This window comes from Molossus molossus, unplaced genomic scaffold (genome assembly GCF_014108415.1).
Source record: "Molossus molossus isolate mMolMol1 unplaced genomic scaffold, mMolMol1.p scaffold_m16_p_13, whole genome shotgun sequence".
Lineage (NCBI taxonomy): Eukaryota > Metazoa > Chordata > Mammalia > Chiroptera > Molossidae > Molossus > Molossus molossus.
The window spans coordinates 7,639,113-7,711,201 of record NW_023425348.1 but is presented as its reverse complement, the minus strand read 5'-3'; the positions used below and the strand labels follow the sequence as shown (position 1 = coordinate 7,711,201).

General features: G+C 41.8%; 2 protein-coding genes and 1 non-coding gene across 3 annotated transcripts; 2 read left to right on the top strand and 1 right to left on the bottom strand.

Moving 5' to 3' along the window:
• Positions 1–26,346: 26,346 nt before the first annotated feature.
• On the bottom strand, positions 26,347–43,487 carry RBM7 (RNA binding motif protein 7). The gene is made up of 5 exons (XM_036259913.1): positions 43,293–43,487; positions 42,146–42,308; positions 41,426–41,513; positions 37,691–37,781; positions 26,347–27,854 (listed from the first exon to the last, which is right to left on the bottom strand). Exons 1-5 carry the CDS (start codon positions 43,386–43,388, stop codon positions 27,495–27,497), a joined length of 798 nt encoding a protein of 265 aa, XP_036115806.1. The 5' UTR covers positions 43,389–43,487; the 3' UTR covers positions 26,347–27,494.
• An 87-nt stretch (positions 43,488–43,574) lies between these two features.
• On the top strand, positions 43,575–44,112 carry CUNH11orf71 (chromosome unknown C11orf71 homolog). Its single transcript, XM_036258202.1, has one exon. It carries the CDS (start codon positions 43,723–43,725, stop codon positions 44,110–44,112), a length of 390 nt encoding a protein of 129 aa, XP_036114095.1. The 5' UTR covers positions 43,575–43,722.
• A 13,031-nt stretch (positions 44,113–57,143) lies between these two features.
• On the top strand, positions 57,144–57,302 carry LOC118629178. Its single transcript, XR_004959419.1, has one exon.
• Positions 57,303–72,089: the final 14,787 nt, after the last annotated feature.

Below are 72,089 nucleotides of genomic sequence, written 5' to 3'. Positions count from 1 at the left end.
GGCCATACTCCGCAACCTTGAATTATTGAGAGGATGCTCTAACCAGCTGAACCACCGGGCCAGGGCTGCTTTGGTTTCAATGAAACTATGTTTAATCCATCATTTACACAAGTAAAGTTGGCCATCAACAGGACTTTCAAATCTCTTAAATCTTGGCTATTCGGTAGCAAATTTCTGTGCAGAGTGGTAAATTTGTCACAAGCATTGATTTCAGCCTGGGATTATATCCTCTGTATATTTTTCTGAAAGTCATATTGCCACTAATTGCAGAGCTTGTGATCCACCGTGTGTAGTCTAGTCGTTCCTACCAGGTGAGCTGGTTTTGTGAGAGAGAAACTTTGTTGCCTAATCAGACTGTTAAGAATGTGTGGGCTTCACCTTCAACTCCTTTGTTGTACCCAACCCACCACCAGCCCAGGTGCAGAGAAACTCTTTGAAGGGTCATCACATTGTGTGCACAGACTATGTATATTCAGTATAAAGACTCCCATTATGCAGGCTGTGTTTATATTGTAATCACATTGCCTGATGAGTCACTATGTCTTGCTATAGCTTTTTATTCATTTGTAGCCTACTTTATAAGAAGAAGCCTACATTTCTTTTTTAGTTGTTTCTTAGTTTTGAACTTCATTCATAGAAAGTATATTCATTCAGTTGAAGTATAATCTTTTATCAATTGGGCTTTTCACCATCTTCCTAAAGTAGTATTATTTCTTTAAAACTTCTAAGAACTCTCATTTTCAAAGTTACTACTGGAACATTAGTCCGTTTTATTGCAAATTACAACTTACAAAATGCTATTTACATTTAAGAATTTATATCCTGAGAATGTACTATCAGCCCTGGCTTGTGTGGCTCAGCTGGGTGGAGCCTTGTGCTGTACACCAGGTTTCCCTTTGATCAGGGCCTGTGCGGATTGATGCTTCTCTGACTGATATTTCTCTCTCTCCCTTCTTCTTTCAAATCAATAAAAATATATCTTCGAATGAAGATTTTAAATTTTTTTATTATCATAAATTTAAAATATCAGATAGTCAAAATCATGTGTGGACATTTTTGAAACTTCAGTTTTCATAGTAATGTACCTTCATTATAAAAATAAAGACACGTTTTTGGTAAATAGCAATATAAGGTGAGAAGTTGTACAGTTCATTGATTTTTGTGTATAATATCATTAGATTAGTGATTTTAAATATTAATGTCCCAAAGCAGAGCAATACATGCACCAAATTAACAAATCAAAATCATGTGAATAAGAGAGAGGACAGACTGGAGCGAATGGAGGTCTCGGGTCTGACAGCAGCCTTGTCTCTCCCACAGTGGGCTCAGTCATTTCGTTCCCTTTTCCTTAACAGAACTGATCTCAAAGCTACTCCACGCTGAGGGGCTGTTTTTTGTCTTTTTCAAATCTGTGAACCTATAAAACCTGATTTTGTTAATTAACATCAAGTGTATAGGACCGAGAAATCTTGCTCTTTAAAATCACAGGCAATGAGAAATGTTGCTATTTGATGTTATTTCAGTAAGAAGAGAACATCTCATATTTAAAGAATCTGAGCCATGTAGGTCACTTTGACACAGAGAAGCTGCCTCTGGTTCCAACCCAAGGGCAGAGATTCAGATAAAAGGTCTTAGGCCAGCATTCCACTTTTATCTTAACTTTGTATTTTCTAAGGAAAAACAAGACTCTGAGTCAGCTTCTCAACACTGCCTGTAGTCAGACTACAATGTTTCTAACAGAATCTATGACAGTGTTTCTAACAGGACAGGGTCAAGGCCACACAAACCCTCCCTTATAATAAGAGATCACTAGATCGTTTTTTGTTTTTTTTTTTTACAATTTTTTAATTGTGGTAAAATATACATAACATGAAATTTTCTATTTTAATCTTTTTTTTTCTTTATGGATTTTTAGAGAAGGAGGGAGGGAGAAGGAGAGAGAGATAGAAACATCGATGAGATAGAATATCGACTGGTCGCCTCCTGCATGCCCCCCACTAGGGATGGGGCCCACAACATGGGCACGTGCCCTGACCTGGAATTGAACTTGATGCATGGGTCATGGACGCTCAACCACTGCACCGTACTGGCCGGGCCCATTTTAACTATTTTTAAATGTGCGGTTCTGTGACGTGAAACACGTTCAGATTGTTCTGCCACTATCACCCTGTCCATCTCCAGAACTTCATCTCCCCCAACCGAAACCCCCTATCCACTCAACACTAACTCTCCATTTCCACCCAGCCGCTGTCCACCAGCTTTCTTTTTGTCCCTATTAATTTGACTACACAAGGTACCTCATACAAGTGAAATCATATAGTATTGGTCTATTTGTATCTGGCTTATTTTACTTATCATAATATCTTCAAATAGCACGGGTCAGAATTTGCTTCCTTCTCAAGGCTGAATAATATTTCATTGTATGTATACAAATACCACATCTTGTTTTACATTCATCAGTTGATGGATGCTTGGGTTGCATCTAGCCTTTGGCTATTGTGAGTATTTACATGGATTTTAATTGTATTTTTTATTGCTGCTTTCTTACCAGGACTTCCCAGCCCTGCTATGTTCCTCTTACCTCCTGAAGAAAGACTACTGTGACCATCAATCCAGAGGTAATCCTCTCTCCCCTTAGTTCTTCTTTACAATAATCCTAAACCCTATTTTTTTTCATGTTTTTCTTTATTGAGTTTAGAGGGAGAGAGAGAGAGAGATGGAAACATTGATGAAAGAGAACATCAGTTGGCCACCTCCTGCATGCCCCCTACTGGGGATTTGGCCCACAACCTGGGCATGTGCCCTAATTGGGAATCGAACTGGTGACCTCTTGGTGCAGGGGTCGATGTTCAACCACTTAACCATATTGGCCGGGCTAAACTCCTATTTTAAAAATGTTCTTCTCTACTTCTTCCTCTTAGGAGAAGTCTCTGGTTGCTCGTGTTAATTGTTACAGAGTTCATAAACCTAACATGGTTACTGTTATGTCCCTAATGAGTTTTATCTGATATGCTTTGTCACATTCCTATTAAACTAGACTCTAATTTCCAGAATATATTTTTTATACTTTTTTTTCTTCTTCATTTATCTTCAGTTAGAGCAGGAGGGAGAGAGGGAGGAAGAGAGAGAGAGAAACATCGATGTGAGAGAGACACATCAAGTGGCTACCACCCACACAACCCCAACTGGGGCCAGGGACAAACTACAACCGAGGTACGTGCCCTTAGCAGGAACCGAACCCAAGACTCTGGTCCACGGGCCGATGCTGAGCCAAGCCAGCCAGGGCTATTTTTATACTGTTATAGTGCTAGCACAGAGCCATATGGTAATGCTAGTAGTACTAGTTAGTAGTCATCAAAGTAATGAGACTATCTTACAACTGTAAACTGCCCAACAGTCTATAAAGCATTTTCCAGTAGGCAAGAGGTAACTGATAATTTACTTGTTGATGATCATATTTCTTCCTTTCCTCCTTTGTGGAACTTTCTCTTGAGAAATGTTGACATCAGGGTTACTGCCAATACCTAATAACTGCTGTTTACTTCCTTCCAGTGGTCTGGGGAAGAATAAAGGATGATAAATCTTTTGCCTGTACCCTCTATCACCGTAAAAAAAAAAAACAAGGTAAATAAATATAAACCAAATATAATCTTCAAAATGCACCTTGTAAAAAACGGACACCCTAAAGGTTTTCATGAAATTTGAATTGCATTTTATCTCAATTTAGTTCAACAAACACTCACTGAATACTTTGTGTGTATTAAACATTTTGCCAGAATGCCAAAGGAAAAACATGTATTAAGCTCATATTTATACCACATACTATAGGTATTTAAGATATTAATGGGGTTTAGAGTTCCTTTTGCAGATAAGGAGATAGCTTTACTATTTCCATCTGTGAAATGGGTTCTATGATGAATAAGTAAAAACATGCACAACATCTAATATGTTACATAGTAGGTGCGCGTGTATTTCTGTAAGCAAATCAGGAGATACACAATTTAATACAAAGGAGATGGCGCCTGTGCAATAGGAATTATAGTGTGCTGAGAACATCGGAGAAAGGGATTCATTTGACTAAGGAGATACAGGAGCATGGAAATTCGATTACATTCTGAAAGAGGAGAACTCTGACAACGGATATTATAGGTAAGAATATCCCTGATAGGTAGAAGATCTTGGACCTAAGCAACTGGCATGATTAGCCTATAAAATAAAAGAGAAAGCCAATGGAGATAACACATGGCACGAAGAACAGATAAGACTTGATGAGTTCAGTTTTGGAAAGGTTGAAATGGTGCTTTGGGAGGGACAAATACAGCCCTGCCTGGTTTGGCTCAGTGATTAGAGCATTGGCCTGTGGACCAAAGGGTTGTGGGTTTGATTCCTGGTCAAGAGCATGTACATCAAGGGCGTGTACCTGGGTTGCAGGTTCAATCTCTGGCACCCAAGCAGTCTCTCACATTGATGTTTTTCTCTCTCTCCCTCCCTCCCTTCCACTCTATCTAAAAATCAATGGAAAAAATGTTTTAAAAATATCCTTGGGTGAGGATTAAACAAAATCCTGTCAGGGCACATGCCTGGGCACATACGCAGGTTGCAGGTATGTTTCTCTCTCTCTCTCTCTCTCTCTCTCATCAGCCAATAAATAAAAAATATAACAAATTGTCTAATAAATACAGCTATAGCCTTGGCCAGCGTGTTGGCCCTCGCACCAAAGGATTCAGGTTCAATTCCTGGTCCAGGGCATGTACCTGGGTTGCAGGTTTGATTTTCCGTCTGGTTGATGTCTCTGTCTCTCTCTCTCTCTCCCCCTTCCACCATCCCTCCCTTCTATTTTCTCTAAAAAAAAAAAAAGTGGGAAAAAAATCCTCAGGTGAGGATTAGCAAAATATAGATGATAGATAGATAGATAGATAGATAGATAGATAAACTATAGGTACATTCCAACCTCAAGAATTTATTTTTTGCAAATTTTTAAACCTAATAAGCACGTAAAGAAGATCCTCAGCTTGGTCTGTGCATGTTGGTACATACTGAACAAACTGTGAAGCCTACCAGAATTCTGTTTCTCGGAAGAATAAGGAGTATCCTGAGAGAGAACTCGGGTGCAGGAAGAAACAGCCAGAAACAAAGAGTACCCTCAACACGAAAGCTGACTGAGTCAGAGGAAGAAAAGGAATAATTCTGACAACACAGCAACTGTCGCATAGATTTGTCTCCTGGTTTAGTCCCTTCCAGACTCATATCTAAGTGCTATGAACAGAGAGGCTGCAGGTATTCTAAATGAGCTTCTTCAATGAAAAGCTTGTGTAATAATGGTATCACGCAACACAGCTTAAGTTCTCTGCCAGTGCAACAAAATTTTATTTTATTTTAACTCATCTTTATTGTTAAATGTATTACAGATGTCCCTCCTTTTTTCCCCACTGACCGCCTCCTCCCCAATCCCACCCCCCTCCTGCCTTCCCCACACTATTGTTGGTGTCCATTGGTTATCATATATGCATAGAAGGTCTTTGGTTTATCTCATCCTGCCCTCCCTTCCCCCTTCCCTTTGAGGTTCATCAGTCTAACAAACAATTTGTGCTTCTTAACTCCTTCATCTTTTTCACACACACCCCCAGCCCCCACCCAGCTGGCAAGCAACAAAAAGTTCTCTGTATCTAAGAGTCTGTTTCTGTTCTGCTTGCTCATTTTGTTTGAAGATTAAATTGTTGATAGATATGTATTAATTGCCATTTTATTGTTCATATTTTTGTTCTTCTTCTCCTTCAAGAAGACCCTTCAACATTTCATATAATACTGGTTTGGTGGTGATGAACTCCTTTAGCTTTTTCTTTTTTTTTCTTTTTATTTATTTTTATCCTCACCTGAGGACATTTTTCCATTTTTTGTTCAGATAGAGTAAGAGAGAGGGAGAGGAAGAGAGAGAGAGAGAAACATCGATGTGAAAGAGACACATCGAGTGGCTGCCACCCGCACAACCCAACCAGGACCAGGGACAACTGCAACCATGATACGTGCCCTTAGCGGTAACCGAACCTGGGTCTCTCTGGACCACTCTAACTGCTGAGCAAATCTGGCCAGGGCTAGCTTTTTCTTGTCTGGGAAACTCTTGATATGTCCATCGATTCTAAATGACAGCTTTTCAGGATAGAACAATCTTGGTTATAGGTCGTTGCTTTTCATCACCTTGAATATCTCTTGCCACTCCTTTCTGGCTGCAAAGTTTCTTTTGAGAAATCAGCTGACAGTCTTATGGCAGCTCCTTTGTAGGTAACAAACTGCTTTTCTCTCACTGCTTTTAAGATTCTCTCTTTGTATTTAACCTTTGGCATTTTGATGATGATGTGTCTTGGGGTGGACCTCTTTGCATTCAACTTGTTTGGGACTCTCTGTGCTTCCTGAACTTTGTATGTCTGTTTCCTTCACCAAGTTAGGGAAGTTTTCTGTCATTATTGTTTCAAATAGATTTTCAATTTCTTGTTCTCTCTCTTCTCCTTTTAGCACCCCTATGATGTGAATGTTGGCACTCTTGAAGTTGTCCCAAAGGTTCCTTACACTCTCCTCATTTTTTCGTTTCTTTTTTCTTTTTGCTGTTCTGATTGGGTGTTTTTTGCTTCCTTATATTCCAAGTAGATGGTTTGCTTCTTGGCTTTACCTACTCTACTATTGATTCCCTGTAAATTATTCTTTATTTCAGCAAGTTAGTGCAACAAAATTTTAAAGACAAAACTTAAGCAAGGCAGTGGCAAGGATGGGGAGCAGAGGGGAGTGTTCTTCTCATTTGTGATATTTCCCTTCGTGTGGAGGGAGTGCCACTGGCATAACAGTCCTTACCTTTTGCACCTGGACTATCTTATTTTGCCATAAAGAAGATGTGGTACATAAATACAATGGAATACTATACAGCCATAAAAAAGATGTGAGATACACACACACACATACATATATACATACATACATATACACACACACACAGTGGAATACTATATAGCCATAAAGAAGATGCAGTACATATATACAATGGAATACTATTTAGCCATAAGAAAAGATGAAATAATGCCATTTGCAAAAACAGTGATAGATCTTGAGAATATTATGCTAAGAGAAATAAGACACAGACAAAATTAATCATATGATTTCACTCATATGTGGGATATAAAACTGGAAACAACAAATGAACCAAGTCATTTCACAGTCAGGCTGCACAATGCCAATTCTTCCTGGATGTGTTTACAGGCTTCACACAATCATAGTCAAAATCATAACTGGATACTTTTCTTTAAACTTAAAAAATAGTGTTTTTTAAATTATACTTTAAATTCTGAAAAAAAAAAAAAAGTTAAACAGTTTGTTTAATAGTGTTGGAGAAATTGACTAGGGGGAAAAACTGGTTCAATCAGAACTTCACACTATACTAAAATAAATTTTAAACAGATTAAAAAGTTACGGATAAAAACAAAGTCATGCCCAGCCGGTGTGGCTCAGTGGATAGAGCATTGTCCTATGGACTGAGAGGTACTGGTTCAATTCCTGGTCAGGGTAATGCCTGGGTTATGGGCTCAGTACCCAGTAGAGGGCGTGCAGGAGGCAGCTGATCCATGTTTCTCTCTCACAACGATGTTTCTATCTCTCTCCCTTCCTCTTTCTCTAACAAAAAGTCAATAAAAACATTTTTTTTAGTCATTTTAAAATCCTGAAAAAAATATATCTGTTTTATTTATTTTGGGGTAGGGAAATAATGTATACATCTCAAAAGAGCATAAGAAGAAACACAAGAAAAGATGTTTAGTGTTTACTTCCCCTAGTCACGTACGCACACACACACACACATAGACGTGCGCACACACACGTTTACTATTTATTTCAAGACTTCAAAAAATATCAGAAGCAAATTAACTAACTGAGGAAAACATTTACAAGAAACATTTCAAACAAAGCTCTGGTATTCTTAAATCAAAGAGTTTTCAGCCCTGGCCAGTTTGGCTCAGCGGTTAGAGCATCAACCCGTGGACCAGAGAGGCCTGGGTTCGGTTCCTGCTAAGGGCATGTACCTCAGCTGCAGTTTGTCCCCGGCCCCGGTTGGGGTTGTGTGGGTGGCAGCCACTCGATGTGTGTCTCACATCGATGTTTCGCTCTCTGTCTTCCTCCCTCTCTCCCTCCTGCTCTATCTGAAGATAAATGAAAAAAAAAAAAGAACTTTCATAGATCAATAAAAATAAATAAAAAACCTATGCCCTGGCCGGTTTGGCTCAGCGGTTGGAGCGTCGGCCTGTGGTACAGAGAGACCCGGGTTTGGTTCCCGCTAAGGGCACGTACCTCGGTTGCAGTTTGTCCCCGGCCCTGGTTGGTCGTGTGGGTGGCAGCCACTCGATGTGTCCCTTCACATCGATGTTTCTCTCTCCCTCTCTCTTCCTCTCTCTCCCTCCCGCTCTATCTGAACAAAAAATGGAAAAACGTCCTCGGGTGAGGATAAAAATAAATAAATAAATAAATAAATAAATAAATAAATAAATAATAAAAATAAAAAACCTAACAGGAAAATAGGCAAAGAATATGAACAGACAATTCATGAAGAAATGTAATTACCTTATGCAAAGAAACAAAAATACCCAATCTCATTAATAAAAAATCATTTAAAAACAAATAATTACCATTTTGATGGAAATGCCAATAGGCTGGTTTAAACCTAGACAAGCTGATTATAAAGTTTACATAAAAAATTAAGCATAGCCCTGGCCGGTTTGGCTCAGTGGTTGGGGCATCGACTTTCAGACCAGAGAGTCCTGGGTTTGGTTCCTGCTAGAGGCACGTACCAAAAAAATAAGCATAAAAGAATTATCCAGCCCTGGCCGGTTTGGCTCAGCGGTTAGAGTGTCAGCCTGCGGTCCGGAGAGACCTGGGTTCGGTTCCCGCTAAGGGCACGTACCTTGGTTGCAGTTTGTCCCCAGCCCTGGTTGGGTCGTGTGGGTGGCAGCCACTCGATGTGTCGCTTTCACGTCGATGCTTCTCTCTCTCTCTCTCTCCCTCTCACTCTATCTGAACAAAATATCGAAAGATGTCCTCGGGTGAGGATTAAAAAAAAAAAAAAAGAATTATCCAGCACATTTTACAGAGAGAAATGATGGTGTGGATGTGGGAGAAACTCTCCTGCAGTAATAGGTTCTAAGGCATGAGTAGCCAAACATTAAAATATCAACTATGAAGTGCAGAATAGACCCACTACAATGGGGGAATTTAAAATATAGTGATGACACTATTTCATAGAAGTGAGTAAAAGATATATTAATAATAAACATTGCTGGCAACTAGGTAGCTGACGGAAAAAATTTAAATCAGGTCCTGATTTTACAATTTACACCAAAATAAAATATAAATGGAGTAAGAATTAAAATGGGAAAAATTAAAAATAAAAATTCTACAAGAAACAACAGCCATTGTTATCTGGAAGTTAATACGGTCGATGAAAGGGACAGGAGTGGGTGAAAGACTGTCAACATATACCTTTTAATACAGTCATGGGTCACTTAATGACATGGTTTGCAGAAGTTAGGTTCTGAAACAATGATGTGGCAGACTGAAATTTAGAGAGATGGTTGCAACAATAGCTCCTGTCCCACATTTCTCTCTTATGATATGACCTTGAAACTCCTCTTAATGATCAATGGGTTCTATGCCCACTCTCCTTGAACCTTGTAAACCATTGTGACTACTATGACCAATAGAGTGTACTATATTACAAAAGAAGTTTCTCAAGCTAGATTATAACATGCCATGACTTCCACCTTGCGCTCTTCATAAGCTCACTCTTGGAATCCAGCCGCCACGCTGAAAGGAAGCTCAAGGAGCCCACATAGAGAGGAACGAAGCACGCAGTCCACAGCCTGGGCTGAGCTCCTAGCCGGACGCCAGCACCGACATGACCGCTGTGTGAGTTAGCCATTTCAAAGTGGTCCTTCCAGCCCGTGGAGTCTCCTGAAATGGTAAGTACAGCAAAGAAGAGCCATCTCTGCTGAGTCCTGGCCAAGGATGGTTTTTTAGTCACTGAGCAATACATAACCAGAAAAAAAATGTGCACTTTTATCTTCACCATTAGGAACTGGCCAGCCTACTGTTACATGAACAAAGAAATATCAATGTATCTGAAAAGCACCATAATTATTGTTTTAAAAAGCAAGTATAGTATACACTAATCTTGAAATAAAGCAAGGTAATAAGGCACATAGAATGATAATAATTCAAATTTGCTGAAGGATGTTCTTTACCAAACACATAAAAATTACATTCAAATAATCAAAAATCAAGATCTCTAGCTTATATTTAAGTACAAAAAGCAACATATGGAAGAACAGAGGGGGTTCCAAAATGGCAGCGGAGCGAATGGAAGCTACACAGATAATCTCCCAGGAACAGACTGGAATTACAACTAAAATAAAGACAAATTGTTGGGAAAAAGCAACAGAAAAGCAGCTTGAGAGGACCATATAACCAGGGACATTGAATTGAACCTGGTAGATCTGCAGAGGTGCGAGAGGGGGGCGGGGAGCCCATGGACATCAGTTGTCTTAGTTGTGAGCAGTGGCCTCAGGGTTAATATCCCAAGCCAGCTCCATAGCACAGAGGGCAGGGACAGAGCACTAAATTAGCCACAGCCATTCACCTTGGGCTCCAGCAGAGGAAGAGCTGACTGGACTGGAATGGTGTGTAAACACTCAGCATTTGGAGGGCGCTCAGAGTTTTTGCTGAGTTGCGACCATGCAGGAGTGGCCAACTTGCTCCTTCCTGAAGCTCTGGAGAGAAGCAGCAGCGACTCCCTCAAAGATTTAACACCACCCAGCTGGGCCAAAGAAATGCAAATTGAGGCTCATTAACAACCAGCATCTGCTCCACCCATAGGAAATCCTCTTACACTGAACACCTGAGGGAGTTTTTCATTCAACCGAGAACCCGAGGTTCTTCAAGTAACTGAGACTAATAGCCTCCAGGCAAAAAGCTAGAGATAACTGAACCTTTCCTGGGCTTGCACATCTACCCAGGAAAGTAAGACTTGACAGTGGTGTTTAATGTGGACACTCCCACACTCATTCAAACCTAGTAGAGGGAGCCACAAACAACAGAACACCAATACCCACAGGGAAAATTTGGCAGGCTCCAAAACCCACAAAGAAAGAAAACTACAGGCCAATATCCCTGATGAACATAGATGCCAAAATCCTTAACAAAATACTAGCAAATCAGATCCAGCAATACATCAAAAAAATTATTCACTATGACCAAGTGGGATTCATCCCAGGGATGCAAGTCTGGTACAATATTTGCAAGTCAATAAATGTGATATATCACATAAACAAAATGAAAGATAAAAACCACATGATCATATCAATAGATGCTGAAAAAGCATTCAACAAAATCCAGCACCCATTTCTGATAAAAATGCTCAGCAATGTGGGAATAGAGGGATGATATTTTGACATAATAAAGGCCATGAATAAAAGACTTACAGCCAACATCATACTCAATGGACAAAAACTAAAAGCATTTTCCTTAAGAACAGAAACAAGACAAGGATGCCCACTTTCACCACTCTTATTTAACATATTACTGGAAGTCTTAGCCACAGCATTGAGACATGAAGAAAAAATAAAAGGGATCCAAATTGGAAAGAAGAAAGTAAAACTGTCATTAATCACAGATGACATGATATTGTACATAGAAAACCCTAAATACTCCATGAAAAACTACTACACTTAGTAAATGAATTTGGCAAAGTAGCAGGATACAAAATTGACGTCAAGAAATAGATGGCATTTTTATACACCAATGATGAAGTCACAGAAAGAGAAACTATAAAAACAATCCCATTTATCATCGTGGCGAAAAAATTAAGATACCTAGGAATAAACTTAACCAAAGAAGGAACCTATTTGCAGAAAACTACAGGAACATTGAAAAAAGATATAGAGAAAGATATTAAAAAAGTGGAAGCATATACCTTGTTCATAGATTGGAAGAATTAACATCATTAAAATGACCATACTACCAAAAGCAATCTATATATTCAATGCGGTCCCCATCAAAATACCAACGACATACTTCACAGAACTAGAACAAATACTTCAAAAGTTCATATGGAAGCAAAAAAGACCCCGAACAGTCACAGCGACCTTGAAAAAGAAGGACAAAGTAGGTGGGATCACAATACCAGATATCAGGCATACTACAAAGCTACTGTGATCAAAACAGCCTGGTACTGGCACAAGAACAAGCATATAGATCAGTGGAACAGAACAGAGAACCCAGAAATGGACCCAAGACATTATGTTCAATTAATATTTGACATAGGTGGCAAGAGCAAAAACAGCCTCTTTAATAAATGGTGTTGGGAAAATTGGACAGCTACATGAAAAAAAAAAAAAAAAAGAAAGAAAGAAAGAAAGAAAGAAAGAAAGAAAGAAAGAAAGAAAGAAAGAAAAAAAAAGAAACTAGACCATCAACTTACACCATACACAAGAATAAACTCAAAATGGATAAAAGACTTAAATGTGACCTGTGAATCCATATAAATTCTAGAAGAAAATACAGGCAACAAAATTTCAGACATCATATGCAGCAGAATTTTCACTGATACATCACCTAAGGCAACAGAAACAAAGGAAAAAATAAACACATGGGAATACATCAAACTCAAAAGCTTCTGCACAGCAAAAGAAACAACCATCAAAATGGAAAGGCAACCCACTATATGGGAGAGCATAATTGCCAATGATACATCAGATAAGGGTTAATTTCCAAAATATATAGAGTGCTCATACCATTCAACAAAAGGAAGACAAAGAACCCAATTAAAAAATGGGCAGAGGAACTAAATAGACACCTCTCCAAACAGGACAAATGGCCAAGAGACATATGAAGAAATGCTCAACATCACTAATCAGAGATGCAAATTAAAACAACTATGAGGTACCACCTTACAGCTTTCAGAATGGCTGCCATGAATAAATTATCAAACAAGTGTTGACGAGGGTGTGGAGAAAAGGGGACTCTAGTAACTGCAGGGAGGAATGCAGACTGGTGCAGCCACTATGGAAAACAATATGGTATTACTTCGAAAAATTAAATACTTAATTGCCATTTGACTCAGTGATCCCACTTCTAGGAATATACCATCAGAAGCCTGAAATACCAATCAGAAAGAATATATGTACCCCCGGGTTCATAGCAGCACTATTTACAATAGCTAAGATCTGGAAACAGCCCAAGTGTCCATCAGTAGACGAATGGGTAAAAAAGCTGTGATACATATACACAATGGAGTACTATGCAGCTGTAAGAAAAAAAGATCTCTTATCCTTTGAGATGACATGGAGGGACCTGGAGAGCATTATCCTAAGCGAAACAAGCCAAGTAGAGAAAGACAAATATCACATGATCTCGGTTATTTGTGGAATATAAGGAACATAACAGTCTGAGGAACAGGGTAGACCTAGAGACATGGAAGTAGGGTACAGATGGACAACCCTCATAATAGGAGGGGGGAGGGAAGAGCTAAACCACAGAACTTATATGCATGTACGCATAACCAATGGTCACGGACAACAAAGCTGGGGACAGGGTGGGGGTCGGGGGGGAGATGGGTAAGAGGCTGTCAATGGGGATAAAAAGGAGAAACATCTGTAACAAAAATAAATTAATAAAAAATAAAAAGAAAGAACAGAGGAATAATGAAAATATATTTGCGTTAAGAAACGATCGAAGGACACTTAAACTAATAAAGTGGTTATCTACTGGTGTCTGGAAGTTAAAGAGAAAAGAACAGGAGTGGGTGAAACTCTCAACATATACCTTTTAATATAGTCATGGGTCACTTAATGGCATAAATACATTCTGAGAAATGCATCATCAGGAATTCATCATTGTGCAAAATCATAGGATGTAACGTACCAGATAGTGTAGCCCACTGCACACCTGGGCTATACGGTCTAGCCTTTTGCTCCCAGGCTACAGACCTGTGCTGCATGTCACTGTACTGAACACTATGGCAATGGTAACACAGGTGAGCAGTTGTGTTGCTAAACATAGAAAGAGTACAGTAAAAACACAGTATGAAAGATGAAAAATGGCACAGCGCCCGTGAAAGGAGCTTGCGGCCGGGGCTGCTCTGGGCGAGGGTGAGCGCGGAGGCCAGGACAATGCAGTAGCAGCTTCCTGCTCCACAGCACACTTTCTTCACACGCAGAAAAGTGCACTCTAAAATAACCATTAAAAGTGTACGTAAGCCAGTAACACAATTGTTGATTATCAAGTACTGTGTACTATACATAACGGTATGTGCTATATTTTTTAAAAACTTTTTCTTTATTGATTTTTAGAGAGAGAGGAAAGAAGAGGGAGAAGGAGATAGAAATATTGATGAGAGAGAACATCGATTGGCCGCCTCCTGCAGGCCCCCCACTGGGGATCAGGCCCACAACCTGGGCATGTGCCCTGATCGGGAATCGAACTGGCAACCTCTTGGTGCATAGGTCAATGCTCAACCACTGAGCCACACCGGCCGGGCAGTGTGCTATATTTTTATATGACTAGTAGTCCAGATTTGTTTACATGCACACTACAAACATGTCAGTAATGTGTTGTGTTACAATGTTACTGTGAGTCTATCATTAGGCAATAGGAATTTTTCAGCTTCATTATAATCTAATTAGATCACTGTTATAGATGTGGTCCACTGCTGACCAAGATGTCACTATGTGGCAAACAACTGTATGGCTTTAGGGTCCTGTTTGGTTGTTTGTTTAGAGGTGTTTTTTCACGTTTGTTTTTGTTTGTTTTTTTTAGTTTCAGTTTTGAAGCACGTAAATTTATTATCTAGTCGAAGAAATAAAAAATAATTTAAAGTAACACTAATATGCATTTTTAAATGGTATACCAATTGATCTTTCAAAAACCAGTATTAAGATAAATAAAAGAAAGATTTTATCTAATCTGTTTTTTCATTTGTTAGGAATAAAAACTATCTACAATTGGCCCAGCCGGTGTGGCTCAGTGGATTGAGCATCATCCCATGGACTGAGAGGTCCCGGGGATTCCTGGTCAGGGCACATGCCCGGGTTGTGGGCTCAATCCCCAATTGGGGGCATGCAGGAGGCAGCCGATTGATGTTCTCTTTCACAAATGTTTCTATCTCTACCTTCCTCTCTCTCTAAAAAAAATCAATAAAATGTGTTTTTTAAAAAACAAACAAAAACTATCTACAATTGTCATTAAAAGATCTGAGCCCTGGCCGGTTTGGCTCAGCGGTTAGAGCATCAGCCTGCGGTCAAGAGAGACCCGGGTTCGGTTCCCACTAGAGGCATGTACCTCGGTTGCAGTTAGTCCCCGGCCCTGGTTGGTTGTGCGGGTGGCAACCACTCGATGTGTCCCTTTCATGTCGATGTTTCTCTCTCTCTGTTCCTCTCTCTCCCTCCCACTCTACCTGAACAACAACAAAAAAATGGAAAAATGTCCTCGGGTGAGGATGATGAAAAAAAATATCTGAGCCGGAAGAGGTCACATCCACAACGCAGGCCAGTATAGAGCAAAATGGCTTTATTGCATGCGCCTGGGCGCAGGCGGGCTAAGCCCCCAAGGGTTCAGCATTGATAACAGTTGGGGTGTAGGTTATATACGCTACTTTTAGCTTCCAGCAGTCCCTGCTGGTCCTCTGCCTGGCCCATTGTCCACTTTGCAGTAGGGCTGGTCTGGTGTCTCGTCCGGCATCTGCCGGGGGATCCATTGCCTTGCGGACAGTCCAGACAGCACAACCTGATGATCCGTGCTCCAAGAAGGCTGAGCGAAGGTCATCATGGAAGCAACGATTTTTCAGAGTTCCCGCCTTTTCAAGCTTTTACCTTTACCCTTTAAAACGTTACGAACCCTTTCAGTGTCATATGTGCTGTGTTTCTATGTGGCTGGGAGTCCAGGCTGTCTACATGTGCCCTGCAGACGTGTCGGTGATGCGTTGCGTGACGATGTTAGTACGGCCACATTGTAGGGCAGGCATACTGCTGGCATCTTTTCTATTATCATTCACAGAGGGAAAAAAATACCTGAAAATCATAAAATAATGTATTTCTAGCACAAATTTTTTAAAAATTCCAAACATCAAGGCCATCCTGGCAGTTTGGTCAACCTTTGGTACTGTCACACATACTTAAAGCGACATAATAGTTAAGAGCTTGATCGCTGGACTCAGACTGACCGGATATGAACCAAGTTTCCACCACTGTGTAATCCTGGCGAAGGTATCGAAATTCCCTAAGTTTCAACTTTTTCTTCTGTGAAACAGTTAAAATGCTTAAAACAATCCTTAGCAGATAGTAGATACTCAATAAATGCTAGCTACTGAAAAAAAGTTGTTTCCATTTATATTTTAATACCTAAACCAAATATTAATTATTTTAAATTTCTCAAGTAATCTTGCTTTCTCCTTAAGTGTGAAATTTAAAAATTAAATGTATTATATAGCATAATAAATAACTTTGTAGGTATAAAGTTATAATTTAGTGTCATAAATAATGAGTTAAGAAATATCTTCTTAGAAAGAAATTTCTAATATATTAATAGCAATCTGAAACTCAAACCCAGGTGATTTTTTTTTTTTTAATCCTCACCCGAGGACATTTTTCCATTTTTTGTTCAGATAGAGTGGGAGGGAGAAAGAGAGAGAGAAATATCGACGTGAAAGGGACACATCGAGTGGCTGGCACCCGCACGACCCAACCAGGGCCGGGGACAAACTGCAACCGAGGTACGCGCCCTTAGCGGGAACCAAACCCGGGTCTCTCTGGACTGCAGGCCAACGCTCTAACCACTGAGAAAACCGGCCAGGGCCAAACCCAGGTGGTTTTAATAGAACACTGGGGGTGACCTGTGTGCTTGTGGTGGGAGGGGAACATCAAGGAGAGTGAAGGTATACTAACGGTATTTTCCTAGTGGGGTACAGGGGAGTCAATTAATACTGCTGTGGTGGTTTGGTACTGTCATCTCAGCTAAGGTGAAACTGGTTCCCAAATTCACATTGAGAGAGAAAAATGTAAGATTTGAAAAATATCAACAGGCCTTATCTAGTTATTAGCAACACACTTAACTTCTTTGACACCACATAACTCCTGACGTTTTCTGTTTCTCTGTAATAAATGTCAAAGTCTTTGGAACGCTGAAGACTTGGGGTTGCCTAGTAAGCCGCTGTATGGCCACCACTCTGGCTCTTGCCAGTTTGTTGTCGCAGTCCTGTTCGTGCTAGTTCTTGGTAAGTTCTTAATTTAAATATGATATGAACCAATAAAATACGAATGTGAAAAATAGCAGTTGTTTCTAGAAAACTAGGGAATACTTTGTAAAGACTGAGTAAGTTCCTGGCCTGTTTGCTCAGTGGTTAGAGCATTAGCCTGTGGACCAAAGGGTCTTGGATTCGATTTCCAGTCAAGGGCACATAGCTGGATTGCACGTTCGATCCCAGGCTCCAGTCAGGGTCATTCAGGAGGTAACCAATCGATCTGTCTCTCTCACATCGATGTTTCTCTCTCTCTCTCCCCCCCAACTCCCTCCTTTCCACTCTATCTGAAAATCAATGGGAAAATAGCCTCAGGTGAGGGTTAGCAACAACAGAAAAGACTCAGGACAAATCATGATAAAAAAATGTGCCATCAGATTAAGTGTGAGCAAAACAACTGTAAAAATTTTAATTTTAGCCCTGGCCGGTTTGGCTCAGCGGTTAGAGCGTCGGCCTGCGGTCCCGAGAGACCCGGGTTCGGTTCCTGCTAAGGGCATGTACCTTGGTTGCAGTTTGTCCCTGGCCCTGGTCGGTCATGCGGGTGGCAGCCACTCGATGTGTCCCTTTCACATCGAAGTTTCTCTCTCTCTCTCTCTCTCTCTTCCTCTCTCTCCCTCCCACTGTACCTGAACAAAAAAAAAAATGTCTTCGAGTGAGGATTAAAAAAAAAAAAAAAAATTTGAATGCAAATTCTAGAAAACTTGAATACCTCACAAGTTTCTCCACATTTGCATTCCCCTATAAAGAAACCCAAATGGAATGCAGGCAATGCAGCTGCTGCTGGTTTATGTGAGAAAGCCACTGGGTTCATGGTGTCTGGACTGCAGGAGAGGCCTTCGCCCCGCGGCCAAAGATTGGCAAATGAATATTTACGTGCATTAGAGTAAAATAAAATGCATATATTTTCAAACTAATTTTTTTCCCTTATTGATTCTAGAGAGAGAGGAAGGGAGAGAGAGAAACACCGATGAGTGAAAACATAAATTGGCCACCTCCCACATGCCCCCCACTGGGGATCTGGCCCACAACCTGGGCATGTGCCCTGACCGGGAATCGAATTGGTGCATAAGTTGATGCTCAACCACTGAGCCACTCCGGCCGGGCAAATGCATGTATTTTTCAATTACAGTTGACATTTAATATTATTTTATATTAGTTTCAGGCGTACAGCACAGTGGTTAGACATTGACATAATTTACGAAGTAAACCCCCATAAGACTAGTACCCACTTGGCACCGTACAGTTATGACAATATGGGTAACTACATTCCCTTTGCTGCACTTACATCCCTGCGACTATTTTGTAACTGCCAAACTCTACTCTTCAGTCCCTTCCCCTTTTCATTCAGCTCTCCAACCCCCTCCCGCCTGACAACCATCAGTCCTCTGTATCTCTGAGTTCGTGGTTTATTTTGTTCTTAATATTCCAAATATAAGTGAAATCATATGGTATTTGTCTTTCCCTGTCTGACTTATTTCACTTAGCATAATACCCTCTAGGTTCATCCATGTTATCACAAATGGTAAGATTTCATTTTTTTTTTATGGCTGAGTAATATTTCGTTGTAAATATGCAGCATAGCTTTTTTTGTATATGTTTTATTTTATTTTTAGATACAGTGGGAGGGAAGGGGGCTGGGAGGGAGAGAGAGAGAGGAACATCAATGTGAGAGAGACACATTGATCGGCTGCCTCCTGCACATGGCCCGACTGGGACCAGGGATAGAACCCACAACCAAGGTACATGCCCTTGACTGGGAATAGAACCTGCCACTCTGTTCTGTGGGCCAATGCTCTAAATGCTGAGCCAGAGCAGCCAGAGCTGTTTTATTTTATTTTTAAAAATGTTTATTTTATTTTTTCCATCACAATTTATCCCCTCTCTGCCCTCTTCCAAACCCACCCAAGCCTCTGTACCACAGCTTTGTCATACCCTCATCCACTGATGGGCACTTGGGTTGCTTCCATATATCTTGACTACTGTAAATAACACTGCAATGAACACAGGGGTGCATATATCTTTTTTAATTAGTGTCTTGGATTTATTTAAATATATATCCAGAAGTGGAACTGCTGTGTCATAAGGTAGTTCTATTTAATGTTTTGAGGACCCTCCATACTATTTCCCACAGTGGCTGCATCAATTTGTATCCCCAGCAGCAGTGTACTGGGGTTCCCTTTTCTCCACATTCTCACCAATACTTGTTGTTTGTTGATTTATTGATGACAGTCATTCTGACAGGTGTGATGTGATATCCCTCTGTGGTGGTATTATGCTTTTCTCTAATTAGTGATGTGTAGCATCTTTTCATGTCTATTGGCCACATTTATGTCCTCTTTGGAGAAATGTCTATTCAGGTCCTCTGCCCATTTTGCAATTGGATTGTTTGGTTTTTGCTGTTAAATTGTGTAAGTTCTTTAAAAATGCATATATATATATATATTTATGTAAAATTTTTTTTAATGACTCCTCATTCTGACTTTTTTGATTGACTAATCTAGTTAGGTTGGACAGTTTGAAACAGAGAAAACAAATGTTTATCAAACGCCCATGGAACCATTGTAAAAGCTGGGAAAGGAAATCCTCAGGCAAACCGCAGGAGGCATCAGGCAGCACAGGACGGACTCAGGCGGGAGGGTCAGCCGAGGAGGACGGTGTGGCTCCAGTTCCCTCAGCTTCGCAGAGCTGGGCTTGGGCCTGGGTTCGTCCTACTGGCTCAACGCCAGGCGGCCCAGCAAAATCCTGTGATCATCCATTTAGTGAAGTGGTTCGTCTCTCTGCAAGTTTTTATCACATGGCCACATTCGCTGTCTCCAGGGCTATAAAATTAAGAAACAATTGCAGAATGAAAAGTCATTTAAAAATAAAAAGAATCTAAATAACTCAAGTTAAGAGAAAGTAAGCAAACCTAAAAATATAGAGCTTTTCTGTTTGTTTGTTAATCTTCACACAAGGGTATTTTTCCATCGATTTTTAGATAGAGTGGAAGGAAGGGAGGGGGAGAGAGAGAGAGATTGGTTGTCTCCTGCACGATCCCAACTGGGGCCGGGGATCAAACCTGCAACCCAGGTATGTGCCCTTGACCAGGAAACGAACCCAAGACCCTTCGGCCTGCAGGCCAACGCGCCAACCGTTGAGCTAAACCAGCCAGGGCCAAATATAGACCATTTCCTATGGAGACTGGTGACCACAACATACCAAACCAAGGATTAACTTCCGCTAACAGTCCAGATGGCGAGCATCGAGGGTGAGACTTACCCTCCTGCTTGAAGCAACCAATACAGACGGCACATGGAACGAGAGGATGGCCGGGTACGAAGGACCGTGATCCCACAGAAGAAACAGATGAGGCGAGCCCTCTGATGGCCTCCGTACGGGAGTCCGGGGCTGTAGCGTTGGGGGGCGCAGGGCAGGCAGGGCCTGGTAAACTCTGCGCTGAGAAAACTGAGGTTCGGGAAACGAGGCGGCTGGGATGTCCGGCACACAGCGCGGAAGGGGGTTAAGTTGCACAGAGAGAAAACTCCCAGAGATCCGCAGGTGTCCACCAGTTTCTGTGAGAACACTGATCAGCGTGCAGATTGAAGGAACCACCCGAGTCAGGGAAAGAATTGTGCCAAAGAATCCGAGGGAACACGACTCACCACTCACCAAAACAGGGACCGGAAACTGTTCCCTCCAGCCAGGGAACTGTGCAAGTCATGAGGCACCTATTAAAGTATTTCTTGCCTCAGTAGTGGGGTGAAGTGATCTCTAGACCAAATATTTCTCAAATCCTGCCAACATCTCTTAAACATAAGTCCTGAAAAGACAAAACTGTGTATAAGTAACTTAACTGTGTCCCAGAACAAAGCTCCAGAATATTCATAGAAATTCAAAGTGTCAAGCATCCAGTAACATAAAATTCACAATGCTTATCATCCAATCAAAAGTACAAGGCATGCAAAGAAGCTGGAGAATACATACAATAATGAGAGTGAAACCGTAGAAACCAACTCAGAACTGACAAAGATATTAGAATTAGTAAACAAAGACATTAAAAAGTACCAAAGAACTTATATGTATACATGCACAACCAATCGACAAGGACACTAGGCTGGGGAAGGCAGGAGGGGGGTGGGAGCGGGAAGGAGGGGTCAATGGGGAAAAGGGAGGACATCTGTAGTGCAGTTATTTGTGTTGTAATATAAATATTAATTTTAAAAAACTGAGTTATTTTTTTAAAAGTACTATGAATTTAACCCATATGTTGAACCATTTAAGTAAAGACAGTGAAGATATTAAAAAGTTACAAATCATATATATATATATATGAGATATATGTATAATGTATATATGTATGTATATGAGGAGATACATATGTATCTCCTCACCTGAGGACATGGCTTGTTTTTGTTGTTCATTGATTTTAGAGGGAGAGGGATGGGGAGAGAAAGAAAAAAACAACATTGATGGGATACAGAGACATCAATCAGTTGCCTTTTGTATGCACCTTGATGGGACTGAACCCACAACCTAGGTATGTACCCCGATTGGGAATCAAACCCACAACATTTTAGTGTACAGGACAGTGGTGCAACCAACGGGGCCACCGGACCAGGGCAAAAGATACAAATCATGTATTAATTAGCTGGGGGGGGGGGAGGGGGATTCTCTCACAATGTGTATCAAATCACCGGGCTGTACTTTAAATATCATACAATTTTGTCAAGTGTACCAAAATAAAGATAAAAAAAAATTCATAATCAGAAAAAAAAAAAAGATCCAAATTAAACTTCTAAGGAGAAAAACTACATCCCAAATAAAGATTATATTAGAATTGCTTATTTAAACACTGCAGAGAGCCTGGCCAGTATGGTTCAGCGGTTGAGCATTGACCCATGCACCAAGAGGTCGCCAGTTCGATTCCTGGTCAGGACACGTGCCCAGTTGTGGGCCCGATCCCCAGTGGGGGGCATGCAGGAGGCAGCCAATTGATGTTCTCTCTCATCGATGTTTCTCACTCTCTCTACTTCTCCCTTCCTCTCTCTCTAAAATCAATAAAAAAAAAAATTCTTTTTAAATAAACACTGCAGAGAAAAAGATTAGTGGACTTGAAGACACATCAATAAAACTATCCAAAATAAAACCCAGAGAAAAAAGAATTTAAAAAATAAATAGCACATCAATGACCTATAGGACATCAATCAGTATCATGTAAGTGTAACTGGAGTTTCCAAAGAGTAAAGACAAAAAAATTTTCTTGGCCCTGGCCGGGTACTCAGCTGAGCATTGTCCCAATATGCTAAGGTTGTGGGTTCAGTCCTCATCGGGGCACATACAAGAATAAACCAATAAATGCATAAGTAAGTGGAACAACAAATGGGGGTTCTCTCCCCCACACCCCCCCCACCTTCCTCTCTCTTTCTAATATCAGTTTTTAAAAAAATGGTATTAATAATGGCCACAATTTTCTGAATTTGATGAAAATGATAAACCATGCAGGTTAATGAACCTCAAGCAAAAAGAACATAACAAAAATTACACGAAGGCACATCGTAATCAAATTGTTCAAAACCAGCCAGACAAAAATTACACATTATGTACATGACAGCAGATTTCTTATAGAAAAAAATGCAAGTGAGAAAGCAGAGGAGCCACATTTTAAAAAAATTTTTAATTTTTTTTAAAATCCTCGCCCAAGGATATTCTCCCATTAAATTTAGAGAGTGTAAGGAGAGAGAAAAAAATATCCATCAGTTGCCTCCCACACTTCCCCTGATGGGGACCTGGGACCAAACTCACAACCTAGGTAGGTGCTCTGACTGGGAATGGAATCCGCTACCTTTCTGTGTATGGTATCACATTCAACCCACTGAGCCACACTGGCCAGGGCTGAAGCCACATTTTTATAGTATTGAAAGAAAAAATTGCCAACTTAGAATGCTATATCCAGCAATAAAACATATTTTTAAAATGGTGAAAAAGCTCTGGCCGGTTGCTCAGTGGTTAGAGCATCGGCCCGTGGACCAATGAGTCGTGGATTCGATTCTAGTCAAGGGCACGAACCTCGGTTGCGGTTCATTCCCCGCCCTGGTCAGGGTCACGTGGGAGGCAACCAGTCGATGTGTCCCTCTCATGTCAATATTTCTCTCTCTGTCTCCCTCTTTCTCCCTCCTCCTACTCTATCTAAAGATAAATGGAAAGATGTCCTCAGGTAAGGATTGAAAAAATTTTTAAAATAAATTTTTTTAAAAAAATGGTGTAAAACACTTTTTCAGACATGCAAAAGCTAAAATAATTCATCACCAGCAAGCCTGCACTATAAAAAAAATATATCAAAAGAAATTCTTCTGGCAGAATACTAGATGGATAAATGGATCTACACAAACAAAAGAAGAGCTACAGAAATGGCACTGTTGAAAAATATGCAAGGTATTTTCTTATTTAAATCTCCTTAAAAGAGCCCTGGCCTGTTTGGCTCAGAGTGGTTAGCACGTTGGCCCCCAGACCAGAGTCCTGGGTTTGGTTCTCGCTAAGGGCTCATGCCTGGGTTGCAGTTTGTCCTGGGCCCTGGTTGGGGTCATGAGGGTGGCAACCACTTGATGTGTCTCTCTCACATCGGTATTTCTCTCTCTCTCTCTCTCTTCCTCCCTCTCTCCCTCTACTCTTCTGAAGATGAATGCAAAAATGTCCTCAGGTGAGGATTAAAAAAAAAAAAATCTCCTTAGAAGAAAATCTGTTTTTAACAGCAGTGTGGGGCTTATACATATGTAAATATAAGGTGTATAAACAGCACAGCCTCTAGCAAACCTAGGTGCAGGGGGGAAGATACTATAACTATAGTTTTACAAAAATTACAAGAAATACTACATACAACTCTATTAACAATGAAGAAAGATACAAAAATTGTTAATTTTTAAGAAAGATTCAATGTATCCAAATTGACTCCTGAGAAAGTAAAAAACACAAACAGATCAATAACCATAAAGAAAACGGAGAAGGCAATCAGTTACATCTAAGACTCCAGTAGTTTTATAAATGAGCTCAACAGGTCTTCTAGAAACAGAATTCCTGTACTATTCAAATTTTTCCCAGGGTGCTGAAAAAGATGAGCTTATCAACTCACTCTACAAAACTAGCAGAAGCATAATTCTAAAACCAAACTAAAATAAAACAAATTTTTTTTAAAAGCCTCATGTATACAGATACAAAACATATTAAAATTCTGAAAACTAAATAGAATTATAGAGTGTATTAAATGCACACTATATGGAGATACATAGTTTTAATAGAATGCAATAATGGTTCAATATTAGCAAACCTATTTAAAAAAATGTTTCTATGTTGAAGCCTCCTTTTAAAATTCAATTATTTGATACATGTTCCTTCATCCATTCATCAAATATTTATCAAGGAGCCCTGTCCGGGTGGCTCAGTTGGTTGGAGCATCATCCTGTACATCAAAAGACCGTGTGTTTAATTTCCAGTTAGATACATATGTAGGTTGCGGGCATAATCTCGTTAGGACATGTATAGGAAGCAAATAATCAATGTTTCTCTTGCTCCTCCTCCTTCCTCTCTCTCAAATAAATAAAAACATATCCTTGGAGACAAAAAAAAACTTGCCAAATGTTATATATATATATGCCAGACATTAGATACTTCAAATTCAGTGAATAAGATATGGTCTCTGCCTTCATGGAGCTGTCTAGAGATACAAATAAAAAATAATTAAAATATGGTATAAAGGCTATGAACACAGAAATACAGTATATTATGGGAATACACAAATTTGCACTTAAACAATAAAGCGCAATTGGAATAATCCTGTTGCAGCGATTGCCCATTCTAAGGTGGTGGCTGTCGATAAAAGGAAAGTGGTATGCTTACGGGTGATTGGATGGAGAAGGGTAGTCAGATTCTTTCGAGGGAGGGAGGTGTCTAAACATGTGTTACGTGTAAGAGTAGAACATGGGTCAAGTAAATGCGGAAAATACGAGGTTAAGTATAAAGAGATCTCTTCACTGGAGTGCTTGTCAGCAGCTTTATGGTGTTCTTTATTGTTCTCGAAGAGAAAGTCACAGGAAGTACATGTTTACGGAACATTTCATTACCCCATTTCACAGAACATCATGTAAGTGTTTAATGGAACACACTGGGAGAAACTGCTCTCCACAACCTCCTGTAGCTCTCGAAATCTAGGTAAGTTCTCTCACCAGCTAGTCAGCTCTTTAGGAATGTCCTGTTCTATTCCTTTACACAGTATAGTTAGTTTGGTTCATTTCAACTAGGTGAGATTAAAGGGAAAAAGATTCATTGGAACCTCACAAGGTGTGTCCCAAAAGCCACTGAAAAGAAAAAAAAAAAAAATTCTGAACCAGTTAATCAATATGAAAGGATCTGATGCTCAGATAAGAGACAATAATGCAGTATTAACCTTTGTTAATATCTACAAGTGCTATTGAGCAAATGTTCATATAAGACACTTGAAAATAACAGGTTTATTGAAAATAAATCCTTCGGTTAAACTGCTTGAGAAAACACACTTTTGATCTTAAAGCTATGCTGAATAGTTGGGTAGCTCCATTCTAGAGAAAAATAGCATGCATTTAGAAACTGAAACCTGGAATGTACATAAACTAGAGACCAGTGGGATTAGCTTACAGTGCTTGGAATAATCCATGTGGCACCGAAAACCTGACTCTAAATTCAGTATGTGTAAAATGTGTATTTCTAAGATGCTCTAAAAAACTGATATTCTTAACACCAGGCAACCACTGAATAGAAGTATGTTGCTAATTTATCTGTGTACAATGCTTCCACAGTGACATCAAACAAAATCAGAGCCCTGGCAGGTGTGGCTCGGTTGTGCATTTATCCCATCTACCAAAAGGCTGCCAGTTCAATTCCCGGTCAGGGCACATGCCCAGGTTTCAGGCTCTATGCTCAGCAAGGGGTGTGCAGGAGGTGGCAGCCAATCGATGTTCTGCTCTCACATTGATGTTTCTCTCTCCCCGTCTCCCTTCCTCTAAAACTCAATAAAAATATTTTTAAAAAGAAGACACATACTCATTTATATGTTTTCAATATATTAAAAAGTAACAGTACAAATGCTGTAGTTATTAAAAAGGATCCAAATATATCAAGGAATGAATCTGCATAAACAAATTCTACAACGAAAGGAAAACATTGTCGATACATAAATGTTTTGTTAAACAAGATTTTTAAAATTTTAAATCAGAAAGTATTTAAGACTTAACTCTTTCAAATGTTCAAACAAAAAGACAACATGTGCAATCCCCATAACAAAATATGTCCTTGCCCACATGCCCTGGGCACTTTGAAAACTGTACATTTTTAAAGTCTGAGTAATCGAGGCAGCATTTAAAGATTTTGTGAACCTTTCCCAAACACGTATACTTTCAATAAACCATTTTATCTGACTGTGCGTTCCAGGAAAGGGGGATTTACACTAACGCTGTATTTTTAATATTAAAAAAAAAAAAATACATTTAGAGATATTTAACTTCCTGAGTGACTTCAGTTATTCAGTCAAACATGATTTAATGAGAAAATTCTAACATTTTAGAATGAAATAGCAAGTGTAGATTTACACTTGGATGTCCGATCAGGGTAAAACTCAAAGGGCATGTCACAGAACTTACACTTATGTTCTCTATGTAGTTAAACAATATGATTTATCCCCAAATTTTACCAATAAACTTTCTCAAATATTAGTAAAATGAATCACTGAAATTACATTTTCTTACTCATTAACAAAATACTACTGTATTTTAGACTACCAACTTGAATGCTTTCTATTAATACACAAAATGTGATTCACTAATAAGCAGGTTCTTGTAATACAATAGGTAGCAGATCATTAAAATAGTTGCTTTATAATACAACAAGTCCATATAATACATCCCTTCCTCAATGTCCGAAACAATCAGGAATTGTGGCACTTTCTTTTGCATAAAACCCTTTCCTCGTCATGAAACCCTGAGGTGAAAGGTTATTAATGTAAAAACTAGCACCACAATTCTTCTCATTTCTCTAACTATAGATACAGGTTTTTAAATTTTTCACAAAGAAATGTGGCAACTTGTAAAACTGTTCTCTACAGCTTTAACAGAACACCCCGGGCCCCTCAGTCAGCGGGCCTGGGAGGAGCCCACCGCAGAGCCGCGGGCCCGCGTCAGTTCCGAGAGGAGTGCCATTTCCTAGCTCTGCCGCTGTCTCTCCTGTTGTCATGGTCGTGGCTCCAGCCGTCGTGATTCCTGTCTTCATAGAAGAAGTCGTCTCTGTTTCCTCTGTAGTGATGGTCAGACCCATGGTCACTGTAACGCTGCTCACGGTTGTGATGTCGGTCTGCTGTCTGGGGGTAAGCATGTCTGCCTTTCCGCTGTGCTGATGGTGGATCTTGACGCCACTGGGAGCTTGAAGACTGGTTAAAACTATGGTTATGTGACTGAACGGACGGGGAAAATCCTGATTGATCAAGATGTGGAGAACCAAATTTCCCACCATACGACCTCTGTCTCAAAACATTGTTCATCTGAGGGAAGAGAAAAAGAAGGAAATGTTAACTGCAAATATTTCTACATATCAAAGCCAACAGCTAGTTGGTCAGGTAACCAAACCAATAATGCTAGAAAAGCAAAATTACTCTTGCCTAGATGGATCTTAAGTTAAACAGAACTAAAAGTAGTACAGTAGCTTCATTCATTCCACTGTACAGCTACAAGATATTTACACATAACTACTACTCCTTACCCTCAAGGATACAACTGAGAAGGGAAGATATCATACAAAATGAACAAAAGAGCCAGGAGCTCAGTCTCACTAGGAAAGGCTTCATGAAGGTGGCATATGACCTGAATGTTAAAGTATGAACGCAATATATATTTTTTTTATCCTCACCTGAGGACATTTTTGCATTCATCTTCAGATAGAGGGGGAGTGAGAAAGGGGGGAAGAGAGAGAAACATCGATGTGAGGGAGACACACCGAGTGGCTGCCACCCACATGACCCCAACCGTGGCAGGGGACAAATTGCAACCAAGGTATGTGCCCTTAGCAGGAACCGAACCCAGGACTCTCCGGTCTGCGGGCTGACGCTCTAACTGCTGAGCCAAACCAGCTGGGGCTGAATGCAGTATTTTAAGGAAAATATTTTAAGTAGGGAAGTATGCCAAGGAAAGAAAACTGCAGAAACAACAGGGAAACACTGAATGGATTTACAGGATAGCAAGTAAATTCTGGCTGAAACAGGTCAGAGATCTCATAAACAGTGAATGCACAGTAAGGCTAGAAAGATTTATTTGAATTAAACCATGAAAGTGCCTAATAAGTAGGCTAAAGAATTCTGACTTTATCTTGTAAACACTGAAAAATCAAATTGCCAGGAAGACAAGAAAAAGACTTATAACATTAAATTTCAAATGGTGTGCGAGGTAGACCAGTGAGGATAAAATAGAGACAAGTAGTAGCTGACGAGACAAGTGGTTCCCAAATTCTATCTGTGAATAGATATCATTAGCCAATGATGATTTTCTTCAACAGTGTAGAGCAAAATGAGACAACTACATAATATGTAAATAAAATACTGATACTGCTTTATATTGGTTTCTCCAATTTTACTTTATTTCACTGTTGTATTTTGTAGATCTGTGAAATTCAAAAGGCTATGGATCGCAAGCCAAGATTGTAATTTGGGCAAAGAAAATAAAAAGAAATGAATGTAAGAAAAAGAAAAAAATGAAGGACTTGGCAGCAGAAAGGAAACAAAGATAAAATAGTCTCATGGTGACACTACAGAAAAAAAAATGGAACAAGTGGCAGCCAGTTTAGAAGACTCCAGTACATTCAAGTATTAGTAATAAGTATTAAAGAGGATGTATGATAAAGAAAAAAGTCACTCAGCATAGGATTGCAAGAACAGAGAATGAATTTCAAGTATTTGAAACACACAAACACACATATAATCCCCCAACTGATGAAGAAAAATAAAAATGTGAAATGCAGTTTTGTCTATCTTCAATTTTTAAATATATATGCCAGGGAAAATTAAAACTTGTGATCAATCTAGAGATTTCATACTTGTCTAAAATTTAAAAGTAATTTAAAAATTATCTCAGATCCAAGATGGTGATGCAGTAGGTGAAAGTTACACTCACCTCCTCCCAGGACCAAAATGAAATACAACTAAATTATAGAACAATTGTTCTGAAGAGCCAACCAAGGACTCACAGAAGCAGCCACACTGAGACAGGTAGGAAGGGCAGAGATGAGGAAGGGCTGGCCTCGCTCCCACGGGCAGTGGCTGACATTCTGGAGGGACAGCTCAGCTGCAAAGGTCCCCCCCCCCCCCGCATGAGTGTGGGCTCTAAACCCTGCCCAGATCACCAAAGCTAAGAAGCGCCCACATAACATCTGCCTGTGAAAATCAGTGCGGATTCTGTCCGATTCTGTCCGCCAGGAAGACGGGAGTATGCTAGAGACAGACACCCTCTTAAAGGGCCAGAGCACAAAATGGTATTTGCAGTCGCTCACCCTGGGCTCCAGCAGGGGTGGGGGAGCTGACTGGAGCTGTGTGAAGAGAGACTGGTACTTGTGTCCCTGGGAAGGAAGCGGAAAGGACAGCTGCCATGATACCTGCGCTGACGGATTCTCCCACACTGCAGACTCAGATGGTATTAGTGACTGACTTATGTGGCATTGGGGAGGGGGCCATCCCCCCCATTTTCCCATGAACCTGACTGGCTCCTTCTCATGTGAGGTCCACTAGTCCTACTGTCCAGGCTCCCATTGGCCCCACTCTCCTGACTCCCGGTGGCTCCATCCTGCTGAGGTCTGGGCAGATCCAGGACAGACTGACTTGTGTGGCTTTGGGGCAGGGGCCACACCCTCCACCTTTTCCCAGGCCTGACCTGCACCTCCTGCTCATGGGAGATCACTAGCCGCATCCTCCCAAATCCCAGAAGTCCCACCTTGCTGAGATCAGGCTCCTGGTAAAATCTGGGACAGACCGAGTTGAGTAGCCCTAGTTTGGGGGTCATATTTCCCTCAAACACCCACGCAGTGGAGAGTCATTTTACATAGCCAAAGCTCGGTCTGCTTAGGCCTGATAAACTCTGCTGGCCTCACCCTGATGACTCCCCCAAACCCCAATACACCACAACACAGCGTGAACACCCAGTGGGTGGCAGCTAGATGTGGCATTTCTGGAGACATTTGTTGAGTGGCCTCAGACTGAGCACTGGCACTGAGTCTGAACCTGTATCACTCTGGTGAACACCACTCATCCCTACCTGATGACTCATTGAGAACCAACCCCATGCAACTCAAGTACCGCCAGGCGTTCTTCCAGTAACAGGCAGCCGACAGGCAGAGGGAGGCGAAGGCAGATGTTGGGGTGATATGAGACTTTTGCTGGCCTGTCCCCAGGCCCAGTGCTAATAAAAGCTGGGCTTGGGCCCTGGCCAGTGTAGCTCAGTTGGTTGAACGTTGAGGTCCTGGTTTGATTTTTGGTCAAGGCACATGCCCGGGTTGCAGGCTTGATCCCCAATAGGGGGCGTGCAGGAGGCAGCCGATCCACTGAAAAGTTGCCAGTTCAGTTTCTGGTCAGGGTGCATGCAGGAGAAAAATAATAGATGTTTCTCTCTCTCTCCCTAAAAAAAAAAAAAAAGTCAATAAAAACATAAAAAAAAGAGCTGGGCTTAGTGCATAGCTTAGTTCTTCCTGGGCATCCCCAGGCACAGCAAAGGCAGCCACAAAATGTGGATTACTTTGTAGCTCCTAACAGGTTGCCCAGGGCCAGAGACAGGCAGCATCAGACATTGGCCTGCACCAGAGTCCCTCCCAAGAGAACCCAGAACCAACATACCCAATGATCAGCTTTGGGTAACATAGGGCAGGATCCAATTAGCTTCACAAGGAACATATCCAAAGGGAGATCTCAGCAGGCACAAGACCCTGCTGGCACAAATTCTGCATCGTACAGTCACCACCTGCACAGCAGCTAATAAACTGAAATACAGGTTGATCCTCATAGTCAGCCAGCCTGAGGGGCAACCCCACAAATTCGCCAATAAAAATGAAGACTCAATTACAACAGGAAGGCCTACATAACTCACATAAGGGTTATTCCTGGAGCACTCAGCTCAGGTGATCAAGGACAGTGCACCTCTGGGTCCCACAAGACACCTACTACATAAGGCCACCCTAACAAGACTGGAAGTCACAGCAGATCTACCTTAGATATCGAACATAAAAAAGAACAAACCACTAGGCAAATATGGTTCAGTGGATTGAGTGTCGTCCCATGGACTGAGAGGTCCTGGTTTGATTTCCCGTCAGGGCACATGCCCAGGTTGCAGGCTTGATCCCCAGTAGGGGGCACGCAGGAAGCAGTCGATCGATGTTTCTCTCTCTCCTTTCTTATCTAAAAATAAAAGAATACCAGCTGGCTTTAAAAAGAACCAGTCAGAAATAAAGAATATGGTATCTGATTGGAAAAAACACTAGAAGGAATAAACAGTAGGGTGGATAAAGCATAGGATCAAATCAGTGATTTGGGAAACAAGGTAGCAGAAAATACCCCATCAGAGCAGAAAAAAATAGTACTAATTGAAAAAAATAACTAAGATAGTTTAATGGACCTTCTGGTAAACATGCAGCGTAACAACATCCGCATCAAACAGGTACCAGAAAGACAAGAGAGAGAGCAAGGATCAAGAATCTATTTGAAGAAATAATGACTGAAAACTTTCCTAACCTGATAAAAAACAAGACACATAAGTGAAGGAAGCACAGAGAGACCCAACAAGATAAACCCAAAAGGCCCACACCAAGACACACTGTAATTAAAACAGCAAAGGGTAAAGACAAAGAGAATCTTAAAAGCAGCAAGAGAAAGACAGTTACCTGCAAGGGAGCTCTCATAAGACTGTTAGCTGGTTATTCAACAAAAACATTTCAGGCCAGAAGGGTCTAGCATGAAATATTCAAAGTAATGAAAAGCAAAGACTGACAACCAAGACTACTTTTTCCAGCAAGACTATCATTTCAAATGGAAGAAGAAATAAAGCGCTTCCAGATAAGAAAAAGCTAAAGGTGTTTATTACCACCAAACCAGTATGACAAGAAATGTTAAATGTCTTCTTTAAGCTTGGCTGGTGTGGCTCAGTGGTTGAGCATCAACCCATGCACCAAGAGGTCCCCGGCTGGATTCCCAGTCAGAGCAAATGCCAAGGTTGTGGGCCAAATCCCTAGTGGGGGGCATGCAGGAGGTGGCCAGTCAATGTTCTCTCTTATAAATGCTTCTCTCTCCCTCCCTCCCTTCCTCTTTCTCTAAAATCAATAAAGGAAAAAAAAAAAGGGTCTTCTTTAAGGTAAATGTTGTGAACCTAATACCTGTATAATTACGTTAACCAGTGACACACCCAATAAATTCAATAGTTAAAAAAATAAAATGGCAATCAATACAAACCTATCAATAATCATTTTATATGTAAATGTCTTAAATGCTCCAATCAAAAGGCATAGGGTAGCTAAATGGATAAGAAAACAAGGCAGCCCAGCAGGTGTGGCTCAGTGGATTGAGTGTCCTCCCACGGACTGAAAGGTCCTGGTTCGATTCCCGGTCAGGGCATATGCCCAGGTGCAGGCTTGCTCCCCAGTATGGGGCATGCAGGAGGCAGCTGACTGATGTATGTCTCTCACATCAATGTTTCTATCTCTCTCTACCTCTCTCCCTAAAAAAGAAAAAAAAGAAAAAATCAATAAACACAGACACACATATATATATTCTGTCTACAAGAAAAACACCTCAGAATGAAAGATACACACAGACTAAAAGTAAAGGAATAGAAAAAGATATTTCTTGTTAATGGGGGGGGGGCTGAAATGGAAATACTTATATTCGACAAAATAGACTTTAAAACAAAAGCTATAGTAAGAGACAAACAAGACACAACATAATGATAAAGAAAGCAACCCAACAAGAGGATATACCCTTATGCACCCAACTTTGCAGCACCTAAAGATATAAGGCAAATATTGATAAACAGACATAAAGGAAAAGATCGACAGTAATACAGCAGTCACAGTAGGGGATTTTAACATCCCACTGACATCAATAGATAGATCTTCCAGACAGAAAATCAGCAAGGAAACAGTGGCCTTAAATGACACACTAGATCAGATGGATTTAATTGACATCTTCAGAGCATTTCAGAACAAAGTAGCAAAATATGTTCTTTTCAAGGGCAAACAGAAAATTTTCTAGGCTAGACCACCTATTGTGACAAAAAACAAGTCTCAATAAATTTAAGAAATTGTATCAAGCATCTTCTCTGACCACAATGGTATTGAACAAGAAATCAATTATACAAAAAACTTAACTGAAAAACACACAAAGACATGAAGGCTAAATAACATGTTACCAAACAATGAATGGGTTAACAATGAAATGAAGGAAGAAATCAAAAGCTATATTGAAACAAATAAAAATGAGAACACAACAAAAGGATTTCTAACAGGGAAATAAATAGTATTACAGGCCTACCTCAAGACACAAGAGCCCTGGCCGGTTTGGCTCAGCGGTTAGAGCGTCGGCCTGCAGTACAGAGAGACCCAGGTTCGGTTCCCGCTAAGGGCATGCACCTCGGTTGCAGTTTGTCCCCAGCCCTGGTTGGGTCGTGTGGGTGGCAGCCACTCGATGTTTCGCTTTCACGTCGATGTTTCTCTCTCTCTCTCTTCCTCTCTCTCCCTCCCACTCTGTCTGAACAAAAAATGGAAAAATGTCCTCGGGTGAGGATTAAAAAAAAAAAGTAAGTTTTACAAATTTGGTAAAAAAAAGACACAAGAAAAATCTCCAATTAACAATAAATTCTACACTTAAAGAAACAGAAAAAGAACAAACACCACCCAGAGTGGAAGAAAAAAACTGAAGAGCAGAGCAGAAATAAAATAGAGTCTAAAAAACAATACAAAAGGTCAATGAAACCAAGAGCTCATTCTTTGAAAAGATAAACAAGATTGACAAACTTATAACCAGACTTACCAAGAATAAAAGAGGACCCAAATAAATAAAATCAGAAATGGGAGAGGACAACTGACACCAAAGAATTACAAAAGATTGTAAGAAAATATTACAAATGAACAACTATATGCCTAAAACTGGATAACCAGGATGAAAAATATTCCTAGAAATATACAATCTTCCAAAACGGAATCCAGAAGAAGAAAATCTGCACAGAAATTACAACGAATGAAACTGAAGCAGTAATAAAAAAATAAAAAAAAAACTACTAACAAACAAAAGTCCTGGACCCCGGATGACTTTACAAGAGAATTTTCCCAAACAGTCAAAGAAGAACTAACACCTGTCCATCTCAAACTATTCCAAAAAATTCAAGAGCAGAGAAGAATCTCAAGCTAATTTTATGAGATCAGCATTATCCTAATTCCAAAACCAGATAAAAACACTAGAAAGAAAATTATGAGCCAATAACCCCAATGAACATAGATGCAAAAATTCTCAACAAAATATTAGCAAACCAAAGCCAGCAATCCATTAAAAAGATCATACACTATGATCAAGTTAGATTTATTCCAGGGATGCAAGGTTGGTACAATATCTGCTAATCAATTAGCATGATAAATCACATAAACAAAATGAAGGATAAAAATCACATTTTCATATCAATAGATATAGAAAAAGCATTTGATAAAATCCAGTACCCATTTATGACAAAAACACTCAGCAAAGTGGGAATAGGGAGAACACACCTCTATGCAATAGAGGCCATATATGACACACAGCCAACATCATACTTAATGGGCAAAAAATAAAGGCATTTCCCTTAAGATCAGGAATAAGACCAAGATATCCACTTTTTTCACTCTTATTAAACATGGTACGTGAAGTCCTAGAAATAACAATCAGCCAAGAATAAGAAATAAGATACCCATTGATGTTTCTCTCTCCCTCTTCCTCCCCCCTCACACCCACTCTATATGATGATAAATAGAAAAATATCCTCAAGCGAGGATTAAAAAAGTAAAAGTAAAAAGATATCCATCCAAATTAGAAAGAAGTAAAACTGTCACTATTTGCAGATGACATGCTACTGTATATAGAGAACCCTAAAGATTCCACCAAAATACTACTAGAAGTGATAAAAGAATTCAGTCAAGAAGGATACAACATTAACATCCAGAATCGGTTGCATTTTTATACACCAATAATGAACTATCAGAAAAGGAAACGAAGCCCAGCTGGTGTGGCTCAGTGGTTGAGCATCGACCCACGCATCAAGAGGCCGCCATTTTGATTCCCAGCCAGGGCACATGCCCAGGTTGTGGGCCCAGTCCCCAGTAGGGGGCATGCAGGAGGCGGCCAGTTAATGTTCTCTCTCATCGGTGTTTCTATGTCTCTCCCTATCCCTTCCTTTAAAAATCAATTAAAAAAAAAAAAGGAAACTAAGAAAACAATCCCATTTATAATTGCATCAAAACAAACAAACATAAAACCTAGTAATAAATTGAACCAAGGATTTAAAAGACCTATAACCCAGAAATGTATAGGACACTGAAGGAAGATACTGTCAATACAAATAAGCAGATGCATATACTGTGTTCATGAATAGGAAGAATTAACATGTTTAAAATGTCCAAACTACCCTAAGCAATCTATAGAGTCAATGCAATAGGAATTCCTATCAAAGTATCAATGGTGTATTTCACAGAAATAGAACAAATATTTCAAAAATTTATACAATTTTTGGAACTACAAAAGATACCACCATATAGCCAAAGCAATCTTGGAAAAGAAGAAAGTTGAAGGAATCAAGCTACCTGATATCAAAGTATACTACAAGGTCATAATAATCAAAACAGTATGGTACTGGCATAAAAAGATATACAGATCGATAGAACAGAATGAAGAACCCAGAAATCAACCTACTCCTTTATGACTAATTAATATTCAACAAAGGAGGCAAGAACTTACAAAGGGGTCAAGATAGTCTACAATAAATGGTGCTGGAAAAATTGGACAGATATGTGCAAAAATATGAAACTAGAGCACCTTCTTCTACCATATACAAGAATAAACTCAAAACAGATTAAAGACTTAAATGTTAGACCTGAAACCATAAAAATCCCAGAATAAAACATAGGCAGTAAAATCTCAGACATTTCTCATAGCAAAATTTTTTCTGCTATATTCCCTCAGGCAAGAGAAAGAAAAGAAAAAATAAATGAAACTACATCAAACTAAAAACAGTAAAGAAAATCATCAACAAAATGAAAAGACAACCCACTGAGTAGGAGAACATATCTGCCAAAGATACATGTGATAAGGAATTAATATCCAAAATGCATAAGGAAACTTACATGACTCAACACCAAAAACCCTGATAATCCAATTAAAATGGGCAGAGAGCCTGAACACTTCTCCAAAGAGGACATAAAGATGGCCAACAGACATGAAAAGATGTTCAATGCCACTAATCATCAGAGAAATGCACATTAAAACCACAGTGAGATACCACCTCACACCTGTCAGAATGACTATCAATAAATCAACAAACAACTACTGGCGAGGATGTGGAGAAAAGGAACCCCTGTGCACTGCTGGTGGGAATGCAGATGGGTGCAGCCACTGCAGAAAACAGTATGGAGTACCTCAAAAAATTTAAAAAGCTAACTCTCCTAAACCCAGCGACTCCACTTCTAGGAATACATCCAAAGAAACCCCAACCACTAATTCGAAAAAACATATGCGCCCTTATGTTCACTGCTGCATTATTTACAATAGCCAAGATTTGGAGGCAGCCCAGGTGCCCATCAGTAGATGAGTTGATAAAAAAAAATCTGTGGTACATTTACAAAATGGAATAGTACTCGATTGTAAAAAAGAAATAAATCTTACCCTTTGCAACAGTATGGATAGACCTGGAGAGTATTACCCTAAGTGAAATCTAATGAACAAAATAAACTAACAAACAAAACAGAAACAGACTCATAGAAGACAGACAGTAGACTGATGGGGGGGGGGGGAGAGGGTTTGGGGGCTGGGTGAAATAAGTAAAGGGATTAAGCAAAGAAGAAAACAAACTCATAGACGCAAACAACAGTATGGTAATTACGAAAGGGGGCTGGAGGAAGGTAGAGAAGAGTAAAGTGGGGATACATGGTGAGAGAAGGAGACTTGACTTGCGGTGGTGAACACACAACACAATGTACAATAATGTATTACAGAATTATACAACTGTAACCTATAATTTTATTAACCATTATCACCCCAATTTTTACAAAAAAGAATTATATGAACATTTTAAGTATGATTTTTTTTTAGCAACTCAAGTTGAAAAATCAGCCTACCACTGCTTGTCTCTGAAAGTTTTCTGGAGAAGAGAAAGATCTCTGAATTATCTGTGATGATGGAGACATGTTATCCACAGTCCTTTCATATCTGCAAAAATGTAAGAAAACCAACATATAATCAATCATTCAATAAGAATCTACTACATAGCAATCATGAGCAGACACAGATCTCAAAGGCAGAAATGAGCAAGATAAGGAGCTGGGGTAAGGACAAATAGACAGCTTCACGTAGTTGTAAGTGATATACTGAATGACTGTAAAGAGCAAGTAGAGGTAAGAGACATGGGAGGTTCTATTTTTGCTTGGCCTGTCTAAATAGACATTTGAAGTAAGACCTGAATAACAAGGTTACCTGGAAGAAAAACATTCCAACTGAGGGAAGGAATTGTACAGGTATGGGCAAACTATAGCCTGAGGGCCAAATGTTTTTTTGTAAACAGTTTTATTGGAACATCATAATGCTCTTTTGTTTTTGTATTATCTATGCAGCACTACAATGACAGAGCAAGAAACTGTATGACCTGCAAAGTCTAAAATATTAACTATCTGGTTCTCTACAGAAAAAAAATTTTTTTGTCAGTTCCTGCGCTAGTGCAAAGGCCTAGATGGAGAACTAAAATGAAAAGGATTTGACCAATTATACAGATGAGGGAAACAGAAGAAACGAAAAAAAAACAATCTAGATACTTAGCTTAAACAATTAAGTAGACATATACCAAAACAGGAGAGAGCAACAGGTTTGAGGGAGTAAGAAATTAAGAGTTCTGTAACATAAATAGAATTTTAAGGACTTACACTTTATTCCTCACTTCCTGAAGAGATAACTTGCTCTACAGAAAAACTCACTAAGAAAATATTATAAATTAACTATATTTTAAACATGCCTTTGAAATAAAATCACCAGTTGATTTGTCTAACAGTTTAGATTTTTTTGAGTTTTCCTAAATCAATTGCACACCTGTATACTAATGGGGTGAAAGGTGTAATTTTACTTATATTAAGAGTGTAAAAACAATGTACACTCTAGCCTTTGATTAAAAAAAGTACTGCCCTGGCTGGTTTGGCACAGCGGTTAGAGCGTCGGCCTGCGACCCGGGGAGACGCAGGTTCGGTTCCTGCTAAGGGCACGTAGCTCGGTTTGTCCCTGGGTGTGGACGGCAACCAGTCGATGTGTCTCTCTCATGTCGATGTTTCTCACTCACTCTTCCTTCCGCTCTAGCTGAAGATAAATGCAAAAATGTCCTCGGGTGAGGATTAAAAAAAAAAAAAAAGAAGAAGAAAGTACTTAATTGCCTATTTTCCCCCAAGAAATTCTAAGGAGATTCTAGGGAGCATAAAAGCTTTCTTCTCCATCTAAAATACCTCTGAAGGTTCTATAAAAGTGGGTGGAGATGCTTTGACTTACAACTGCACTGAGAAGTATCTAAACACAATTTCAGCTGGCAAGAAAGGACACTAAGAGGATACCTTTTTTGCACTATGCTTTTTTACAATTTCACCTTCCAATATCTTTTCATATCCATCCACTTCTCTTCAGCTCTTGGCACCACCCTGATCCAAACCATCGACCTCATCTCCAAAACTTTCTTGCTATTTGCTACCAGTAGCTTCCTAATTGGTCTTTCTATTTTCACCCTTGTCCCTCCTTATCCATTTTCCCATTGCAACCACACAACTCTTTAAAATACAAACCTAAAATAAATAAAATAAAATAAAATACAAGCCTGTTCCTATTACTACCCTACAGTTCTTAAGGTAAAACCCCAAAACCCAAATTATAGCCTATAAGAAAGACTCTGTATCATCCATCCTCTATCTACTTCACCAAAACCATCTACTACTCCCCATTTTTCATTCATTATGATCTAGGTACATTGTCCTCTTTTAAGTCCTCATTCCTTTTTATTGTCTCCCCTTGTTACAATTTTCTCCAAGCACTTTCTACTCCATTTTTACAGAACTAATTACAGTAATTAAATGGGTAGTCACAAAATACATACACTATGTGTCTTCATCTAGACATTAAGCTCTGTTAGGCAGAACATCATAGTGGCTGGGCTTGATCATACTGCCTCGGTTTGACTCCCAGCCAACTTAAGAGCAGTTCAAACTTGAGCAGATTAACCTCTAATCCTCATTTTCTTCATATACAAGAGATAATAATTCCTACCTCATAAGACTGCCTTGAGGAATAAATAAGATCATAAATGCAAAATATTTAATGAAGAACATGACACATGACAGTTATTTGTTTACTCTTTCTTTTTTTTTATCCTCACCCAAGGATATTTTTCCTTTTTTTTTTTTTGTACAGATAGAGTGGGAGGGAGAGAGAGAGAGAAACATCGACGTGAAGGGACACAACGAGTGGCTGCCACCTGCACGACCAACCAGGTCCGGGGACAAACTGTAACCGAAGTACGTGCCCTTAGCGGGAACCGAACTCGGGTCTCTCCGGACCGCAGGCCGACGCTCTAACAGCTGAGCCAAACTGGCCAGGGCTGTTTACTCTTTCTTGAATGAAGCCCATTGTGATTGATATATGGCTTACCAACAGAGTATATGATTGATATTCTCTATGGATATACCAGGAAAAACACTGTCCCTGGTAAAATGTCAGCCTCCCCAAAGCAAATAAAATTACGTAAATATAAATATGGTACCTTTTCTAACCCTTAGGAGCCTGAAAGGGATTTTAGAGATCATTCAATTCAACTGTTTTTCCTTACAAATGGAAGGATAGGAGCAGAGAAATGAGATTAGTCAAGATTACACAATTGGTAGAGGCAGACTTCAAATCCAATTCCATGAACTCTTAGTCCAATAGCCTGTTTATTAACAGGTATTTTTATTTTTTTATTCCTCACCCAAGGATACTTTTCTATTTAACATCAGATAGACTGTGAGGGAGGGGGAGAGAGAGACAGAGAGAAACATCGGTGTGATAGAGCCACATCAATCGGTTGCCTCCTGCATGACCCGACCAGGGCCGGGGACAAACTGCAACCGAGGAACATGCCCTTGGTTGGAATCGAATCTAAAAACTCATTGGTCTGCAGGCCAACACTCTAATCGCTGAGCTAAACCAGCCAGGGCTTAACACATAGTTTTAAACTGCAAGTAACCAATTAGTGGTCATAAACTAATTTAAATTTTAAAAGATAAAATAAAATGTTAATTGAGTACACTGAAGTAATAAGGGTAAGTTATGTTTTGTTTTTTTTAATTTTGTTTTTCTTTATTGCTTTTTAGAGAGGAAAGGAGAGGGAGAGATACAAACATCTATGAGAGAGAACATCAACTGGCTGCCTCCTGCATGCCCCCCACTGGGGATAGAGCCCACAACCTGGGCATGTGCCCTGACCAGGAAACGAACCAGGGACCTCTTGGTGCATGGGTCCACGCTCAACCACTGAGCCACACCAGCCAGGGCTCTGGTAAGTTATGTTTTGAGAAATTATGTTATATAGATGTATACGTGGGTGTGATATGTCTTTATAAATTAACATAAACATAGTTATATATCTACCTGTTCTAAGGGCACTATATATAATGTATATGTCTATAGTCCCCTTAGAATAGATGCATAAATAATTATAATCCAACATAGCAAATAATATAGCAGAATAATAAAGAGGTAAGAGCATTAAAAAGCAAACTAAACACTCATTATGGGTTCTGAGATCACTACCTAAGAAAACTCCTGATAAATTAATAGGTGAGAAATATTACCTGCCAGGAGATGTGGAGGTAGGACTTGAATTTCCAACATGATGCTGGGAATATGACAAACTAACATCCTGTGACATGTGGCTACTTCCTAAAATAAAACAATTTTAGAGATTCTTCTTGACTGGAAATTTTCTCTCCCACCCCAAATCACTCCAAAAAAGGTAGACATAGGCTAAAAGATAACTTTAGTAGACCGCTTTAAGGTTTCATCAGAGTGAAAATTCTAAGTGTTTATTAGCAGATATATCCAAAACAAATGGTCCAAACTAAGGTAATATCTGATGTATAAATATGCACTCTGGCCAGAATATTCTGATCCTCAGTTTTATTAAATTTTAAGAATGGATACATGCAAAATTTCATTCTCACATGATCAAGAACCAAAATTTTAAAAAGTAAATTACAAAGCAGCCAGGAAAAGTATTTTCAGAAAACAATTATTCTTGCTTCTTTGGGAGCATGGACCCAAACCCAAACCTTTGTAGCAATCAACTTTGTGTTCTTTTCACTAACCCAAACTGAAAATTTAAACTTAGTTTTAAAATTACAACCTTCTAAATCCATGTTATCAATGTTACCCACTTTCAGGGATACTAGTCCACTATTCACAAAGCTTCAAGTATTTTCATCCATAAAAGTTTCTTTAAAACTGAATAATAAAGTTTAAAAAAAAAGCAGCAAATAATCCCTCTCCCCAAACAACGCCAGAATAGTAGTTACCTGATCTAAACTGAATTTTGATGGGCCTTCCAAAAAGTTTGATCCCATTAAGTAGGTTCATTGCATAAGGAACAGATACTTCATGTTTGAAATTCACAAATGCAAACTGCTTTGGTTTACCATCCTTATCTTTTGGAATTTTCACTTTTATTACTGGTCCAGCCTATAGACAAAAATGAGTTTATAATTTAAGTAAGGCAATTTCAGAAACATATTCAAATTTTACAAAGTTCTAAAAACAAAAGAAATGTCATCAGGAACTCAAACAAACAGATGCACACATCTTTCCATCTTGATTACCATAAAGATCCTACAGATACACTACTGAAGAATAAATGAATTTATCTGGGGGAAGGGAGCCCTTAAGGAACTAGAAACACAATCACTGAATTTACAATTCTCAGCACTTTATGACTTTAACAGGGTGACCAACATCCATCATCTTCCCACTCCATGGAAACTGATATTATCAACAGCAGTTTTCTTGGACCAAAAAGTCACCCTTGTATGGATTAATCAAATTTACCGGTGGTTGGAGGATGGAACTGGAGGGTACAGGATACTTGGCATGTTTAACACATTTTAATACAGAATTCAATACAGAAACACCACAATGCCCCCTTTTCTGCAGGGTATTCGACTCGATTTTAAACATGTCAATGCTGCAGTTTCACTTTTTGGAAAAATTAATTGGAAAAGGGATACAGACAAGGGCACTGAGAAGTAATTTGTCGGACAAAACAAACACCAAGTGTCCTAAGGGGCGGAGGAGAAGAGGAGGAATAGAAAAATCTGCTCTATAAATGTCTGCTCCTTCTGTTGCACACCTGGAATTCATACAGTAATGCGTGTCAAGTGTAATTTTAAAACTTAAAAAGAAAAAACTGCTCGAGAGAACCTCCGCGAATGATACCCCTTTACGACCCGTGAACCCTGACCTCGGGAATCTCCACGGAGGGCCCCCGCCACCTTGAGTCCTGACTTCTGTGAACAAGGCGACCTCACCCAACGCCCCACGCGACCTCCAGGCCCCCGGCCCGGCTGGAGGGCGCCCGGACCGCGGGCCAGCACGAGAGAAGCGGGGACGGCCGCTGGCCGGGCCCCGGGCGAGCGGAACACGGAAGGAAGGCCGGTCCCCGCCGCTTACCTGGTGGAAAAGCTCGAAAAGGAGCTCCTCTGTCACTTTCGTTTCTAGGTTGCCCACAAACAGAGTGCGATCCGCTTCCGCCGCCGGCGCCCCCATCTCAGCGTCGCCCCCTCCCTAAATAAGGCCGAAGGGTCGCCGCTGACGCACCCACTGCGCACTCTCCAAATCCCGCGTCCTCGCGCTCCCGGGCGTCACCGACGTAAACGTCAATCACGCTCGCTCTCGGCCGGCGTCGACGTGCGCTGACGGAGTGCGCATGCTCGTGAGCCGAGCGCTCGTCAAAGCCGCTTCCTGAGCGGCCGCGGCTCCTATGAGGGCTTGTGATGCAGTCGGTCTCCGTGCCCGAGGCGGGCTGGACTGATCCGTGGGGCCGCGGAGGGCCTGCTCTGACCGAGGGGCGTCAGGCAGACACAGCGGGCGGTGTTTGAAGATGGCCTTAAACTACGCGTCCCTGTGCGCCGGCGATCACGGGAACATGGTGGCCTACCGCTCTTCCCACGGCGACCTCGGCCCGTCGGCCTTGGCGTTGGTGTCCGGAGACAGCCTCCTCGTGGCCGGGCCCGCGACGACTCTCCCGGGCCCGACTCCTCGGCTGGCCGCACGGCCGAGCGTCCGGAGCGACAGCCGTCGGGCGGCAGGTGGCGGCTGGAGCCCCACGCGCTTTGCGAAGGGAAGGGACCCTGGTGGGCGGAGCCGAAGCCGGCAGGCGAGGTTCTCACCGTACCCGACCCCCGGGTTGAAGCTCGACCTCCGGCGGAGCGTGCTGCAGCAGCGCCTGGCCGCGTGCGGAGGGGTCGCCCCAGCCCACCTTCATGCCTAGACCGGGCCCGCCCCGCCCCGCCCCCAATAGCTGGTGAACAAGGCGTCTCTCAAACCCGTTCTTGGTGCAACCGCAGCCTTACTTTTAGAGGGATGTATTTTTGTTTTAGCATAAAAATACGTAGAAATCTTGTTAATGTAGCCCAGCACCGAGGGAAATTTTACTCTTGCTGAGTTCAGATGGTCTTAAGCGGCCAAAGTGACTAGTTCAGGAAGGAGGTAGCTTGTTTTCGTAGTCACAAAGCGGAGCTAATGGGATCACCCTTCCAGGAGGTCAATAATCCTTTTATTCACCGCTTGTGCTCTCCATTCCAACAATGGATCCGAATTTCTCTTTTCTCCACAAGTCCCTTCCCTGGCAGATTCTCCTACTTTGAGACTTGTAGCTGAGCTTCTCAACTGCCTACCTTTCTACCTCAACATTATTCCCTCTTCCTCTACTTCTGTGGGGAAAAGGAAATGCTTCAATGTATTGCTCTGGGTTACCGCCCCCGCCCCCATGGCCCAATACCCAATAATTCTATTATCTGGTCCTTAACATCTACCCTCTTCCATCTCCCTCCTTCACCTTTTCTTCAAGAATATATACAAGTTTCCATCTCAACCATACTAAAAACAAAAGCAAAATCTAAACCTTGCTACCCTTTCAAATTAAGTCAATTTACATTTCTTTGCCAAAGGCTCCCAATGAATTTTTGCCCTTATATTTGTCATTCTAATATTTGTATTCGATCCCATCTTCCTTAATCAAAATCTGTTGTCCCAAAATTAACAGAAATTGGTCTTAACAGCCTCCAGTTAGGGAGTTGGTCACCTCTTGAGCATCTTCCTTGGACTTCCTTGTTTGTCTTTCTCATTCAACCACTACCACAGTATATGAAGATCTCTGTGGTAAGCACTGTGGGTGAACTATACATAGTCTTGCCATCAAGGAGTACACTCTAGAAAGCCTAATCAATAGGTAATCTCCACACTAGACTCTTCATTGGGTGCAGTGATAAGAAGCATGGGTTGTGATGCCTTTCCATAGCGTTGCACTGTCTGTTCTTTTACATGACTAATCACCCCTTATTGGCTATTTTTGTTCTCCTAACCATAACATCCCTGGAGATTTAAAGGGTGGTATTGGAAGAAAGTGGATATTTGTGAGTGCTGGCTCTTTATGTAAGCAAGTCGACTAGCTTTTTCCCAGTGGACTCTTGTGATTAGTTCAATCAGCAAAATTACCACACACCACTGAATTGTTAGAACTACATCTTAAGAAGAATGTTGATAAACTAGGGAGCTTCCATAAGAGGGTCATTGATATAGTGAGAGGTCTAGAAACCAGGTCATAGGAAAAATATCTGAAAAAATAATAATAGCTACCTTTTATTGAGTGCTATGTGCAAGGTAGTGTGCTAATGGCATTTTTTTTAATCCTCACCTAGGGATATTTTTCTGTTTATCTTCAGATAGAATGAGGGAGAGAGAGAGAAACATTGATGTGAGAAAGATACATTTACAGGTTGCCTCCCACACAATCCTGACCAGGGCCAGGGACAAACCACAACCGGGGTACATGCCTTTGGCCGGAATCAAACCTGAGACTCACTGATCTGAGGGCCAACTCTCTAACCGCTGAGCCAAAGCGGCCAGGGCAACTATGGGCTTTTATTCAGTGTTTATTCAGGTATTGATTGAGATTTCATTCTGTGCCTGCTACTACCTGTGCTAGACACTTAGAATAAGGTTCTGAACAAGATAGATAAGGTCTCTGCTTTTATGGAGCTTTATATATGTTATTTAATACAACAGCCCATAAGGGAGATATTATACTTTCATTTCTTTTGCTGAGAAAGCGAGGCGCAAAGAGATTGAGTAAACTTTCCAAGGTCATACAGCTAGTAAAGGATAGAACCTCACGGCCTTTCAGCCTTGGTTTCTCATTTGAACCATGCGACCCAAATATGATTTGAGTAACTGTTTTCTTAATTATCCCGAGTAGTATATAACATACTATTCTAGATTTCTAAAAATATGCTCATTTGTAATATATGATGGGTGTCTTAGGCTGGGCATTATGATAATTCATGGTTGAGAATGGAATCCCAAAACTTTTATAAAGAGTTTTAGACTTGGAAAGAATAATAAAATTAAGGCTGAAGCGAAAAGATTTCCATAAAACTTAGAGATGCCTAATAGTGGAAAATATCACCTCATAAGGTAATGAATTAATTGCCCAAAGTTTAGATAGAGCCTGAATCCTGTCAAGTGTAAGTAGGACTAGCTGACTTCTTTCATTCTTTCCCATTTAACCTATAATTCTATGCTTTAAGAAATAAATGGTTAGCCCTGGCTAGTTTGGCTCAGCGGTTAGAGCGTCGGCCTGCGGTCCGGAGAGACCCAGGTTCGGTTCCCGCTAAGGGCGCGTACCTCGGTTGCAGTTTGTCCCCGGCCCTGGTTGGTCGTGCGGGTGGCAGCCACTCGAAGTGTCCCTTCACGTCGATGTTTCTCTCTCTCTCTCCCTCCCGCTCTATCTGTACAAAAAATGGAAAAATATCCTCGGGTGAGGATAAAAAAAAAAAAAAAAAAAAAAGAAATAAATGGTTAAAATTAGAAATGGGGAATGGGGCGGGGAGGATGAGTTCTAATACACAGGATGACCATATTTACTGTGCAGACCAGGACCCCTGAGAATGGAAGAGAGTGCTGTCAATTAAGCTGGGGCAACAGGCATATTAGGGCTGTCCAAGGCAGATTCGATGGATGACATAACCCAAGGAGAGGATACAGCATTAAATATGCCTTTTAAGCAGATTCTTTAGCTTTGAGGAAAGGAGGCTGAGACCTGTAAATGAAGGAACAAAAGTCTGGCGTAAAGGAGCACAAGGAAGGGAGGACCCAGTGGAGCGACTTATTTTTGTTCTGGATGATGGTGTGCATGTGCAAGGAAAAAAATGGTGTGAAAACATAAAATTAGTGTGGCTCAGTTGATAGGAGCATCATTCCATATACTGAAAGGTCAAGGGTTCAATTCCCAATCAGGTTGTGGGTTTGATCCCAGCCTGGTTGGGTTGCATGCAGGAGGCAACCCATTCCCCCCCCCCCCATCCCTCCCTTTCTTCCCCTCTCTAAAAATTAATGAAATGGTCCTCAGGTGATAATTTTAAAAATTAATTTAAAAAATTTACTGTGTATTGTTAGATAAGAGCAGAATCTTATTCACACAAATGCTCCATAATTTTTAAGTCTGAGGTAATAAATACAGTCAGCCCTCATTTATCACAGTTAATCAGTTCCAGACCCTACCACGATAAATTAATTTCCGCGAAGTAGGATTCTTTATTTATAAATCAAATATTTCACAGTTAGAGCATAGGAAACCTGTTTACGACCTTCTAAATATGTTTTTTAACATTATTAGCGCCCTCTAGACATGAAATAACACAATTTAGTCATTATTACACTCGTATTACCCAATATATTAGACAAAATAGAAAATAAGACATATTAGATGTTACAAATATTATTGTACATTTAATTACACAGTTTTTACACATAACCACTAACCTATGAAAATAGTGCAACTTGTTCAATGATGAAGCAATGAAGATGAAGAGATGTGCTGCACAGCAAAGAAGAGCAAGATTACTGCTCTGAAGGCACGACCTCAGTAGGATAGTCCTCAGGTGGTCCAGCATCTTCAGCAGGTGTGTCGTCGTCTTCCGCTGAAGGAGCACTAGGAGTGGGCAGTGGGTATCTTGGTGCACAGCTGAAGAACATTGTGACAGGTAGTCGCTGGCGCTCTTTGCATATGCGTGAGGAGGCTTTGTAGGGTTCTGTTGCTCCAAGTGCATTTCGGAACCGCAATGCACGCGTCATTTGTGGGTCCCATTCGCCAATCCTGACCTGTACTACCTTAATGGTTCTCACGACTTGCAAGAGACGCTCAAGTGTAAGGCCAACTTCCTCCTCCTGACCCCCAGGGACCTCTGGCTGCTCTTCCTTTTCCTCACTCACACAGACCTTGGCCTCATCCTTGAAAATGAATGTCCAGGAAGGCATTCTTTTCCAGAACAGTCCTGTTTTGTCCATATTGAACACCTGTTCTGGATGATACTCGCCATCCTTAAGGACCTTCTGGAACGTGTTGTTCACGTAGTCCTCTGCTGGAGGCTGGTCAGCAGAGGCAGCTTCTCCGTGGAGAATGACACTCTTCAGATGATACCCCCTCTGGAACTTCTCAAACCAACCCTTGCTTGCTGTGAAATCCATGAACATTGCAGAAGGGGGTCCTGGTTGAGGTTTGTCCGCCGCAAAGCGCTGATAGAGCTGCCTCGCCTTCTCCCAGATGACCAGCAAATCCAGTGGAATGTGTTTCTTGCGGCTGTCACTGATCCAAACGGCTAGGGCAGACTCCGTTTCACTATCAACTTATGACTTGTCACAACGTGCTTTGCTTCCTTGCTGAAAGAGACAGTGGCCGTTGCACGGATGTTCTTTTCATCTTTACAGATGGAGCGAATGGTAGACTCATTCAAGTCGTAATGGTGGGCAACCTCCACGATTTTCTTGCCATCTTCGATCGTACCCAAGAGTTTCACCTTCTCCTGGATGGTTAGCACCTTCTTCTGGTGCTTAGTTTCATTGTCAGAAGGCTTAGAAGAAGCAACACGTTTAGGAGCCATCGTGGAGCTTAGATAAAAGTTCTCAGAAATCGCAAACACTTGCAAAAGCAAAGATGCTTCCAATGCTTGGCGATGTAGAAGCATGTATGTGAGAAAGGAACTTACATGAGGCTGAGCCAATCAGTGGCCAGGATAGGAGAGGATAGGATAGCCAATCAGTGACCAGCACGCTCTGATTGGCTCGATTTCACCACACTCGCTTTTTTGGAAAAAAAGTTATTGCTCACACACAGGAGTGGTTGAGTGGTTGCACCTGGCACTAAAGGATTTGTGGGGGATGCTCGAATACATAGGCCTACAGTTCATATGTACAGTAATTTTAATTTTAATTGTAATACAGGGGTGTATAATTGACTCGAACAACCCAACATGCATGGTATCATTTTCACTGTCGCGATCAACATTTTAATGAATATATATTGGAAAAAAACGCGATAGAGTGAAGCAGCGAAAGTTGAAGCACAAAGTGGCAAGGGACGACTGTACCTACATTCTTCTTGTTCTTAATATCTGCACTTGCATCCAAGTTACAATGTATTCCTAAAGCCACAGAGAATAGCAAGAACCAACATAAACCTCTTTTAGTGAAATTACATGAAGCAGGGACAACTAAGTTTCCCAAGAGCAGCCCATGTTATTAAGAATTCATGTACAAAATTACTTTTACTTAATGTCAGTGGTTGAGTATAGCATAATGTCATTCTAAAATAGGTGAATTTTTTATGATTAATACAGAAATACTCCCCAAAATTAATACTTCTGTAAGGTTTAAAAACCATTGTAATTTCCTGTTTGTGTTGTTGCCCCTTAAGTATTACATCATACTAAGCAACTGACCAGCATGTGTTGAAGTGAGTTCTATTAGAATATTACTTCCTCTACTCATCAGCACCGAAACTCTTAAAAATAATGCCCATTTGGGGTATAGAAAAAAAAGGAGGCCAACGTGACTGTTTCCCTCAGTAGCCAGATTTGATGATCGGCCTAATTCTAAGAGGGGAAACTTGGAAGGAAGAAAGGAGAGGAGGGGGCAAAGTCCTACAGGAGGGAAGAGTAAATGGACTTCTCACGGTCAAAGACTCAACTGCCTGATGAACAAAATTAATTATGCTTTTCATTCCTTTGGACAATCCATCCAGATCCCACTCAGATGCAGACTTTGTCTTCCCAGTTTCCATGAAAAGTACTCTCATTTTCCCAGCTGACCAAACGTAGAAGCTTAATACCAACTCTATACCACCTATTACCTGTGCTCATTGCCTATTCAACTGCAAAGTCCTGCCCATTTATCTTTACAATGTGTTTGTTATGTTTCTGTAATCATTGCATCGCCTGGACTGTATTTACCTGGGCGTTTAGCCTGTTTTGTTTGCCTCTGTCTCTCTGCATCCTAAAGGTATATAGCGTCCAGCTAATGAGCCTTTTAAAGCATGTTTCTGATGACGTCATTTCTACTCCAGTGTTCCCATAGTATAGCCACAGAACTGCCACTAGAAATGCAAGATACTCCTTGGAAAAAAGTCAAGAGGTCAATAAATTTGAAAGTGATGTATGTTTTATCACTTTCTCAGGGAGTCATAATTTGTGATAATGTTAAAAGTGTTGATAATACCTTTACAAAAAGAAACCCTTCATTTGGATTTTAACTTCATTTTACCCAGTGTTTCACAAAATTTTTTTTGTCCACAAACAACATTTTTGCATACTACCTATCTTCCTGAGGAATCTCAGTTCTTCAGAAATAATTAGAAATGCTGCCTACTAAAAATCTCCATTTGCTCCCCACTTCAGTTATTAGAAATGGATTTTTATATAGCGTGGCAGAATTTAGAGAGTCTTCAGAATTCTCAATTGGGCAAATTGGTTTCCTGATTCATAGTGTAACAAGGTTCAACCCCATCTTCATTCATGACTGGTACCCATCAATGTCTTTGGGGAGCGGGTGGGAGGAGGGAGGCAGGCATGCAGCTGCAGATTCCCTAGCCACTGAGGGTCGGGACTGGCACTGTTACTAATGAAAGGCATTAGGCACATCCCTGATAAATACAAGTTGGTGCAATTATTAAGTATGTTGATAATGTGTGTTTTTTTTTTAAATAATGTTTTACTTTATTATTGCACTGTAATATCTAAAGGCAGACCTACTTCACAATACACTTCTAAGTCACAGGAGGGAGAAACTTTGCCTTCAGCTTCCCAGAAACCTGAGAGTAACTAGCAATGCAGCTCTAAAAAATTGCACACTCCATAAGCAGGCTTTCAGGACTTTCCATAATCTATCTGACCAAGCTGTATTGCCAGCCTTCTTTCTTATTCATGATTCCCCCCTGGTGGTTGCTGCCCTTTTCTGCCTGTGTCTATGCCTATCCTAGTCCCTTTAACTAAATGGCTTGTCCTCAAGTTCTGCCATCCATATTGGTCAAAGTTCTTCTCATTGCAAGGGACACACCCATTTTAATCAGGTTACGCAAAAAAGGGACTGCATTAACTCACAGAGCTGGAAAAGTGTGGTGAATGTTTGATACTCTGTTTACCTAGCAACTATATTTCATAGATGACACCTCAGTTTTTCCTTTCTTTGGAGCCTCTTCTCAGGTATTTGGGGTGAGACTTCATACCTAGGTGGAGGGATAAGAGGTATAACCTAAGTCTTATCTCTCCTACTACACTGAAGCTCCCTGGAGGAAGATGAAATATCTAAATTTATCTTTATATTTGTTTGTACCTATTAAGTGCCCAAAGAATATGTGTTAATGAATGCTGTTCAATGAATGAATGAACTTCACAAATAGGCTGTCTCTCCTGTGAATCAAAATCCCAAAATGGAACAATCCAGGGAGGCAAGGGCAGGAATTGTAATTTGAAGAGTCTCAGGCAGGGGTGGGGAACATCCGGCCCGCGGGCCATATAAGGCCCAAGAAATCAATACCAGCTAACATCACACTCCTCATCAAACTAGCCTGACCAAATATAGCAGGCTAATTTTTAAGTTGATTGTTTTGTATGGCCCGAGAATAATGTTATAAATATCCAAATAGTCCTTGGCAGAGAAAAGATTCTCCACCCCTGGAAGTTACCTAGCTGCCTGGACGGATGAGGCAATACGGTGAGACAGAATAAGTTCTTAAGCAGAGTTTACTTCAATTTGAAGGGAATTGGCCTCTAGAAATAGAACCTAAAGATAGACCCTAATCCAAGACAAATACTTATGCATGCAAATATTTAATGCTTTTAAAAATTTACCTACATATAATAAAATATATGAAAACAATTTATATATCCATAATAGATGATGGATAAAGAAAAAAAATGAGTGCTTACTATATGTCAGGTTGCTACTAACCACTTTCACCAAGATTATTTTATTTAATCTTCACAATCATTTTATGACAGGTTGACTTTTATAAGAGTTCATTTGAGCCAAACTGATGACATATGCCAGGGAGCAACTGTCACCAGAAAGGAATCAGCCTGGAGCTCATCTGCCTCGGACCAGCCACGTGTGGGCTCTTAGCTCCGTGCGGGAAAGGCTTCACAACAGGAGCCCAGGGCATTCTGAGACGCTGTTTATGAAAGCTGGGGACAGTGGAACAAGGAAGGGCTTAGGACAGAAGAAGCAAGAAGAGCAAGCCTAGGCAGGCTGCTTGGGCTCAATGAGAAACAGAAGTCACATGACAGAAGTGAGCCAAGGTGGAGTGCTGTCAGGGAAAAGGGGGGTCTTGGAGACAGGTTCAGGGGGTTAGCTTGGGATGAGTGGCCACTGTCCGCTGCTCTCCTGGTTGCAAGTCTCGTGGGGACCCTTAGAGTTTAGGAGATGCTGCCTGTGCGGGAAGTAGTGGGGGAAGGGAAAGGCAGAGGCATGGTCCTGGGAAGGAGAACAGGGCTGGGTCCTCTGTCTTAAAGGTTTTCAAGTCTGGGAGTTAAGGAGAGGTCTTAGGAAAGATCCCAATAGAATATGATTTATGCTGATGTGACAAAATGAAATTTATTTCCCGGACTCCATCTGTCTGCGGGTTGGTTGGCACACGTGGCAGTGACTGGAGTTCTGCTGTGTGTCTCCCCAGTAGGTGATTTCAGCTATTTACCCTGTAGGTGGGGAGGAGAAGTGCAAACCGCTTACTCTTACGTGTCCTTGGTTAGGGGAGAGCGGATTTTGTGATTCACTCCACGGCTGTAAACTGCTTGGCCGTTAACCGTCTGGTCCCGGCTTCCTGGCCTGTCTCACAGGATCTCAAATGCTGCAGAGAGTAATGCAGTCTTGCGGCTGCTTTCATGCATTTGCAATTCAGAAGGGAAAGTAAGGAGATGGCTTGCAGAAGGGAGAAAGCAGGGTGGGGATGGGGTTACAGGACAGGTAACAAGATTATGTGCCCTTTTGAGATGGGTATTTCTTTTTCTTTCATTTGTCTGTGGTTTTTGGTTTTTTTGAGAGAGAGAGGGAGGGAGAGAAACATCTATTTTTTGATCTACTTATTTATGCATTTATTAGTTGATTCTTATATGTGTCCTGACAGAAAATCGGACCCACAACCTTGTCAAATCAGGTTGACACTCTAACCAACTGAGCTACCCAACCAGGGACGGTGATTATTAAATCAGTAACCTAGATCAGTGATTTTCAACTTTTCTCATGGCACACATAAACTAATTACTAAAATTCTGTGGCACACCAAAAACTATAATTTTTGCCAATCTGACAAAAAAAAAAAAAAAAAAAAGGTATAATATTGATTCATTCACACCAGACGGCGATTGTTGTGTTGGCTGTTGTCATTTTGTATTTGACAATTTAAGGGAAAAGAGGTCAGTACCTGATTAAATAGTCAGTTATTGCATGCTTTAACAATTCTTGCAGCACATCAGTTGACAATCCCCAATCTAGATACATAGGAACAATGTTCAGAGTTTGCTTAAAGCAAAAATAAATAAACCCTTTGCTAAAAGTTATATGCCTAGGTTGACTACCCACCAGGAGCTGCCCAGTTAGGAATTTATGATCAGATCACCATGTGAGGTTACTTTTCATAGAACCCCCTTTTTTAAAAATCCTTACCCAAGGATATTTTTACATCTATCTTCAGACAGGGTGGGAGGGGGAAAAAGAGAGAAGAAACATTGATGTGAGAGAGACACATTGATTGGTTGCCACCTGCACGACCCCCACTGGGGCCAGGGACAAACTGCAACCAAGGTACGTGCCCTTGGCTGGAATCAAACCCAGGACTCTTTGGTTCGCAGGCCGATGCTTTAACCACTGAGCCAAACTGGCCAGGGCCAGAACCCCATTTTTTATCCACATAGTCCAAGAGGAAAATTTGAGGCTGTTATGTAGTTGCTTATATAACAAGAGACAAAACAGATTTCCACAAAATTTGTGTTGATAATTTTCAAAATATAATGACTGATACAGTCTTTTTGTAATGCTAATGCCATTAAGGAGAAGATAGAATTCTTTTGTGGGGGAATAACTTCTTCCTTAATTGGCGCTCAAAGCTAGTGTTTCCTATCATCAAAATCAATAGCAAATGCTCAGCTGTTAATGTAACTGTTTCTTCAGTCAGGAAAGCAAAGACTTATTAAAGTGAGGCACCATGCCTGGAGCCACAGGTAGCTCATACTCCAAGACCTATCTCGGTTAATGAGATTTTTAATGAGATGCTATGTATTTTATCTTTGAAAGTGTCTGAAATTTTCTTGTCATAGGTGTTGCCAAATACTGCTATCAGCCCATGAGCTGAGGGTTATAATTGAGCATATTCATTGGAAGACATTTATACAATTCTATTAAATTATGCTCAATATTTACCTTTTAGCATGTCATTATGTTGCAGATTAATTGCTTCCAATTCAGGTGGAAGGTCCTCAACTGCACAGTTAAATGGGTTTTTGAAATATGGAAATTTTCTTTTTACCTACATCGAGGTCCAAAAGACACTTCTGGAGCTATAGTTTGAATTCAGAAAATATATCTACTGCAAATTTGTGTGGCTGTGGAGATCTTGCTTCTTAAGTGATTAGTAGCACAGCAAGTGTATGAAGCAGCATGAGATTCAAACAATGCTAGTTGTTGAAATGACTTTATTACAGTGTAAGTTTGGTGTGTAAGCACTGTTTTACCTTATAGCTTTGAGTTTAATTCATTGAGAAATATTATCAAGTCTGCAGCAAAAGCTAATTTCCAAAGCCATTTAGTTTGATAACAGTGATTGAGGGCAGTTATTCTAATCACTTAAACGTGGACAAACCATTTTTAGATGGAGGGTTGTACAAAATTGACAAACAGTTGGATTTTATCTCCATGCCTTAGTTTGGAGAGATTTTAGTAACTGCCCAAGTCTACAAAACTGCTGAGTGGTGGAGTGGGGATTCGGATCTGATCGGGCGGCCTGGCCTCAGAGCCCAGATACCTGGTGGCTATGCTGTTCACCGGCAGCTGGTGGCCAGGTGTAGCGTGGCTCACAGGTTTCTTTTCTTTTTCTTTCCTTCTTCCTTCCTCTCTCCCTCCCCCCCTTCTTCCTTTCTCTCTTTCTTCCTTTCTCCCTTTCTTTCTTTCTTTCTTTCTTTCTTTCTTTCTTTCTTTCTTTCTTTCTCTCTCTCTCTTTCTCTTTCTTTCTTTCTTTCTTTCTCTTCTTTCTTTCTTCTCTCTCTTCCTTCCTTCCTTCCTTCCTTCCTTCCTTCCTTCCTTCCTTCCTTCCTTCCTTCCTCCCTCCCTCCCTCCCTCCCTCCCTCCCTCCCTTCCTTCCTTCCTTTCTTTCTTCCTATCTTTCATATTTGTTTTGTTTTAAATATTTTTCTTTATTGATTTTGGAGAGAAAGGAAGGAAGAGGAAGAGAAAGATAGAAAGATCCATGAGAGAGAACATCGATCAGCCACCTCCTGCACGCCCCCACTGGGGATTGGCCTGAAATCTAGGCCTGCGCCCTGACAGGGAGTGGAACCAAGGACCTCTTGGTGCAAGGGTCCAGCTCAACCACTGAGCCACACTGGCCAGGCTTCTTTAGTTTTCTTAAGAGAGAAAGAAACATTGGAGGGTTGAATCCACAAGCTAGGTATGTGTCCTGACTGGGAATCAAATCTGTGACCTTTTGGTGTACAAAACGACCCTCCAACCAATTGAGCCATGGTTGTGTTTTGTAAAGCATATGATAATATGTAAAAGCAATGCAGGTAAACTGCAACCAGTACTGTGTACTTACCACTCAACTTAAAATGTTGTCCACACTTTGATCACCTGTGTTCACATCACTTCCTCCCACCTGATGGAATCACTCCTGAATTTTGCATTCCTTGCTTTATTTATTTATTTTTCTGTTAACCCTCAGCTGAGGATATTTTTGCACTGGTTCTTAGAGAGAGTGGGAGACAGGGAGGGAGAGAGCGAGAGACACATCGATATGAGAGAGACACATTGATTGTTTGCCTCCTCCATGACCCCGACCAGGGCCGGGTCAAACCTGCAACCCAGGTACATACATGCCCTTGACCGGAATCAAGCCCGTGACTCTCCAGTCCAAAGGCTGATGCTCTAACTGCTGAGCCAAACTGGCCAGGGCCTTGCTTTCTTTTATTTATTTATTTATTTATTTATTTATTTATTTATTTATTTATTTATTTTTGTTACAGATGTTTGTCCTTTTCCCCCCATTGACACCTCCTCCCATTCCCGCCCCCCCCCCCCCTCAAGCATTGTTGTTTACGTCCATTGGGTACGCTTATATGCATAAGTTCTTTGGTTTATCTCTTCCCTCTACCCCGCCCCCTCCTCTGAGGTTTGTCAGTCTGAACCCTACTTCTATGTCTCTGGGTCTATTTTGTTCATCAGCTTATTTTGTTCATTATATTCCACAAATAAGTGAGATCATATGTACTTGTCTTTCTCTGACTGGCTTATTTCCCTTAGCATAATACTCTCCAGGTCCCTCCATGTCATCTCAAAGGGTAAGAGATCTTTCTTTCTTACAGCTGCATAGTATTCCATTGTGTACATGTACCACAGCTTTTTTATCCACTGGTTCGCACGGGGGACTCAGGTCGCTGGGCCCTAGCTGCTCCCCGCTGCCTCCTTCCAGAGAAGACCAGGGCTCTTCCAAAATGATGGGGACTCAGGGCCCAGGGAGAAGCCCCTGATGAGCCGCTGAGGCGGTAGAGGGTACGCCTAGTCCATAGCAACAGAACCCTCTGCCCACGTCTCCACACTGCTTGAGGCTGCTCGTCCACACTCGCATCCACTCACACTCTCTCCCACACTCGCTCACACTCTCACACACACCCTCGCTCTGGTCCTACCCACCACCACCTTCTTGTCCAATTCTGACCCTGGCTTTATTTTTTAATACTACTTTAATTACATGTGTATACCTAGTATATCTTTAAGTGTAACATGGAGTTGTTTTACCTGTGTTAAAACAATGTAAATGGTATGATAGCTGAGTTGAAGAAGTTCAGTATTAAAACAAAAACCATAAGTCTTTTACACCAGTGTGTAAAGACACACTCTGAAGTATGACTCAGTGGCACACCCTGGCCAGGTAAGCTCAGTTGGTTGGAGTGTTGTCCTGATAAGCCAAGGTTGCAGGTTTGATTCCCTGGTCAGGAGGGCACATACAAGAATAACCAATGAATGCATAAGTAAGTGCAACAACAAATCAATGTTTCTCTCTCTAAAATCAATAAACAATTTTTTGCCCTGGCCCATGTGGCTCAGTTGCTTGAGTGGTTTCCCGTGCACAGAGAGCTTCCTGGTTCGATTCCCTATGAGGGCAAATGCCGGGTTGCGGGCAATCCCCAGTAGGGGGCATGCAGCCGATTGATATTTCTCTCTCACTCATCTGATGTTTCTCTCCCTCCCTCTCCTCTCCTCTCTCTAAAAAATAAATAAAAACAAAGCCTGAAACACCAATCAGAAAGAATATACGCACCCCCATGTTCATAGCAGCACTATTTACTAATTGCTAAGATCTGGAAACAGCCCAAGTGTCCACCAGTAGACGAATGGATAAAAAAGCTGTGGTACATATACACAATGGAGTACTATGCAGCTATAAGAAAGAAAGATCTCTTATCCTTTGAGATGACATGGAGGGACCTGGAAAGTATTATCCTAAGTGAAACAAGCCAAGCAGAGAAAGACAAATATCACATGATCTCGGTTATTTGTGGAATATAAGGAACATAACAGTCTGAGGAACAGGGTAGACCCAGAAACGTGGAAGTAGGGTACAGACTGACAACCCTCAGAAGAGAGGGTGGGGGGAGGGGAGAGATAAACCACAGAACTTATATGCATGTATGCATAACCGATGGACATGGACAACAAAGCTGGGGACGGGGTGGGGGCGATGGAGAGGAGGGTGTCAATGGGGAAAAAAGGAGAAACATCTGTAACAAAAATAAATTAATTAAAATAAAATAAAATAGAATAGAATAAGAAAAAAAGTTTTAATAATGGACCATAAGCTACTTAAGGGTGGAACCAAATTCCCACTTCTCTGTGTGCTCTAGAGCATCCAGCCCCCAGCCACGCCTCTGCTGAGATACTTGTCTGTGAAACAGCTGGAAATACCGGAGGCCTATGGAGGAGAAAGATGGTGATGATAATGCTGATCATAACAACAATTAGTTTATTGACCAAACATTCTGTGTCAGGCATGGTACTAGGTACTTTATTTTATTTTTTAATATGTTTTTATTGATTGTTTTTAGAGAGAGGAAGGGAGAGAGAGATAGAAACATCGATGAGAGAAACATCAGCTGCCTCCTCCATGCCCCCTACTGGGGATCGAGCCCTCAACCCAGGCATGTGGGCTGACTGGGAATCAAACAGGTGACCTCTTGATCCGGGGGTCAGTGCTCAGCCACTGAGCCACACCAGCTGGGCAGTACTAGGTACGTTAAGTTCACTGTCTCATGGACTCCTTCCATCAACCCTGGCTGAAAGGGTTTCTTTGCTGGTGAGTTAGTTGGCTGACTTTAACTCGCAACAAAATAAAAATAAATAAATAAAAACATATATTTAAAAATAAATAAAATCAATTGAAAAACATGTTTAATCCTCACCCAAGGTACAACTTATTTATATTTTTTATATTTTTTTCTCTAAAAACAAACAAAAATCTTTTAAAAAAAAAGATTAGAAGTAATTTTGCCAATACGTTATTTTTCGGTGGTAGCATTTTATGTGATTTATAATAGATGCTGAGTATATTTACAAAATTATTTTTATTTAAAATATTTTTTAAAAAATTTAAATAATTTGTCAAATAGTTTAATAAGGTCATTATCATTTCCCTTTATTCTTTAATCATAGTAACTTCAATTAGGTTATGTTGATATTTTTAACTAGTTAAATCCGACAATTCTTTCTTTGTTCTGCTCGTAAATCAAAATACAATCATGCACTACTTAACAACAGGCTACATTCTAGGAAATTCATTGTTGTACAAACATCATAGCGTGTGCTTACAAAGACCTAGATAGCAGAGCCTACTACATACGGAGGCTGCAAGCCTTGCAGCGTGTGACTGTGCAAAATGACGTGAGACAAACTCAAACACGAGAGAAAGTGATGCCGCAGAGGAGAACGCAAGGTGCACGAGGCTGCTGCCAGCGTGCTCTTCCCAGCAGACTTCGTTTATAGATGTCATGTTTTCACTGATTGTTGTTAGAGAGAGAGGAAGGGAGAGCGAGAGAGAAACAGAGAACATCCATGTGAGAGAGAAACATCGACTGGCTGCCTCCTGGACGCCTCCTGCTGGGGATGGAGCCCACAACCAGGGCATGTGCCCTGACTGGGAATCGAACCCGGACTTCTCAGTCCATGGGGCGATGCTCAATCCACTGAGCCACACCATCCAGGCCAGCAAACTTCTTTATAAGTAGAAAAATAAACTCTAAAATAGCAAAAGTATAGTGTACTAAATACACTAATCAGTAACAGTTGCTTATTGTCATTATCAGAAATTATGTACTGTCATAATTGTATGCGCTGCCCTTCCTACGACTGGCAGCATGGTAGATTTGTTCCTCCAGCATCACCACAAACACATGAGTAATGTGCTGTGCTACAGTGTTGGATGGCTACGGTGTTACTAGGTGATAGGACGTTTTTAGCTCCATTGTAATCTTACAGGACCACCGTCATACATGCAGTCTATGGTTAACCAACACATCCTTAAGCATAACTGCACTCATGGATGATATGATGGATAATAGCCAGGTACTAGGTATTATGTAGACTAAAGAACAAATGTATCAGATCTGCTGAATCATTTGTCTTAAATCCTATCAAACAAAAATTGCCTTAACAGAAAGGGTAGCCTATGTGGTATTTCTAAAAAAGCAGTCCAAATGGTAAGAATTTGCCAAGTTTACTCTTGTTGAAGGAAGACTGTACTCCAATGTAAGAACAACAACATCTAAGTTGTAGGTAACCAGATAAAACTGAAAAGTGAGATCCGTTTGCTCTGGCTCCAAGCTGACCAAGCAGATATTTATCTAGCACAGTGGTTCTCAACTTTCCTAATGCTGAGACCCTTTAATACAGTTCCTCATGTTGTGGTGACCCCCGACCATAAAATTATTTTAGTTGCTACTTCATAGCTGTAATTTTGCTACTGTGATGAATTGTAATGTAAATACCTGATGTGCAGGATGTATTTTCATTGTTACAAATTGAACAGAATTAAAGCATAGTGATTAATCACAAAAACAATATGTAATTATATATTGTGAAATATTTATTTCTAATTACAAATAAATGAAATTTTGTCTTGAAGCATGGTGTAGCATGGGTAACAGTCTTAATATAACAACAGTAAACTACATTGCTACATTCTGTGACAGTGTGCGGAAAAAGCCAATGTCAGTGCGAAGGTTGAGATTGCTTCTCACCAGATCAGAAATTCTCGGGCCAGTCTTTGCAAGAGCACAACGAAGATCATCTTCCACAACAAGACTATTTCTGTATTTCGGCCTGATACCCAACAAGCTGGAAAACCCTGTTTCACAAAGATATGTTGTTGGAAATGGAAGAAGAAGGTGCAACACAGTCTCAGACAGAACAGAATATGACTGCAAACACTTGATCCAGAATTTTGTAACTGGCATTGTAGAGAAATCAGTTCTCACTGCATCACTGTTAATAAGTTCCATAAACTCCTCCTGTGCTGTCTCAGGAACATCTTCAACTTTGACTGTGAATGGGCTTCTGGCAAGTGCAAATGGGGTGTCAGGTAGATGTGGAAAGTACGATGAAATTTTGTCTGCAAGCATGTGCAAGTGTCCTTCCACAGAAAATTTCGTAATCCTTTGTCTGGTTCAGTGTCATGTTCCTCAAAGAAAGCAGATAAGGTAGGCAACATGTAAATTTTATTTTCATCCAACTTTTTTTTTGCCAAAGCTGGTTTCATTTGAAATGATCGGATCTTTTCAGACAAATCGAGGCATGTTGCATTTGGTCCTTGCAGTGATAAATTTAACTCATTCAAGATGGCAAAGATGTCAACCAAGTAAGCTATTTCCTGCAGTTCACTTTTATCACTGAAAAGTGCTTCGAACTGCGGTCCTGCTCTCTGATTAAAAAACATTTTGAATTCATGGCAAAGCTCAAAAACATATTTTAAAACTTTTCCTGTCGACAACCATCTCACTTCAGTGTGAAACAGCAGAGCATTGCTCAGCGCATCCAACTCATTGCACAGTTGTGAAAACAGTTGACTGTTTTAAGTGCTCGCCTTTACAAAATTGACAGAACTTAGGATGCCTTTCATTACTTCTTGTAACTCTTGTGGCAGTGTCTTCATTGCTAATATTTGCTGATGAATCACACAGTGAGTTCTGATAACTTTTGATGACTCATTCAGTACCAAACGTTGAAATACAGATTCATATCCTAGCATAGCTGGAGCACCATCTGTGCAAACACCACAAACCTTTTCCCAAGAGATCTTATGCTCTTTCAGAAATGAACCAACTGTGTCAAATACATCACGTGCAGTAGTTGTCATTTCAAGAGGTTTGCAAAAAAGAAACTCATCTTTAAAGTCACTATCATTAATATACCTCACGTAAACCAGTAATTGTAAACAATTTGCGACATCTGTAGATTCATCAAGCTGTATGCTAAATATTGGAAGTGGAGCAGATTTAATTTCCTGTATTACCTGATCAAGAATATCAGGAGACATGTCATCTATTCTTCTGCAGACAGTGTCATTAGATAAGGAAATTGCACTCAGTTTCGTAACAAATTCATCTCTGATCATAACTCGAACAATGTCTTTGGCCACTGGCCAAAGTAAATCCTCAGCAATGGTGTGAGGTTTCATAGCTCTGGCAATTCTGAGTGCCACCAAATACGAACCTTCAATGGCTGCTACGTTCTGCTTGTGGTACTTGCTACCAGTGTCAAGTCTGCCTTTCCTGAGTCCATCAGCTCTGCTTCTAAAGTACTTAGTATCCTTGTCGGCAAAGCTCAGATGCTTGTTATCAAAATGGCGTTTTAGTTTGTTCAGCTTTATAGATTTGGCTGATAGAACCTCACAACAAATAACACATTGTGGTTTCTCAATTCCTGTTGTAATTATTGTAAAACCACACTGTAAAAAATTCTCACTATATTTTCTTTTCTTAATGTTATGATTTGCTAATGAAAATAATATATAACAATAGCTTTAATAATACAAAAGATGATACATGGCATAGTTTAGTCAATACAGTTCATTAAAGTTTCCTATGATTTACCATTCTCTGTGTTGTTTTTTTTTACATACCTTTTACTATTACAAGGGAGCAGTATTCACATCAACCACAGCTGAATATAAAAACACTGATCAGCATCCAGATTAAGTTCCCATGGTACAGATATATATATATTTTTTTTTTTTTTTGCAGTAGTTGATGATTTTACAGTACATGATTTTACATCACCCAGTAATTATAATTCACGAAGTGTTGTTTTACCTCCAATAACTGCTGCTTTCAACACAGTAGCTGCTCTCTACACATGTGTGACTAGTCCAAGTAAGTACATTACTGTACCAACCCTGTCACATACACCTATATTTGTACAGAGTGTATGTGATGGGGTTGGTGTGATAATGTCATCATGCCAGGTACTCGTATGTGGGCGTATCTGTATGTGGGCGTAGCAGCATGTGGGCGGACCTGCCTGGAGATGGATAGAGGAGCGGTGTCTTGGTTCCTAAGACCATCGGAAATATGTGTTTTCCGATGGTCTTAAGCGATCCCTGTGAAAGGGTTGTTCGCCCCCCAAGGGGGTCACGACCCACAGGTTGAGAACCACTGATCTAGCACGTCTAAGGAAGAGTGAACTCTTCAGCTCTCCTGAGCATCCCCAGTCCCATGGTTACTAGGTTCTACTTTATGTATTAGCTTCTTGTGAGTCTGTTCAGCAGGAAACAGTCCCAGGGAACCGGGTCACATTTGGAGGCCCTTACAAAAAGCTCCTTGGTGTAGGAAGCCTGAAGAGTAGATCCTGAAACATGGTGCCCACATCTATGTGCTGCTGTTCTAGGATGTCTCATCTGGACAGTCCTCTGGTTCAGCATCTCTCAGATCCCACGCTCTTCACATCTTCCGTGCTTCACAGGTGCGATGCTGACCCCTCAACAACTTACCAGCAGGTCTGTACGGCTAAAATGAAGACTGGACCATCACAAGTGCCAACTTCAGTGTTTTCCAATGAAACCCTACCTTTCTCTCTTTATTGACTGGGTAAATGAACACAATGAAGTGTTTGATTGTTGATGTTTGTTTGTTTGTTTGTTTTTTTGTTTTTGCCTGGGCCATCTGGTTATGTCTGGATTCTGACAGGATTTCACATACAAATGATTATTCATGGCCTATTTAATTCCAGGCAAAGCCAAAGATGTTGCCGCCCCACAGAGAAGTCCAAGATTGTTGTGGGGGAAAGCTGTCAAACTTGCCAAATTAGGCCATACCGGCAACTTTGAAAATCATCCAGTATGTTGATGTGGGAAGGCTGTGCATATGAATTCTTTAATTATCTCTCCTTTTGGCTAAATTTTAGCCTGTGGTGTGTGTGGGGACCTGCGTGTGCACTGCTGCCGTGACATTTGATGACGGTTTCACGTGGCTCCTTCCTTGGCCTGGGTTCCGAGCAGTGTGGCAGTTCTGAGATGTGGACACAGTTTCTACAGTAAAGCCATCCATTTCAATAAAGTAAAGGTCTAGCCCACTGAGCCTGGTTGAATACAGCTGTTGCATTGATCTCTTCTGATGCTACAGCCTTTGAGTTCATTTCCTTAATCACATTTTCCATACGGGTAAAAGCATGAAGGTGCTTGGTATCTTCCAGAGTGCATGCATTCTAATTTCCGAATTTAATCAAATGGAACTGGCTTCCTGACAGAGCAAACAGAGCAAAATACTGTATCCAGACCAGCTGCCAAACGAGCAGCCTGAATTTATTTTGCCTTGCTTTGCTAAATGCATCTTGAATTTTCGCAAACATAGTCCAGGTTAAGGAAATTTAGCATTTTTGAACCAAGACCAGTCACTTCTAATATTCTTCCATAAACACATCCATTAAATTTCAAGTCAGGTAGCTGAGTTAATCCTTTTTCACATGTCGGTGGCCAGAGAAGAAAACATATTTCTCTTTTCTACTGAACACAGGGATTGTGTACACAGACCCTTGCCATTTACGCTAATCCACTAGTACAGAGTATCTAAATAGCTATACATGTTTTTTCTGATTGCTTCCTCTGTATTTCTTATTTTATCCTCACAATCTGACCCATATCTGAAATCTTTCCAGGTATTTTCTATGGCACCTTTTACATATCACTCCATATATAAATATCAAAACTTTAAAAAATAATATAGATACAATGTAACAACCAGGACACAGAGAAATAAAAGATTCAGCTAGGTAGGCTGACCACTTGGCTTGTGAAAAAGGCTTGGGGAGGTGCAGAATACATTACCAATTCCTTTGTTATTGCTAATTTCAATTTTTTTTATCTGCAAAACAGTGTCTTTTGTTGCACGTGTGTCTTTTATTAACCACAAATATTTTGTTTATACTTATGTTGCAATTTCATTTATCCTTTAACACTGAACAAGGGATGGCCTTTGGAAGGGGAACATGTATGGATAGAACTTTATCCTTCAGTCAGGAGGCACTTAGAACTGCAATAGCCTTAGCCCTGGCCAGTTTGGCTCAGCAGTTGGAGCATCTGCCTACAGACTGAAGAATTGCAGATTCGATTCTGGTCAAGGGCACGTGCCCCGGTTGCAGTTTGGTCCCCAGCCCTGGTTAGGGTCAGGCGGGAGGCAGCCAAATGCTGTCTCTCTCTCACATCGATGTTTCTCTCTCTCTCTTCCTCTCTCACACTCTATCTGAAGATAAATGGAAAAATATCCCTAGGTGAGGTTTTAAAAAAGAAATGCAATACCCTTAATTGGACACCACTCCCCACAAGTGGCTTATTTACACCCTAACTTCCTGAAGGCCCTGGGATTTACAATCCCCCCAGCTCCTTTTCTAGGCTAATCCCCAGTCATGTAACAACACTGAGCTCAGCTATCATTTCCTCCCAGAAGCCTCTCTTGCTTTCTTCTCTCCTGTATCTTCATGCTCTTTTTTGGCTTTAAATACCATCCATATGCTAAGGACTCTCAAATGTAAATTTCTCTTTCTTGTGCTCCTGGGGTCTCTTGGGACTCTTGTTGCACGGGGTGCACTCTCTTGGCTCCTCTGCATTCACCCACATGGACCTTGGCCATGTGGACCTCACACAATGGACTGATGGACTAATGCTGTACTGGACTCAACTCCACCTTGGAAAGGAAACTTTGGACACTGGCTTTGCTTCTAGCTCTCCTGAATCCCCAGCTGAACCTCTTCCAGGACTAGATGAAGGGAAATGGGATGTTAGAAACCTCACGATGTAATTCCACCCAAATAAAAATCATTCATCCTCCCGTTCAAGTCTCAGAAAATTCTTTTTCTTGAGATATCGTAAGGACCCCACCCCAAGCACTCAGTGGGGAAAGGGACCCCCACTTCCACTGATAGCATTCCCATCAAGCCTACAGCACCTGAAGGGCATGTGCCATCTCTTCTGTGATGCTGCTTTGCATCTCACGGCAGAGCAGTCCTGGGTCATTCATTCCTCAAGAAACCACAGCGCCGCGTGTCTGACTGTTACCACCCCACCCTCGACTCTTTATCCACAGGATGCTGGAAAACAGGGGGAAACTAAAATGTACAGATTACGCCAGGTGCCTACTATGTGCTGTAGCTTTTCATCACTACACTAAGCCCACGAGAAAAGGGTTTTTACCGTCCCCTTCACAGACCTGGAAACTAAGTCATGACATTATTAGCCCATACTGTCACAGCTAGTGAGTCGCCAAGCCGACCTGCATCCAGGTCTCCTACTGCAGAGCTCATTCAGGTTCTGCCTCCCCAGAATTCCACCTCCAAGACCCCTGCCTGCCAGCACAGCAGCCTGTCTGATTAGTGCGGCCCTTTGATAAGGAGTTTTTGTCTCCGTATAGAATCAAGTGAGAGTATGTGTGAGAAAGCAGCTTTTAGATCTTCCTTTCCCCTCTAAAGAAGGGAATGACATTGGCCTCAAATAAAGGTCAAGGGATCTTAAGCGGGGAGGGAAGCTAGTCTAAGGCAGGGAGAATTTAAAGATCAGAATCCTACATACATGTGTCAAACAATGTTGGAGGGAAGGGGAAGATTCCCGCTTCCGATCCGAAGCCTCAGACGGTGCCTTGTTTGGTATGAACTGGTCAGGAGCTGGGCTGCCTGGGAATCGCAGGTGAAGCCTGCAGACAACTTGTTTTGGCGGGAGCCGCGGCCGGAGCGCCCAGACCAGAAACACTGGCTCAGGCTGCACCCAGAGGTCTGCCCTCGCCTCTGCGTTTCAAGTCGCCGCCTCCAACTGGGGAAGATTCGGTCCTTTGCACGGCTCAAGGACGAAGGCAAGTCCTGACCAGGACACAATAAAACAGGAAAAACCAGACGGCAGAGGGGAAGTTGCTGTACACAAGGGGATTTCAGAAATCCGCTCAGGGACCAGGTGAAGTCAAAGGATGGGGGAGAGGTGGCTCTCTGCCCAGTGGTCGACCGTAGGGAGTGTTCTCTGCCCCTCCCCCAGGGACTCATGGCCCCCTTGTGACTCAGTGGCTTGGGCAACAATGTAACACGTGTGAGCCCCTCCCCCAGGGCTTTCTGCATTAAAAAAAAAAAAAAAAGGTAATTCCTGGAAAATACAAAGGAATGCGTCTCAATCTCCCAGTGCAGGCCCGCCAAGTACCCCGACCCGCAGTGGGGCAGAAAGGACACTCGTTTTAGGTCAGCTGCGCGCAAGGCAGCTGTGCGGAGCTCTGTTCCGCTCCCGGAGGCCCTGTGGGCTGGCTGGTCCCTTCCCCAAACATCTGCTGCTACATCGCCACTCGCTCAGAGATGTTGAGAGCGTTCGTGAGGGGTTGGAATGACGGGAACTGGGAGATTCTGGAGACAGATATTGCTTAACAGCTAAGTTGTGTCTGCCAGGAAGCTCGGATGTGGACAGCTGACAGCGGCCTGGGGCACCCGCCAAGGTTCCCGTGGCAAAGGGCAGGCCCCAGGCGAGGTCCTGTCCGCCGCTGCTGCTCGGCAGCCCGATGGACGTGAAGTCCAGCCGCCCTTGTAACAGGCTGGATGTGTGGCAGTGGGCAGAGGGGATGTGACCCTTAGGCTTTGTGGCCACTACCTCCCAGGACTCCCCAAAGTGGAGGTGTGTTGACAGGAGGCAGAGGTTGGCGTCCAGCACCCAGATAGGAAAGCATGTCTGTTCCCCTTGTTTAATTCGCTCAGCACAGTCAACTTAGGCTGGATGGTTCGCTTTGACAGTCGGGTATTTTTAGCTTTTCTGAATCATCTGCTTCCCTTGATGGCTCATTCAATTATGTGGCAGCCACAATCTATTTGTAAAACACTTTAGTTTAGGAGGAAATGTCACATCCTCTATTTTCTTTCCTTTAAAAAATATTTTTATTGATTTTTAGGGAGAGGGAGAGAGAGATGGAAACATCAATGTGAGAGTAAAACATCAATCAGCTGCCTCCTGCACCCCGCCCCCTCCCCCCATGGGATCGAGCCCACAAGTTAAGCATGTGCCCTGACTGGGAATCAAACCAGCAACCTCCAGGTGCACAGACGAGGCCCAACCACTGAGCCACACCAGCCGGGGCACAACCTCTATTTTCTTTAGCTTCAGATGGTTCTACATTTCTAACAGTGTCCAACTTGGATAAGGGTAAACTTTAGGGACCCCCAAACTGCTTAAGCAAGATACTTCGTTTCTTCCGCGTGTAAACAGACTGGCTCGACAGGCCGTCCTCCTCCCCACCGCCACGCAGGGGCCCAGTCCTCTTCCTCTTGTTTCTCTGTCTCGTTTCCAGGGGGCATGCTATCTGGGTTGCAGCCAGCGGAAAGGGGGAAGCATATGACCTCTCCTGGTCTGGTCTCAAGACACCAGGCCAGAAAGGGACATGTCACTGCTGTCACACACCTCTGGAGAGCCCTTAGGCACATCGTCTGCGGAGGGTGGGGGATGGCAGGACAGCTGGCTGGCCCTTGCCTTGCTTCCTTTCTGTTACTGGGGAGAACGGAGGCGTGTGAGCAGCCGTGGGTGGCACCCTACACGGTCGGCATTAGTTCTCTTTGCCACAGACAAAGACACACGTTCAGAGACACCAGTGGATGAACTCAAAGACACGCAGTGTCGAGGGAGAGCGCCGGGCCCTCGCTGACAGCTGGGCACCCGGATATTTCTTCCTCCCGACCGTTCGTTCCCCCAGGACAGTGAGGCAGACCCTCTGACAGGGCTGCATGCTCAGCATCGCTGCGAGGAGCCCACAGGGCCCGATGCCAGAGTGGCAGGGCCGGCCAGCGCCTCTGCCTTTCTCCCCTCCTCCCAGGCCTGCCAGCCAGGGCCCCGCCTGCGGACAGTGGACGTGCGCAGACACACAGAGTCACACAGACATCGTGCTCACAAGCTCCTTGCCACCCCATCAGGTCATCTGTCTGCTCCGAATGTTCTTCTGTGACCATTCTGGTCCCCACTGGCTTCTGTGTTCTAGAATTCCTTATGCCCCCAGCTGCTTGCTCTCCCAGTACCACCAGCCCACAAAGAGCACGAACTCTCCGGGCAAAAGAGCCCCAGATGGAAACAACTATGTTCGGTCATCTGCATTGGTATGTGCAGCCGCCGCCACATGGCCACCTCCCTCCCGCCAGGACTTCTACGGGAAAGCAGTGACTTACGGCGACGTGAGTCAGATCCCTTCGAGCATCACCAGCCTGTGAGCTCAAGCTTGTGGCTGCTTAAGTTTCCTATTTAAACTGTATTAATTCTTGGCTTTGGTGATTCGTAAAGGTAATCTAGTTCCTTGTAGAATCCCAGCTCCAGAGTTCTTCTGGGAGTTTGGGGTGGGGGGTGTCTTATATGTTTGAGGGCCACCCTCTCTGGCCTCTGCTGTTCTGATGTGCACCCCCTGCCAAGGTAAAGGTACGCAGCCCCCGGGCCCCCAGTCCTCTGGCCTCACACCCTCAGGTCCGCTTGGAGCCAGACCAAAGAAACACTTCTTCCCTGTTTCGCTCACTTGGGGACAGCACAGCAGGGTTGCTTGGGCACTGAGCTGATGCAAGGTTCAGTGAGATGGCTCTTTCAGTCACACAGTCCCCGGCCAGCGTGTGCATGCTGCCGCAGGGTGACAGGGCTGGGCAAGCCCGAGACCCGAGGGCACACACCCTGCACAGGCGTTGACGGTGGGCACGGATGCTCATTCCATGTTCTCTCGGCTTATGATGCATTTGTGAGCTCTCCCCTCTCTGTAAGTTGGCTCCCTTCCAATGTCCTTCCAGTGTCCTTCCACCCCAGTCCGTCAGATGGTTCCGTGTGTATCTGACCCCCGGCACTGACACGATACAAGCTCCTTTCTCCTGGGAGGGGCTTCTGTAATAGCGGCTGGGGAAGGAGGTGAGGTTACAAAACCTTACTCAAAGCCGCATCCAAATCTCAGCTCCGGTCTGTCACATCCTCACTGCCACCCCACAGGTTGCTCAGATGAATGGTTTCCTTTGTTAACCTAACAATAAAAGGCCAAAGTGAGAGGTAGCAGCATTTATTCGAGATCCAAAAGAATAGCTGTTCAGGAAGCAATGGTTCGGGCAGAAACCCAAGAAGTGTTCTGATTAGGAGGCCAAGGCGAGGGCCTTTGTTTGTGAGGAAGGGTAAAGGGACAATTACATCAATGAAGGGGACCGATTACATCAATGAAGGCATTTCCATAGGTGCAGATAAGCTAACGCTACTTTTAAAGATTTAATCTTCAGTCATAGTATCTGCTGTCTCGTTATCTTTGCAAACAGTTCTTTGCAAACACAATATTGCTTTAGGCCAGTTCAACGTTTATTTTGCCCAGTGTTAACATTCCAGAGGTTTGAGGCTCACGATGTGCAAGACAGTTCCTCAGGGATGGCAGCTCCGACTCCATTCTGAAGTGGCTTTGTTTGTATTATTGTTGCCCAGTCCGATGCTTCATTAGAGTTTCAGATGCATGACTGTCACAGCCACTGTTCGCTTCTGGGCCCCATCCTTAGCTACACTAAGAGACCCGGGAAGCATTCACGCGTAACTGTACGGCTACGGGAATCACCAGGTAGCCCAAGCATCTGTCTCCATGCGAAGTTATTGAATTATTCCGTTGACCCCCAAAGAGACACCAGATAAAAACTTTTGATCAAGCAAAGCAAGATTTCGTCACCTCACTGCAGTAAAGGAGGGTTCCATCTTGACGGTCTTAATATCTCAGAGGGGCAGTTCGAGGGGGAGGTTTCTCAGTATTTTAGGGCCAGGGCGAGGTGATTTCAAGCAGGTCTTGCAAGACAGAGGACTGGTCAGGGCGGAGCAGTTAGTAAGCGGAAAGCTTTGGGCGAGGCCACGCGGGGCAAGGGTCAGAGAGGACTGGCAAGCAAGCTGTTGGGCTTAATAAGGGAGCTCACAGTGCAGACTTGCAGAATCAAGTCTTCCCGGTGTTTAAGTGAAGGAAAAGAAACAACAGGCCAAAATGGAGTCACTTTTGCTAAGCACATCACGAAACCAAAACTTAATAACTAACTGAATTGAAGTGCCAGCCTCTCCCAGGAATGGAATTTTAAATCAATCAGGCTGAAATTTTCTGATCAACTGCAGAGAGGTAATCTGCTCCGAGCGGGGACTAAGGTAAGGTCCCCTTGGCTGAAATCATTCGCTCTTTTAACTTCTGGTCTCACCCTCTTTCTGCCTAGAAGCTTTTATTTTGTACAGCTCACCTGCGTGCCCTTCAAGTTGCCACATGGGATGCTGCCCGGTTCATGAATCCCTTAATAGACAATCAGTTCTTCACATTTATTCGGTTGAATTTTGTTCTTTAACACCTGAAACAAGTAGCAAAGTTACTGTGGCCTCGTCCTACTCCAAACTAACACAGAAACGGGGAAATTAATTTCAGCTCCAAAAATTTCAATGCATTTGTATCAGACACGTGGTTAAGCTGTCTTGTATTTTTTATTTCACGCATGTGAATTATCTCCTTGGCGAAGTTCAGGGCTTCTTCAGGACAGGAGCCACAGCTCGCCTTAGGTGGTTTGACAGCATATAGCACAGTGCTGAGCACAAAGATCGCATTCAGAAAATGTCCCGTCTTCCCTGAGGTCTCTCATGATGCCGCCCGAAGTTCTCAGCAATTTTACAGGACTTCGTTCCCCCACGGCTTTGGTGCGTGCCATCTGTGGCAAGGTGGGGCTTTCTTCCCTCTTTTCCTCCTTTACAATTTTTTTTTGGGGGGGGGGCAGGTCTTTGGTAAAACAGAGTGAAGACGCAGGTTGTGGTTAATGCCCTACATTCACTGAAGTGACGCCTTCAGCAGCTGTCATACCGGGGAGAGAAAAAGGCGTGTTTATTTGTGAATGTGGGGGAACTCAAGCCTCCCCAGCAATTCTGAAACACTGAGGATTTGATGCTGCCCTCCGGATGGGGTTGGGTCTTGGGGAAAAACTGGAGAAATGGAATAAAATCAGGGATACTGTAGGGAAGACTAGAGAAAGGTCACTCTGGCAGGCGACTAATGGGGACTCAGGGAAAAGTAGAGAAATAGTCTACTTCATCCTGTCGAACTCCATGCAGCTAGCCTGTGAGCCTGCCTGCTCCTTTGCAGGTTATGAGGTCCAAGAGGGTGGGCCGGGACTAGGGCTCTTGGTTTTCATGTCCCTACCGCCTGC

Bases quoted from the DNA above. Each gene is read 5' to 3' on its own strand.
- RBM7 (XM_036259913.1), bottom strand. From the start codon at position 43,388: ATGGGGGCGCCGGCGGCGGAAGCGGATCGCACTCTGTTTGTGGGCAAC. The intron at 41,514-42,145 runs GTAACTACTATT...GTTTTATTTTAG, and splicing joins CAAAATTCAGTTTAGATCAG to GAAGTAGCCACATGTCACAG. The intron at 37,782-41,425 runs GTAATATTTCTC...ACATTTTTGCAG, and splicing joins ACCTCCACATCTCCTGGCAG to ATATGAAAGGACTGTGGATA.
- CUNH11orf71 (XM_036258202.1), top strand. From the start codon at position 43,723: ATGGCCTTAAACTACGCGTCCCTGTGCGCCGGCGATCACGGGAACATG.